The sequence below is a fragment of the Camellia sinensis genome, chromosome 7 (assembly GCF_055761805.1).
Source record: "Camellia sinensis isolate YWXY chromosome 7, ASM5576180v1, whole genome shotgun sequence".
Classification (NCBI taxonomy): Eukaryota; Viridiplantae; Streptophyta; class Magnoliopsida; order Ericales; family Theaceae; genus Camellia; species Camellia sinensis.
In genome coordinates this window covers 70,274,094-70,346,182 of record NC_138967.1, presented here as the reverse complement: position 1 = coordinate 70,346,182, position 72,089 = coordinate 70,274,094, and the positions used below count along the sequence as shown (strand labels likewise).

Sequence of the window (72,089 nt, the reverse complement as noted above, 5' to 3'; positions counted from 1 at the left end):
AGTCATTATGAGCCAGGAATTTATAAGGTTGTCGCCACCTAGGGTGGGCGGTCCTCTGTTTTAGATATGATGGACATGGGTGATGTAATTTATATGCTTGGATGTACAATCCTCAGGGATTGTTTTGGGAGAATTCCCAGTTTGTCTTTGATGACTTACATAAGGAATATCCTAGAATGATTCTAGATGCAAAATTGCAAACTCATTAACTTACCTATTGGTAAAAGCCAGAGCCTTAGCTATTGAATGAATCCTCGGATTGTCTTTGGGAGAAACAAATGACCTATGTTCCTTGTTTTTTTTTTTTGTTATGAGAGCCTGAAGTATACTATGTGGGTGTATTCCGAATGATAAGTGTTATCTTTGGTAAATGGTCTACTGAGTTGTTTAGACATTAACCTTGCTCATTAGACTGTGGATAGAATGCTTTACTAGTAGTATATTAATTTGCTCCTTGTAAGATTCAATGCACTAGTTGGGCGCATCTTGAATGAACACAGATTGGTCACCAAAATATCTTTAGAGATGTTACTGCGCAAGAGGTAGTGATCTTGAATCACTTCATGTGAGGCGCACATGGTGGATTCCATTGTATATACTTATCGCAAGAGGTGCTGATAAGGCTTATGTTTGGAATCTAGAATTGTGCAAGCTGTGGTCGTGTTTTTTTAAAATCAATCACTTATTTGTTGTGAGATGATGGGATGTTGACACTATTATGGCTTGTGTTATAATGATTAGTAGATAATGATGTCAACAGGCAAGATTGGTGCACTCAAACAAGCAATCAGCCTTGGCGCTTGGGAGCGAACAAGGATGAGACTAGTGGTTTATTTTTATTTGGAGCCAAGAGAGGCTTAAATTATCCACTATGTATGTCGCCTTGGTTACAACCAAGATGAGGTCGTGTTAAGGACCAAACATGGATGTTAGTACCCACTTTCCATGTTATGCCTGTTATGATTAGCCAGATGCGAGATCTCATTTGGCACCTGGAAGGCGAGCAAATAAAGAATTCGGGTTAGGCGCTAGAAAATGACTAGACTAAGATCTGTACGGTGTATCGAGTATAACGTTACTCTTTTGGAAAAATTACTCCACCGTAACATGTATTCATACTATATGTGCTTGGCGACCGAGTAATGAGGTGAGAGAATGGATCCCTGTTTCCTCACCATGTGAGTCTTACGTGTCATTATTGATATGACTTTCATTTATGTACCCTTTTGTGACTTTTGACTATGTTATAAGGTAAGGGGTTGATGTTCTGCTACTTTGATATGTTGCCTGCGGTTATGTATGATTCAGTTTTAAGGAACATCACTGGGAAAACGGTCAATCCTAAACTAAATGGCATAAGGGCAAAGGGAAGATCATCTAGTATTATACCACTGTTGTATATTCACTGCCAGCAACTCACATCTCTTAGTATGAGAGGCGGATTGAGTGTGAATATATTGCAAGAATTGAGAGGGTCAAACATGCTCTTTTGAGGGATTAGAGATTTTTTTTGGACCAATGTAATTAGATCGGTCTGGGGTATATGAAACATTATTTTTATTTTTGGGTTGATGTCTCTATGCTGACTCATTTTTGAGTTTCTAGTATAGAGCTCCCACATGCAGGTGTTCTCAGCGGTCGCACGGTGCATTAGCTAGTATGAGATTGTTCATTTTTTGGGGAGATTGAGATAGAGATGTGGCAGTGTCATGCCAACTCATGTGCGAGTGGGAGATGTTATAAATTGGGCACCCATGTGGCATGACCCATGACCCTTTTGAACCTTATCCATGTAAGTTTGAATTTGAATTAAAAACCTATTTGGATAACCCACTCATGATATCTATACCTATCATATCAACTGATATGGATAGATGATATACTTAGCCTATATATCTAATACGATATATGGGATATGGGATGTGGGATGAATCAAATAGCGTATGTTTTTTCCCATACTGACTCTTTTCCATTAAAATAACGATCGAGCTTTTTGCACTGTGACTTGTGTGGGTGATACTCATATTGTGGTATCACTCCACTGTTGGGTATTCGTTGTTCGCATTTTTAAAGCACGTGTTTTACCCACAAGATTCTTCGCTTCAGGCTCTATAACCTAAGGTATGATCTGATAATTTTTACCCGTTGCGTTATACTTGTTTTACAATTGCTAATCGACTTGATAGGTTAGTCTAAGAATGAAGAAAACAATTATTTATTATAAATCTTATCTTGTCGGAAGTTATCTTCTTATCCAAATATGTTACTTTTAATTATTTTATTACCTTTCTATAGATTGCCACTTACTTATTTGATTATTACATATGCATGCACAAGTTAAGACTAATTTTTTTATTACTTGTTCAATTTGCAGCTTTATATAAATTTGTCCATATGTGATGATTCAACCAGATGAAAGACGGTGGAGCTCTTTAGAGAACTCAATACTATTTTATTACATTTTAATATTAAAATAATCCAACAAGTCATAAGTATTATACATTATTAAGAGACCCTAACTAGTTAAAATTTTATTTTACAAAAATCTTAAATTTTTATTGTGTCATTGAAAAGTGAGCGTCAGTTCTTTTGGTAAGTTTTCTTTACAAGGGTAAGGGTAAGGGTAATTATCTATAACATTTTCTTACATATCTTCTGCAATGGCTACTTGCTTGTCTTGATCTAGTATCATATACTAGATTTCATTTACAATTTTTAATTAATCGTCTTTAAGTTTTTTGCCAAGTTCTTTCTATAACTTAATTAATATATTATTTTGTTCTATTATTATTTGTAGCAAAATGTTATTATTCAAATTATCTAATTGTACTTGTTTAGTATGTCTAGTACTCATATAATTTTATTGGCAAGATTGATAAATTCGACTCTGATACTAATTTAAATACATAACGAAATAAAACACTTTTTAAAGAGAAAATAGAAATTTAAGATTTTTTTTTTGGAATAAAATCTAATACTTGATGATGAAGAAACCCAATGAAGAAGATGATTAGAATCACCATGTGATTGCCATATACAAAAGAAAATACCCCCAGTCATTGAACGGCCGGCGGGTCCTCTGACGCCCAAGTTAGTCCTATACTATTATAAAAATATTTAATGGATAAATTAAATACATAAAACAACATACAATCTTGTCTTGCTTAGCAAGTAATTTGGGTGCTCCAGAAGTCATTTTCCAAAAAATCGCTAGTTATTTAAGATTTCTATATCGATATGATCTCATATCTTGATGAGTTTTGCACAATACAAAACACTAATATAGTGTTTGATTAGGATTTGACAACCGCATTACATGTGATAATCCATAACTGCGCCATGTGGTAGTTTGGGACCCACATAATTCTTGTGGTGATTTTCATTCCCTCCCAATTGCCCTCAAACTTTCATTTTCTTTGAGCCTAGTGAAAGAGTGAAAGCTTTCTATTATTGTTCTGATAAAAATAGTCGTGTATTGTTGCCTAGTTAGAATGATATATGTTTTGATAAAGATAATTTTCATGAGATGACAGGGTGCCCATTATACTACTAGGTAGTTTTGCAGGGTTCGAACACCTTTTTGAGGTCATATACGAGCATTTACTAATCTTAATGTGCCTAGAGAATGCTAAGTCTTAGAGAATGCCTAGCGAATGCTAGAACTTATTCCAAGAATGCCTAACCTTGATAGGATTTATTCCAAGAATGTCTAACCTTGCTAGGTTTTATTGAAAATGCCTAATCTTATTAGGACTTATTTAGAAGAGTGCCTAGCCTAGTTAAGACTTTTTACCAGACAAAAAGTTCGGAAGTGGATTTTTCCAAGAACAACACTTCAGAAAATTTCTAAGTATCTCCTTCATAATTCATCTTGCCTCTTATAGCTAGTTTTTTGCTCTCCTCGGAGGGGTTTAATCTCCTCGGGTACGATAGCCCTATAGTTCAGACTCCCGTGGTTCTGAATCTGATTTCATTAGTGCAATGTGAAACAGAAAAATGAATGAGATGCTAAATCCGACAAATCCTAGAAATCCATTAATCATCAGAGATGCCAAAAATGGACTGCATTGCTAGATTTTAGAGTCGTCACCTAAATATTTTTGGGAAATTTAGAAAACCCGTGACTCATGCCAAAGGCCACTTATCCGTCATAACCAAAGTTTCTTGGCTCAGGAACTTAGGTATGAGAGAGGAAGGTCATGAATTGAGCACCCCACTCACCCGACCAAAGATCAACCTCTACTAATCATGATGTGATTTTTATATACATTATATGCTCATGTTCTGATTATTAATATACTACATTACTTTGTGAAGCAAACAAGTATAGACCACGTCACTTACTTTGGAATGCTTTGATGTCATACTTTCTTGAAAAGAGTTTTAAATATGTGAAACTCGGAGGAAAAACTACCTCATATGTACACTAATCAAAATCATTCCAACTTAAGCGAAATAACTTTCATCCATAGGCATTCAAAGAGGTATTTCAAATAAGTACATAGCCTTATAGCAGTATGCTTGACATGGCAACACAAACACACATGTCATATGCTAAAGCAAAAATGTTCACCTAGTACTCAATCGAGGCAAGCCAAAAAGAAGAATATAGTTAGAACAATACATGTTCCTAATATGCAAAGTGACTAATGCAACACATACAAGAATGCAAGTACTAGGTTCGGTTTTTTAACATGTCATATGGATTAACTCAAAGCATGTGGTATGCACGTATTCAAGCAAGTAGGAAATGATAGTGATATTCAAGAATGATGAACCAAACCTTAATGCATGCAAAAATGGATACAAAGCATGGTAATGATATGAAATGAAAACGTGATACTATATGCAACCAGGATAAGCATGTAAATAAAAGAGGGAAAGAAATAAGAGTTGGAAGACATACAAATATTACAAGTTTTCTCTCGCACAAGAGGGTCCGAATGTCCTAATCAATTAATTATTACAAATACAAATGAATGAACTAATTAATTAATTACTAACTAGTTATTACAAAATATGAATATCAAAGCTACTAATCTAATGGACTTGAATGAGCGGCGAATCGCGTGCGCTAAAGAGAGAACATCCTTTGGAAACCTCTTTGCTTGCTGCCAGAAGTTGCCTTGTTAGCAGTCAGAAAACAGTTCTGTTTTGACCTCAAAATCTGCTCTGTTTTGTTGGAAAGTCACCACTACCGTACAACATACTTGGCCTAAGAAAGGGTGGCTAACCCCTCATCTTTTGTGACTAATCACATATTTCAAGCCTCAAAACACTCTGAAAACAGTATGTAAAGACAAGAAAAAAGATAGAGAAAAGATGATGAAAAGGTTCAAAGTTCTCCTCTTGAAAGAGATGATGATCTTCTTAGTTCACAAACCACAATCTAAGCACTCTCAAGTAACTGAAATTGTGTTTAAAATCTCAACAAAAATAAGTTCAAGCTTATATGGTGTATTTATTGTGTATCTATATTGCAAGAGAGGAGAGAATTGTATTGGACAAGCTTTAGGCTTTTGGAGATTTTTTCTAACCCCAAACCATGAAGGGGGGTGTTGTATTTATAGATTTTCAGTTTCTCACATTGGAAATATCTGCAAAAGAGATAACTGGTCCAAAGCATGTACATAGGACCTGTAGACACCCCATTTTTGACGACCCTTACGACTTGGACGTCCTCGCATGCACACTCAATGATGAGTCTAAATGTTTGTCTAGTGCTCGAAGTCCTCAACGGAATGCCACAACTTTGAGCCTTTCAAATCTTACACCATTTTTATCTCATTTTTGGACCATGCCTTGGTCTTTCCAGCCTGCAATCTTTGGTAGCCTGCCGGCCATCCCTAGAGGCTACCAGCCATCATTTTTGGGCTACTGGCCACTGATGTGGCTTGTCGGCCACCACTGATGGCCAGCCAACCACCAGTGTGTTTTACAGATATTTTATGCCAGCTGCGCCAGCTATTTGCACAGATGCATGCATCTTCACCCACATGTAGGGTTAGATGTTTTTAAGGGAATTGCTTAGTTCTCTATATATAGAAGACCTCTCATATTGTTTTGAAAGTCAGAAAATTTTGAGCTTAAAATTTTTTTTCTCTCTCTAACAAATCTCTACACTTTAGCTTATAATTCTTCAACCTTTGCCTATACACCCTTAACCAAATCTTTTCACCTTTGAGTTGAGGTACTTTTGAGCTTAGTTTGAGCTCTAGAGGGTGTTGTTTGCTTGTGTTGTTGCTTGAAATTACTTCTTCTCTTCAAGAGGTATAAGGCTCTACCTATTTGCTTGCTTGCTTTGCTTTTATTCCCACTGTTTTTCCATTGTTTTGGGTTGTCAAAACTCTGTGTTTTTTGGGTTGAAGCTTGGGTTTAAGGCCATTAAAGGTTGAGGGGTTGATAGCCCTTCTTTATACTTTGTTTTGGAGGCCTTTGCCCTTGTGTTTCCCACCCTTCTGCTACTTGTTTTTGAGCTTTTATAAACTAATTTTCAGAGCTTTTTTAGTGACCAAAATCATGTTTTGGAGTCCAAATTTAGAGGGGTTAGCCTTCCCTCCTTGTGTCTTGTTTACTAGCCTAGTTTATGCTATGTGTTAGCTTAATTTTCTAGCCATTTGTAGCTTAATTCTAACATGTTTTAACCTCTGTTTTGGACTATTTTAACTCTATTTTGGGCTGATTAAGTCATTTGAGTCTTGTTTTGCATGCTTCTAGTGTAAGTGTCCTCACAAGCTTGGTGTTTTAGGCCTTTAGACACCACTTGTTTGAGTTGATTGCATTGTTCTAGTGTTTTTCTCATTTAATTTCAGCAAGCATAATCTTTGCAACCTCCCTCATTTCTTCACTCTTTGTTTGCTTTGAGGGTTGTTTCAACCATAGGATTGTTTAAACTTGAGATTGTGGTCCATGCTTAATGGGTTAATCTCTTTTGGGGGTTCATTATCAATGGCATGACACCTCTCCCTTGCCTTGAACTACCCCTTGTTTGACACTCCCTTCTCTTTTAGAGGACTCAACTTACCAATGGACTTAATTGGTTAAAGAATGGAAGGGTAATTAAAATGTGTAACTAAAAGTTGAAACTAAAATTGTGCAAAGATAAGAATTTGATTATGTCTTGGTGTGTTCAATTGGACGTTAATTGAACACATGGAAACTTGAACCATTTCATACCCATTAGTGATGAAATGATTCAAGGTTCCAAGGTCACCACTTCCCTTGATCATTCATGAAAGAGAGGAGGTTTGTGTCTTGTTTTGCATTTATTGAACTTGCACACTTGATTTCACAAGCCATCATGTAACGAAATTACTTGAATTGGTGGTTTGTGGCTAGGTTCACCACTCATTGGATTTGTTCATGAAAAGAAGGGGTGAGTTGTGCAGACAATCCTTGAAAATACCCTTTATATGCTCTGTTTGTCCTCTGTTGTAGCAAGACGAACCTGTGCATCAGTGGCCGGCAGACCACCTCTATGGCCGACTGGTGGCCGGCAACCTTCATCTTTGGTTGGCTGGCCACTGATGTAAAACTTAGCAGAGTGTTGGTAAGGTGGAGCAAAGTTATTCTAGAAATGTTCAACTGTGCAAACAGAGGCATTTGGAAGCAAAACGGTGGTCTTTTCGGGTAGAATCCGAGCATGCACATGCACATCTCTCATTTCCCGAGGTGGAGTAGTTAATTGCTTAGTTTAATTATTAATTGCAATTGTGTTGTAATTCTTTAATTAGTTAAGTAGTTAAGTAGTTATGATGTAATTATTTTAGTTAGCTAGATTAGTTAAATAATTAGTTCATTTGTTGTTGTAATAATTAGTTAAGTAGTTTAGCTAGTTATTCATTTTGGTTTGTAATAATTAGCTTTAGCTTAGATTTAATTAGTTAGCTAGTTTATTCATTCAGACTCTCCTTTGTGAGAGCGTAATGTAATAATGTGTATGTCTTCCAACACCACGTCTTTCTCCAATTTATTTAACTACTTATGATGGTTAGTTTAGGGACATCACGTCTCGATTAGCATACTTCATGTTTGCATCCACTTGTATTGCATACACTGAGGCTCGGTTCATCATTCTAACTGCATAGTTAGTTTAATACTTCTTTGAATACGTGCTTAGATCGAATGTTATCAAATTGATTCATATGCCACATTAGTAGCCAAGCCTAGTAAATTGCACATCGCATGTATTGTATTAGTCATATTGCATAAGTTAGGAATCATGCATTTTTCTAACTAGTTTCTCTTTTGGCTTGGAGTACTAGGTGAGCCTTTACTCCCTTTAGCATCTTGCATGAAATATTGATGTTGCCATGTCTAGCATGCTAGCCATGAGGCTAAGTGCTTAATTGCTATAACTGTTTGAGTGCTTGTAAATGAAGGCTTGTTGCTTGAATTGGAATGATTCAATGAATGTACGCTTAAGCCCACTTTGTCAAATGGTAAATTCACAAACTTTAAGCCCACTTTGTTAAGTGGCAAAATCAAACCCATTTCAAAAAAAAAAAAACAAAAAAACAAAAACAAACAAGAAATTGAATTGTTCCAATTCGGGCAAACTACTCTATATCTTGTGTGCGCGCATCACATAGTAAATGCTAGACTAATAAATCGGAATAAGAACATATAATGTACATAAGATTTATATCATGATTAGTAGAGGCTGATCTTTGATCAGGCGAGTCAGGGTACTCAATTCATGATTTTCCTCTTTCGTACCTAAGTTCCTGAATCGAGACAATCTTGGTGATGATGGACACATGGCCTTTGGCACGAGTCATGGGTTTCCTAAATTTCTCCAAAATAAAATATTTAGGTGGTGACTCTGTATCTAGCAAAGCAGTCGTTTTTTGACATTTTTTGATTCAAAATCAATTTTCCAAACGATTTGTCAGATTTAGACTCTTTGGTGTTTATCAATTTCACATTGCACTTTTGAGATTAGATTCAGAACCACGAGGGTCCGAACTATAAGGCTTCATTCAAACTTCCGAAAGGGGGTGCGAAAAAGTCGAGCTATAGGACCAGCTGGCTGTTGTAAAATATCTGCTTTTGCTAAACATGGCCAGCCAGTCATGAGGATGTACGGCTGGCCCAATGAAAATGGTCTGTTGGCCAACTGTTCTCTAAGTGGTCAGACTAGAAAAAATAAGGTTTTGGTCTAAAGGGGGTGCAAGGTTTAGGTTTTAAAGCTTGAAACCCAATCTTTTTGCTGAAGTTTCGAACGATTGCACAACGTAACATTTCATCATCGAGTGTTTAGAGTGAAGCGCCCAAGTCTTAAAGGTGGTCAAAATGGGATGTCTACACCCCCAAGATCCATCAATTGCGAAATAAAGCACAATTCAATTTGCCTTCGAGATTCATCGATTGTCAAGGGGAAGCGCAATTCATCTTGCCCTTGAGATCCACTAATTACCAAAGGGAAGCACAAGTCTTCCTACCCTCATGTTCCATAAATTACCAAGGGAAACACAATTCATATTGCCCTCGTGATCCACAAATTACCAAGGAGCACAATTTATATTGCTTCCATGATCCACGAAGCGTGAACTTGATATTAGTCCGGTGGCATATCTGAACAAAAAAACGGTCTCCATCCAGGTTCAGTGGTGTATCTGAGGAAAATATAGAATGGCAGGGGATGCTTGTGGTTGTAATCGAAAGTGTAAGAGGTGACAATAATAATGGTCGGAGATGGAGATAGAGTTGGTTGGTGAGTGTCTAAACATATGATAATTTTGTTCCTTTTAATAATTTAAGTTTGAGGTGGAATTATAATAAAAAAAAGGGGATAAATTACACTTTTCACCTTTATAATTTAAGCAAAATTTCACTTTGGTCCCTATTATTTCTATTTGAATAGTCTAGTTTCAATTTGGTCACTTGTGAAATCCCAAAAATCGGGACATCATAGTGATAAATAAGGTATTATAGGGTTTTTAACTAGTGTAATATAAAGAAATAATCACAAAATAAAAAATTTAAGTATGATAATTATAGATTAAGGTTCGAATATTCAAAAAAATATTACAAAACCTATTGTTTCATAAAACAAAATAAATTCTACATCTAAGGTAGCCATGGTTCTTCGAATGCTTCGACAACACCATTTTCTATATCATACCCTTCTTCACTTGGCATGAAAAGTCATGAGCTTGAAATGCCTAGTAAATACACACACCCTAAACCTTTAACCATCAGTAGGTGGTTCATTCCCGATCACAGAACGAGCCACATTATCTCTTTAGTTCATTGATCCAACGCCGATAGACTTCGTAGGACTTAGTGGGGCAATGACCTTGTTGTCAATTAGGTCTTGAATTTCATGGCGAAGACAAAAACAACGGTTAGTATCATAGCCGAGTTACTAATGGAAGGCGCAATACCTGGCAGCATCATACCTGGTTGGAAGGCGATTAGGGAAAGGCCAAGGGTCAAGGGGTTTGAGATGGCCTTGTCCTATGAGGATTTGGAGAGCTTTGGACAAGGTCATGTAAAGGGGATTGAAGGTGCGACTACTAGTCTTGAAAGTATTAATAGAGGGGTTAATAGGTGTTGACTGGGTTTGGAGATCTCTTAAGGGTGTGAGATTAGAGCTGAAAGGGGTGTTTCTGGTAAGGCATCCATTTTCATGGCTTACCTTCTTGATTCAAAATGCCCCAACCTGAGCGACAAAAGTGTCATCCATAGTCTTTGTAACAATTGCAAGCACTTGCTGCTTGTTCAGCCCTTGGACCTTCAAAATCTTAATAGCCCACCGAAGATGTGCATAAGAATCAATACTTGCCCCCGCCTTTTTCTTGCCAGTTGCTTCAGCTTTGCCATGGGATTGGGTGGCTATATCGGGACGATGCCCATTTGTTGTTGACATGTCATCACCCAGACTTGAGATAGCTTCAGGTTGGCCCTTTCCAATTGCAGCTCGCCCCAAGATTGGGGAGCTTTTTGAAGTCAAATTCTTGGCATGTGATGTGGTCGATGATGGAGCTAAGATCTCAAAGGCTAAATCTGTCACAGTTCTCTAAAGAGGTTCTATGACACCCTAAATGTTTAATTAACACCACGAGAACAACAAATTTAAAATAATAATAAATAAATATATAAATCTAATTTGGTATTGGGTTATCAAATATGTGATTAATTATTTGGGGCCAAATTAATGCAAATATGGAATTATAATACTAGTTGGGCCACATTAGACTTACAGATGATATAAAAAAAAAAAAACAAATATGATGAATAGTTTTCAAGTTAAGCAAATTAAGCAACAATTAATTGAGAAGATTTGCAAATTTGTTGAGGAGATGGAATTGGAGCCATCTGTACCGTCTAGGATTAGGGGGGAGGTGATTCATCACTTTAGGGTCATTAGGGTAGGATGAGTCATCACCTAGCCATGTGTATATAAATAGGGAGGGGGGGGGCTGTGAAGTTAGTACCAACGAAAACAAAGAAAAAAAAGAAAAAAAGAAAAGGGCATCAGTAGAAAAGAGAGCAAGGGAAGGGCCGAAAAACCAATGGAAATAGAAAGGAAATAGTAAGAATTAATATAGAGGTGAGTTGTATTATACCTCGAGTCACTATAATATATTTTACATATGTTTTGAGTTACCATAATTTATTTTATGCAATTTGTGTTTTATAAATTATATTAATATTTCAATTACGTTGATTATTTTCTGAACTCTATTTGCTTAAATTGAAACCCATCGATATGTTTATTTAAATTTTAGAAATTATTTGACAATGATTTCATAAGCAATTATTTTCTGTAAGTACCACCATGGGAGTCCTATGCCTTGGGGGACTTAAATAAACCATTAGCCTCTGATTGGTCACCTTGTGGTCCCATCTGTTTGTCATGAATCTATTGACCTATGTTTTGATTGTGACTCCAGTGACCTCTGTTCTGTTCTATACCGTGGTTATGGTTATTTATTTACATAATTTATGTATTTCAATTTCTACCACTTAACTAATTTGGTTATTCAGACTAAGTTATGTTAATGGTTTTAGCTTAAATAACCATTCATAGTTATTTTGTGTCCCCTATACTCTTGACATAATATTTTTCACTCTGATGTGTGTTTATAGGTGTTACCTTTTCAAGTGATGAGATGTAAAGGAGACCCGTAATCTCGTGTAGTGGAACCCGCACAAGAATTTGAGGCTGATTTGCTCTTTTTTTTTTTTTTTTCTCCTTTTTGTTTTTTTGTTTTTTGTTTTTAATTGATGGCCGATCACCGAATAATAAAATAATAAAAACCCTGTAGATGTATTTCTTTTATCAAAATAGTAGAATGAAGTTAATTTTCTATTTTATTATTTTCTTTCTACCATTCTGCCTCCGCTTGCTCTATTTAATTTGTTATGTTTAGAATTAATTAGTAAGTTGCAATTCTAACCCTAAGCCCCTAGGGTTAGGTTGTGACAGCTTCAATCATGCTCATTAGCTCAGAAGTAGTGGGTTTGGCCATTGGTGCCTACGATGTATTTGAACCGACTTGGTCTTGATGCATTGGTTGGGTTGGGTTCCTTGGAGTGGATTGGACTGGAATTAGGGTATTATGGATTTCGAGTTTTGGGGTTTGAGATGATTAGGGTTCAAGTGCATCCATCATACATAAGTCCTTGCTTCTTGGAATGAATACCTCAAGCTTGGGTAAATGGACTAGGGTGATGTACATGCTGGGGTTGTAGGTGAATAGCAGTGTAAGGATTAGGTTGAGGTGTGGAGGTAATGGGTTAGCGGTGGCATGAGGTCTTTTTGGTGAAGTTATGATCTCTTCGTCAATAAGATCTTGAATCTTATGACGGAGGCAGATGCAACGGTTTGTATCATAACCATGTTGTTGATGATAGACACAGTATTTAGTGTGGTCATGTCTTAGTGGAAGAGGACTTGGGAGGGGTTGGGGTTCTAGGAGCTCTAGGTGTCCTTTTTCTAGTAGAATTTTTAAGGCTTGAGAGAGATCCATATAAAGAGGATGGAAATTTTGGACTTGGGGCCGAGTTGAAGTGGTTGGTTTTAGGCTGTTATCAGCAAAAGGGTTTTTGATGGGACTGTTGACAGTGTTAACTTCTGAGCATTTCGCAGCTGTGCTACCACTACTAGTAGCATTGGAATTACGAACAACATTCTTCCTCATAGGCTCATTACCTTTCACAATGATCCCTTGTCTGATGTCATCCTTGATTTGAACCCCAATTTCATGGAGGTCTTTAAAGTTGAATAGTAGAAGAATTATCATTTTTTGCAATATCTCAATTTGTCGGGTTATATCATGCTGGAGTGAATCTACTAATTGCTGAAGACGGATTAGTAAATCCTCTTGATTTGTCAGAGACTGAACCATGATAGGAGCAGATGATTGTACCAGGGATGAACTGAACAAACGCGATCTAACTGGTGAATGCCGGAACAGTGGAATCGGTGAACCCTGTCTGGCCTTTCTTCGTCTTGTCACCGACGAAAGTGAAGCAAACACTGGCTGCCCCTGAACTAAATCTTCGACCTTGCAAAGTCTACCAACACAAGTCGAGAGTACCTGGGGGATATCAAAACCTTCTAAAGCTATGGTTCCAGGACTACCTAGCAAAAGAGTCAAAAACAGACAACACCTCAGCCCAATTTCACTAGAACAGATATGATCATAGCTGAATGACTATGCTCCCCACTGAATTCTGCTCCACAAACTGATATAATTGAACCACTAATATCAGGAACCCCTGTATAGATCCCATCTGCATAGAACAAAGTAAATAAAGAGAGCAAAAACATCCTTATGAGGAGGTAGGGTTACACTGTCTTAGCTTTGGCATGATCTAGAGTTCCACTATTTCAAACAAGTGGTATCACAACATCCTGAATGTGGGAGAGCATCTTGTCCTACTTTGGAAAAGTCACCAGAGCTTACTATATACACTAGGCCAATTGGTCAAAATGGTGCCTCAGCAAGATTACCTAATATACCTCTCACACCTAACACCGAAAAGTGAAAGGAGGATCAAACAGTACGGTGGTAACCCAGATCCAAGTGTTGTGTTTCCAACGTGACATTGCCTACATTCGTCCAGCCTTTTGACAAGTTTTTGGCAAGCCGTCCAGGATATCAGATGGTAAACACAGTGACCTATGAGCACTAGGCAAATACAATGCAAAGAACATATATATGTAGATAAAAGTTTACATCATGAAGTTCAAGTCAAGTTCTTTAATTTTCCCAGTGGAGTCACCAGAAACTGTAGCTGGTTTTTCGCGCTCCTCGAAAGGGTTTAGTCTTCTCGGATACGATTTCTCTACAGTTTGGACTCCCGTGGTTCTGAATCTGATTTCACAAGTGCAATGTGACATAGAAAAACGAATAAGAGTCCAAATTCAGCAATCTTAGAAAATCCATTAATCATTAGAGATGTCAAAAATGGACTGCATTGCCATATTTCAGAGTCGCCACCTAATATTTTGAAAAATTAGAAAACCCGTGACTCATGCCAAATACCACTTGTCCGTCAAAACCAAGGTGTCTCGGTTCAAGAACTTAGGTATGAGAGGGGAAGGTCATGAATTGAGCACCCCACTCATCCAATCAAAGATCGGCCTTTACTAAATCATGATGTGAATTTTATGGACATATATGCTCATGTTCTAATTATTGAATATACTAACATTACTATGTAAAGCAAACAAGTATAGACCACGTCATTTACTTTGGAATGCTTTGATTTCATGTTTTCTTGAAAAGAGTTTTTGAATATGTGCAACTCAAAGGAAAAGCGAGCTCATATGTACAACAATCAAAATCATTCCAATTTAAGAAAAATACCCTCCATCCACAGGCATTCATCGAATTATTTCAAGTAAGCAAGTAGCCTTATAGTAGTATGCTCAACATGGTAACACAAACACACATATAATATGCTAAAGCAAAAAAATGTTCACCTAGTACTTAACCGTGGCAAGCCAAAGAAAAGAAGGTAGTTAGAAAACATGCAAGATCCTCATATGAAAAAATGGTTAATAATGCAACGCATACGAAAATGCAACTACTAGATTCATCTACTAATATGACATGTGAATCAACTTAAAGCATGAGGTAGCGCACATAATCAAGTAGGAAATGTTTAACAACATCAAGTGTGATGAGCCGAATCTTAATGCATGCAAAAATGGATACAAGGCATGGAAATGATATGAAACAAAAACATGATGTTTTGTACAACCACAGTAAACATGTAAATAAAAGAAAAAAAGAAATGGAGGTTGGACAACATACATCAAGTGTTACAAATTTTTTCTCGTACAAGAGGGTCCGAATGTCCTAATTAACTAATTATTACAAACAAACTAATTATTACAAATATGAATTTCAAAGCAACTAATCTAAAGGAATTGAATGAAAGGCGGGGAATCGCGTGCGCACAAGCAATAACATCCTCCGGAAACCTCCCTATTCGCAGTCAGAAAAACAGTAATGTTTTGGACCTTCGGATCTGCTCTGTTTTGTTGAAAAACCACCACTACCATAGAAATAAAGTGGTCGGTCAGCCTAATGAGATGGTTGGCCGTACAAGATGGTGGTCGGCCGGCTATTATTTATGGAGGAAACTTGCTGCAACAGAATTGGGACAAAGCAAGACAGAGGATTTCTAAAGGATGTTTATCTTGAAGATATTCGAGGGAGGGGTAGATTTGTTTATCAAATCATCAACTATCGCAAAGTTGTTGCATGATGATCTTAGAAGCGATAGGAAAAGGCTTTACTAAACACAGCGAAAAGCAAGACTATTCTACATACCTCTTTCCTATCATGAAGTTACTTCAAGGAAGAGATGGACATACTTCATAAACCATCAAACATCACAAGATAGTATGTGATGATCATAGAATATGGATGAGACATCCATTTCCATGCTTCAAAAATAGAACTAAAAGAGAGTTCACAACAACTTTGAAGAAGAGAGAGAGAAACAAGAACATTTTTAAGCCTAAAACAACTCTGAAAATCAGTGTTTAAAACAGAGGATGAAGAACAAGAGGATAAAAGAAAAGACAATGAAAAGAGTTCAAAGATCAATCTCTTGAAAAGAGGAAGAGCTTCTTGATTCAGAAACTTCAATTCACACACTCTCAAGTATCTGAAATAAGGTTCACAACTTCAGCAAAAAGCTTCAAATTTGAGCTTCAATGGTGTACCTATAGTGTATCTATATTCAAGAGGGTGGAGAGATGCTTTGGGCAATCTTCCAAGCCTTTGGGAAATTGTTCTAACCCTAAACTCCGAGGTCAAGTGCTCTTTTTATTTTTTTATTTTTTTATTTTTTTTTATTTTTTAAATAGATTTTCAACCGCCTTCTAATGGAAATATTTTCAAAAGATAGTAGCTGGCCAAATCCCGTGCATGGGAGCAACCTGTTGCTGCAAAATATTTACTTCGCAGAATATGGTCGGTCGGCCCAAAAAAGTGGCATGCCGGTCAACTTTTGGTCTAGCTGCTTTTTGAATGGTTAGGCTAAAAAAACAGGTTTTTGTCCAAATAGGGTACAATGTTTGGGTTTGAAGCTCAAAATTGAATTCCTTTGCTAAAGATTCGAAAGATTGCACAGTATAATATTTCATCATCAAGTGTTCGGAATGAAGTGCCCAAGTCTTAGGGGCAGTAAAAATGGGGTGTCTACAGCAAGTTATTGGAAACACTTAAAACCAACTAACACATTAGTACATGAATTTCCAGCAATTTAGATTTTCAGAGACAAAAAGAATAAATTGGTAAACAAACTTCTAGGTCTCCTTAGAGGCTAATATTCTAGAGAAATATAAAACAAGAAGTCTAAATTCATCTCCAATTTGTAAAATTAGGATATCATATTGAAAACTCAAGATTTTCCTAATTTACTAGACTATGTCCAGATTTGTCACACTTTGGGAAAAATATATTTTCTCTCAAACTACTTTTTTGCTCAAATAAATCTTGTTGGAAAGGGGACTAAAAAATCTATCTTTTTGACATAAAAACCAACAGGAGAAGATTTTTCTGGAATTTTATGAAAGTACAAGAAGGTAGCTTCTTTTTTTTAGAAACTTTGGGCCAAAAATTTGAAATAGCCATTTAGGCTATCAAAACAATTTTTTAGGTTCCACCGCAGCTCACACATACTCTACACACATCAAATATCTCCCCATAAAAAAAAGATTTAGAGTTCATGAAGATTTGATATTTTTTAAAATTAGGGGAAAATACCAATTGTGTAGGAAAAAGAAGAAGAAGGCATGCCAAACCCTATTTTCTTGCAAATCCCCAACACCCAACACATTTGCCATGCATATCATCATATTACATTTATTTAATGACATGTTGAAGATAGAATGAGAAAGAGGAAAGAGGAAAGAGGAAAGAGGAATGAGGTTGGAGAAGAAAATAGGGTGAGTGTGACTTAGTTATGCTACCTTCCTAGTTTCCTTCCTTTTTCACTCTTCTTCTTCTTCTCTTTTTCTCTTCCCTCCTTAGTGTTTATTTTATTTTTTGTTGTAACTCTCATACTCTTTTTCTCTCCTTATAGGCTGGCCAACAAAGTGAAAAAATAAAGGGAGAATAGGTGAAGGACTAATTTTTTCTACATTGACACCTTGTGAGATTGACTTAAAGTAATTGAACCTATTTTAAAGGTAAAGGGATTAAAATATTCAATTTAAAATAATGGAGACCAAAGTAAAATTTAAGTCAAAATACAAGATTGAAAGTGTCATTTACCCTAAAAAAATATTAAACATATGATAATTTTACTTGCTTACTATAAAAAATCTCAATACACACTATTTATGTCCTTTCTGAATATAAATTTTTGAACAAAATGAAATGTTCAACCATAATTTTTCAAACAAAAGAAGTTGTTTGAAAATAAACAATTGAACATAATGTATATGTGAACAATTTACCTTAAAAATGAAAACGGGTTTACTATTTAATTGGAAATGGTGAGAAAAATTACCAAAATGTGAGAATCTTTTGGGATGCAACTTTTGTTGTATTTTTTTTTTTTTTTTAACATAAAAGAAAAGAGTTAGACCCCATGACTTTGTAAATATTTTTAGTAAAATAGGTTGAATTGTAATTTTTCTAAAATAAAATAAGGTGTCCAAACATAAAAATGGGATGCATAAAAAGTAAAAAGGAAAAGTTCACTTTACCTTGTGATTTGGCTCATGTGTAGATCACTTCTCACATATAAAAATAATTACATAATCCCTTGTGATTTATGAACTACAATATATCATTAGGTCCATTAACAATTTAATAAAAAATACTACAATATCCCTGTATATATGTTATTTAGGTGTGAATTACGGATATTTTTGTCATTTGTCTAAAGTAAAGTGTACTTTAACTTCATGTGCTTTATTCAATGTACGATTTACTCCTAAAAATTTGAAAATAAACATATATAATCCTTTTATGTTTAACACACATTTCTATTAAAATAAGTTAAATTTTAATGACATACTTCAGTTTACAAGAATATAAGGGTTATGTAATTATTCTTAAATGAGAGAGAGTAATCCGTATATGAGCAAAATTATATAGAGTAAAGTGAAATTTGTCTAAAGTAAAAAGATAAAGAAAGAAAAAGAAAATTAAAAAAAAAAAAAACTTGCAGAAGAACCCTATGGCCCCGTTTGTTTTACTGGATATAAAATGGAGGATATAATATGATGTGTGATTTAGTCAGGATATATAATGAATATGATATAGGTATTTGATAGTATATCCCCCAAGTCATATTTGTTGACTTGACATATAAGATTAGATATATGTTATGCATGTTTGTTTTACAAAATATATTGTGAAATATAACAAGTAATTTTCAAGATTGCCTTCATAATATTATATTAAGTTAAATTAAATTAAATAATATTATATTATATTAAATTCAAAATTTATATTAAATTATATTATATTAAATTCAATTCAATAATATTATATTAAATTCAATTAAATAAAATAATATTATATTAAATTAAATTAAATTAAATTCAATAATATTTATATTAAATTAAATTCAATAATTATATTATATTAAATTAAATTAAATTAAATAATATTATATTATATTAAATTAAATTCAATAATATTTATATTAAATTAAATTCAATAATATTTATATTATATTAAATTCAAAAAAATATATTAAATTATATTATGTTAGATAGACAAAAGGGTAAATTAAACTTTTTACATCATATCCCAACCAAAAAAATATGATATAATGGGATGAGAATAGTATTATATATCCTCCACTTTGAAGATATACAATCCAACCAAATATTATATCACCTTAAAAAACAAATTACAAACAAAATATATATGACCCACCACCAGATATAATATCCTCATATCCCAATCAAACGGGGCCTATATATATATATATATATATATATATAATAGTCATTCTGTCTGTACGAGTCACAATCCGTGGGGAGCTTCTATTTACACATCCACCTTCCTCTCTTTGCACACATTTTATAAAAATTATTTTTATTATAAATTTTTTTTCAAGTGAAATTACTATTATAGACATCAAATAAACACATTCGGAAGTTGAGTGTCGAAAAAATAATAAAAATTCGAAAGTCTACTTCCGAATCAATTGTTTATTTTCGGAAAGTAACTTCCGAACCAATTACTTATTTTCGAAAATCTACTTCCGAACCAATTATTTATTGAAAAAGATGTGTAAAGAGGGGAATGGGTGTGTGTAAATAGAAGCTCCCCAATCCGTGATCGTGTGAAGTCGAGCGAGGTAGAGGATTAAGGGTTTTGCCTCTGCGATCGAGTCTCCAACTGAGGTTTCGCCATGGTAATCACTCTCTTGTGTATTCTTGTATGTCTAAGATATACACACACGCTCTTGATTACTGTGTATGTAATGAATTGATGTCGATTTCATTTCGTCCAATATATTTTTTGCTCTGAGTCAATCTTCAGAAGCGATAAGTTTTGTTTGTAGTACAACTTTGTGTAATAATAATAATAATAATAATAATAACTGGGTATTCAATTTTATCAAAACCTTAAAGTGAATTGCTTAATTGAAATAGTAGATTTTTTACATGATCATATTCATAGCTGAAAAGGATCCTTGTTACCAATAGTTTTTGTTCTTAAGATGAATGAAGTGATTTCTTCACTGCACAAACAATTGTGTGATTTTCCCACTCTTATTGAAATTTTGATGTGTATTTTTTTGTGGTTAGTTTAAAAACACTTTGCAGTTGTCTGTATAATTGATGGAAATAATTATTAAAGGGTGTTACTATTCGCTCTCCCTTTTTTTTACCCAAAAAAATAAAAAAATAAAAAAAAATAAATAAATAAAAAATAAAAATTCCATTCTTTACTTTTAATCTGCAAATCACTCTAAACCACTCTAAAGTGTGAGTGAGAAAAGAGAATTTTATTGTAATTTTGTAGAATAAAGACAAACAATATAGTGTTTTCGTATAAAAGAGGAGTGTGAATTGAACTGGGCTTACTAAATATCGGCTAAGTGGTGAGAATTTGGGACAGACACAAGAATACACCAAGGCCTACAATGGCACTATTATTTTTCAGAAAAAAATTTAGTGGAGACGAACATATATAATTTGAAAACATTCTAAACTATTACTATTATATTAAGCCTGCTTCCCCTTGGGCCATCCTTGGTGCAAATTACACATAAAGATTTTATTAATTTTATACCATTTGGCACTAATGTACAGTTAGTTATTAATTATCCTTCTTTTATTTCATGTCTTCCACTTAAACTTAGTGTGCTTCGGGTTAAGATTGACTATATAGGTTTTATTTATTTATTTTGTATCAATGACTTTGTGTTGTTTTCCATTGCTTTTGTAGGTACTTCTACAGCCAGACCCATTTCTCAATGAGCTTACTAGCATGTTTGAGCGCAGCACAGAAAAAGGCTCTGTTTGGGTTACTCTCAAACGCTGTAAATTTTTGTGCTTCTACATCTTTGTTTGTTATTCATCATTGCATGACTTAGCAGGTTATTTTGATTTATGCTTTTGTTTCTTGTCTTTATAGCATCCATGAAGTCTAAGGCCCAGAGGAAAAAAATGGGAACGGCTGGTGACGAAATTGAGTACAGATGTCTTGTTCGGGCAACTTGTGGCAAAAAGACTATTTCCACTTCGGTAACTATCCTAAGATTCTATTTATTCTGGTTTTCTGTTCTGTATAATAATTCTTTTTATTGGTACCTATATGTGAATTAGTTTTTTGGAATTTTACAAGAAAGGTGGACAATTTTATTGGTAGATGGTGTTTGACAACATAACTGGATATGCATCAACATCTAGGTGCTTATTTAGCTGGTTTGGAAATTCAATTATTATCCATTATTGGTACTGGTTAAGGCTGAGAAAAACACTTAACTATCATGCTAAAAAGATTGAAAGACGTAATTGAATTGCAATAGTATAATCTGTGGAGTCTTAAGTTAGAGGAAATGTGCGCCATTAAATGGATAAAATGATGAAACCTAAGGCTATTGCAATTCATGTTTAGATCTGAAGATTTATGAGGGTTTTTATTTCACTTCAAGATTGAAGCATGGGCATAGGGTTTTGGACTTGGTTATGCAAGGGTTTATTTACAGATATGGTGGCGTTAGGATGGAGGGGATGTTTCATGGTTGCGATATATTAAAAGGTGTTTTTGGAGATTTGTGGTACTACAATTGTGCATTCATGATCTTAACGCTGACAGTTGGAGGTCCGAAATTGGTGGAGATTAGAGTTTTGGTTTGGGGTGGGGTAGTGGCCATGCGAGCTGGGTTTGGGTTATAAAAAGCAATGTTGGGCTGAGGTTAAGAAAAGCCCCATAGTGAAGAATAGTGGGGATAAAATTCAAAGCCCAGTCAGGATTTTTCTGGTTCTTTATCCTAGATTACATGAGAGTTCAGTGGACAAAGGAGTTCTTCAAGCCCATGTAAGGTTAAAGTTAAGGCTCAGGTTATGGGTGAGTCCAATAGATAGAAATTTAACTTTGTTGGGTCATGTATCAGATCTATTGGTAGTTGGTTAGGAGATTTTAATGGATTGGCCTGGTTCAATCAAGAAATAATGGGGTAATCGCTAAGTCTGTAATTAATTTTGAGCAATTTGGTAATGGGTTGGGCCTTATCTCGAAGGGTGATTTGTCATGTGAGGAAACATCTGTAAATTTTTTTGTTTCTCGTTCTAGTTGTGGGGAGAATGGGGCAACAAATGATGGTAACTTGCATGGGATTGTGGAATTAATGTTGATTCTGGACTCCAAGGGGTTGGATCAACAATTTTTTATTTGTGGAAATGGAAATGATGATGAACTTTTGGAAATTTGAGGAGAATAGTTCAGTTTGGTGCAATGGGATATGATGAATGGGTTGAATTATGATGAAAGGAAGCGTATATGACAAAGGGATTCATGTAAGGGAGTTGTGTGAGAGGATGAAAGGGAATTGAGTGTTTTTCCAAAGGTAGAGTGGAATTTTGGAGCTAATCAAATTAGAAGAGAGGTTTTACAGATCTGAAGAGGGCATTTATGGAATCAAAGATTGTTTTTCTTTGGGAGGGGTTGGCTGTGGGTTTAGATTATGGAGAGGGGACATTGGGGCATATATGAATAGGTTGAATTATGATGAAAGGAAGCATATATGCCAAATGGATTCATGTAAGGGAATTGAGTGTTTTTCCGAAGGTAGAGGGGAATTTTGGAGTTCATCAGATTATAAGGGAGGTTTTGTTTTAATGGAAAAAAGATGGGGGAAAGGAATGATTTTATTACAGATGGAAAGAGGGCTTTTATGGAATCAAATATAGTTCCTTTTAGGTAGGGGGAGACTATGGGTTTAGATTATAGAGAGGGTGCGGTGGGTTGTGCTTATAGGGGGAATGGTTGGCTATTGGGGAAGGTTGCACTTCTTAAAGGTCTCTCAATTATTAAGAAGGCTGATACAAAAGTAACTTGATTGGAGGGATTTACAAAATTTTGGCCAAGGCGTTAGCTAGGTGTTTGAAGGAGGTCTTGCCTTCCCCTATTTCTTTTGTTGGCGGTCATTAGATTTGTATGCAGTGTCGCATGCCAATGAAGGGGTGGACTCTTGGTTAAGGATTGGCATTCATAGATGATTTGCAAGCTTGACATTGAGAAAGCTCATGATCATGTTGACTAGGTTCTCTTGATTATTTGTTGGGTAGAATAATGTGTTTTTTTTCTTTTTCTTTCTAGTCATCTCAGGATTGCAATAGGAGAGTTGAGACTACTGTCCCTTTTTCGCCACGCATAAGTTGAACCAACAATTAAGATAAGCATGTTGTCCCTTGTTTGTTTTTTCGTTTTGGGGATGGAGGTGTTAAGCAAGGCTTTTGAGGTGGGGAGGTCAATGAGGATGCTCTGTCGATGTCATATTTGTTATTGTAGATGATACTGTCATTTTTTATGGCATTAGTCCTCATTGGTTGGATTATGTTAGATTGGGGGTACAACTTGGGCGGGTTCATCCTGAGAAACCCGAGACTAACATGACTTGTTACAGAGTTTTGGCAAAATATTTTTGAATAAGGTGCGGGTTTAAACAAAAATTTTGAAGTTTGAACTAAATTTGGGAGGGCTTGGGCGAAGACGTCGAACAACTTGAGCAACCTGAAACCCGAATTATATATATAAAAATTATTAGCCACTGGATGATGTTAAATTAATTTGGATTGTTAGATCATATTAAATATATATTATATATACAAGTTACACAACATAAAACCATACATTTCTCGTTTCTGATTATGAAATTGTAAAGACCACTATAATTGTACATTGGTTTTTCAATTCTTGTCTCTCACATTATATAAATGATTTGTTTTGATGTTATTAATGATTTTATATAAAAAAATGTAAATAAAGTCTAATTTTAACAAATTAATTAATTTAGTTGCACACACATGCACAAAAAAAAAATCGAATTTATATGCAATTTGGGCAACTCGGGCAATTTGGACATAACTCAAGGCGGGTTTGTGAAAACAACCTTGGGTTACAATTTGGGCTTGGGCGGGCCTGGACAGTTCTCTACACAAATTGGGTTGGGTTGGGTTTAGACAACCTTTCAATCCGCCCGACCCCGCCCGACCTTAGATATATCCTCCTTTGCTTTGTGGTTGTCTCGAGCTTTCATGTCTTCCCTCCATTTTGTGGCCTCATTTGGGAAGTGGCTACTTTTAGGCTATTTGGCTATTTTAGTAGGCTATTTTAATTTTTGTGTTTGGGAAGATGGGTTGAATTTTTTGTTTGAATGTTTATTGGAAAATGTGTTTGAAATGATGTTGGGATAAAAAAGAACCAAATTACCCCTAAAAAGTTGTTGCTGATGTGCTGATTTGATGTGTTGGGATAAGAAATGACCAAATTGCCCATGTGTGTTGGAATGTTGAGTTAGTGTGTTAGTCAAAAATTAAAAGGGCAAAATTGTAATTTCATCCTCTGTCCGGCACAGTCATGAACCATGTGCCAAACCTTAGATAAAGTAAAGCTTTTTGGCTATTTGTTTGAATGAGGCTAAAATAGCCTCATACCTCACTTCCCAAACACCGCCTTGTGTTGTAGGGGTGGTGTCTTTTCCACTTGCATATCTTGGGCTTCCGTTTGGATTCTTCTTTCAATGCTAAACGTGTAGGACTCAGGCATTGATAGATTTTACAGGAGGTTGGCAGTGTGGAAGCAACGATATCTATCCTAGGGTGGTCGGCTTATTTTGATCAAGAGTGCTCTCTTTGGCCTACCATCCTACTTCATGTCAGTGTTAACCATTTCTCTCTCATAGGTGAGAATATTAGAAAAGTTGGCTAAGGGATTTTTTGTGCGGAGGGCTGGGTGATGAATTTAAATATCACTTGGTGGAATGGGATTTTGTTTTTGCTTCCTATCAGGGTGGGAGGCTTGGGGATTTGTTGCCTTAGAACTTTTAATCAAGCTTTGCTGGAAAAGTGGTTGTGGAAAATGTTTGTGAGTACAATAAGTTGTAGAGAAGTGTTGTGAAGGCAAAATATAGGTGTTTGTGGGAGCATTGGATGTCCTTAGAGGTATTGCTGTGTTATAGATTGCTACTTTGGAAGGGTATTAGACACAGTTGGGGTGATTTCCAGTCCCATGTGAGGTATGTGGTAGGTAATCTAAGAAGCACAAACACTTCTAATAAGACAGTATGTTGTGTCGGACACCAACATGAAGTGACACTCATCCAACACTTCCCAACACCTATTGGACACACATCCAACCTTGCCCAACTATTTTTAAAAACTTTCGAGATTTGAACACGCTTCCGACGTGTCTATTGCTTAAGAAAAAATGAAACACATTACAAGTTCGAATAAGTTTTTTGGAATCTAATGATAAAAGAAAAACCACTCTGTTTGTATCCAATTTTCAGAATTCATTTTTTTAGAAAATTTTACTTTTTCATTTTTCCTTTTTTTTTTTTTTGTTTTTACTGAATTTAAAAAATATTTTAAGCAATTTTTTTAATTTTTAAACACACCTAACATAAATATACTTAGAAAGTACAATATTTGTGAAATTTTTTTTTTCAAAATTTCACTAAATACAAAAAATACAAAAAAATGCAATTTTTCATATTTTTGTGTATTTATTAATTTAAAAAAATATTTTTTCACTAATAATTTATTATTTAGATACATCTAAGTAAGGTACAACTAAAAAAGTAAAAAAATTGCTTAAAATTTTAAAAATATTTACTAAAAACAAAAAAAACACGAAAAACAAAAAACTCAATTTTCAGAAAATTGAATTTAGAAAACTAAAACCAAACACATGCTATTTGGTTGAGTTTTTAGAATTCGTTTTAAAAAAATTAGAAACGAAACGAAACGAAACAAAACCAAGCCTTAAGTCTCATCAAATGGGGTCGGCTTAAAAAAAAAAGAAATTAGAACTACTTTGACAAAAATAAACATAAAGAAAGATATTGGACACACATCTAACCATGTCCAACTATTTTTGAAAACTTTATAGATTCGGACACGCTTCAAACACTTGGAGAACACGTGTCTATAGACAAACATGAAATACGTTACAAGTTTAAATAAATTAATTTGGAATCTAATGATAAAAGAAAAATAGCCCTATTTGATTGAGTTCTTAGAATTTGTTTTCTGAATTTTCTTTTGGTAAAATTTGAACTACTTTGACAAAAATAAACACACAAAAGTAGGTATTTTTGAATTTAAAAAAATGATTCTCACCCTGAAAAAGAGCAACCATATGAAAATATTGGGTGTGTTTGGTTTGTGTTTGCAGAGTAGTTTTTGAGATAAAAAGTACGAAAACTTGTTTGGTTTGCCTTTTTTTAGAAATGGCTTTGGAAAATTGTTTTGGGGAGAGAGTTTTAAAAAAAGTGATTGATTTGATGTGTATGAGAGAGAGAGAGTGATTTTGGAAAGTAGGTAACCAAACAAAATTTTGAGATTTTTTTTGAAAAAATTTGTTTGGTTTGATTACTCTTGAAAATTTGTTTGTAGAGAATTTTTCCAAAAAATTTTTCTGAAAAACAAACCAAACAAGGCCAATGTGTTTTTTGTTTTTCAATTTTTTCACAAACTAACTTTTGAATTTTTTTTTAGAAAACATATTATGAAACTCAACCAAATAGAGATTTATACCTATTTTTTTCATTTTCAAAATTATTATCTTTGAATTATATATTCATATATAACAAATATTAATTGTTTATTCTTATATATGCCATGTAATAAACATACAAAATTATAAATTTTGTGCTTGTCCCCACATGTCATGCAGTACATTTTTTAAAAATTCGCATGTTAGTAGTGTGTCTGTGTCGTATCATATGTGCTTGTCCGTGCTTCTTAGTTGGTAATATATTGAGGATTTTGTTTTGGCATTGTCCTTGGTGTGTGGAGGAGAGGTTGGAGCTGGTATTTCCAAATCTTTTTGGGATTATGGCCGACAAAGGGGTGGCAATCATTGATTACTTAAAAAAAGTGGGACCAATCTTTTTGGGACATTTCTTCCAAGTTGTAGGGGTATCTCCTTCCCTTGGAGAGTGAGTGATTTGGGGAACTAAAGTCCCTTCCAAAGTGGCATTTGGTAAAATCCTCACCTTTGATAATCTCAATTGGTTGAAGCAAATTCACGTTAACTGGTGCTGCATGTGCCAGAGATATGGTGAGATGGTGGACCATCTTCTTATCCATTTACTTGATGGCTCAAGAGTTTTGGTCTTTATCCTGGCTTTGTTTGACATGAAGTGGGTCTTCCCTTATTTTGTTGTGGAGCTTTTATGCTATTGGAGGGGAGTTGGAGTTGGGAGGAGGTCTTGGTGTTCCATTCCCTTGGCAAAGATATGGATCATTCGGAAGGATTGCAATATGAGAATTTGTGATGGAGTTGATACTTCTATTTTTTTCAAAAGTACAGTGACCGTTTTGTATAGTTGGTTCTCAGGTAGTGTTGAACCAACTATGGATCAAATTTGGATTTTTTTAGTGCATTCATATTAGTGAATGTATAGACGACGTTTTGTTTAGTGCTTTGTACTTAGGTAGCACTCTGTTGGTGCTTCTTTTGTTTCTAATACGTATTTTTTACTAATTAAAAAAGAGGAAAAGTGGCGAAACAGAAATGTTTATCGTCACAAATGATCACAGATATTGATTGAGTCATGAACAAATTTGGTCAGGCAATTAGGAAGATGAGAGAGTTGGCAGATAGTGGTAACAAGGTGGAAGGAAAGATTGATACATGTACTAGTCTCGAGAAGATAGTTCTTATCAGTTCAATTAATTCGGAGAGAGATGAGATTTTGGAAGATAGTAAGATAAAAATGAAAAAGAAGGAAAAATGCTTTCTAGAAAGGAAAGGGAGCTAAATAGACTTTATTGCGTGATTAATTATGATAGATATTATGATGGAAGGCCATATATTGCCGAGGCCTGCCATGCAGAGGCTTATAGGAAGAAAGAAGGGCAACTTAATCTGAAAGGGGAAGGTTGGAGATGGGGTTGAGACTAATAAAGAGGTGGTGTTTTCTAAGGGGTCCATTAAGGCCATTCTGGAGGGAAGTTTTTACTACCTAAGAAGAATGTCAGTTTGTTTTTTACTTTTATGGATGATTTTAGAAGAAAGTTTAGAGAAAATTATGCAGATGTTAAATTTGTTGCGGCTATTGGGAAAGTAATGGTGATTTATGGAAGTCGATGGTAGATGATGAGAAGCATCTCTTGTGGAAATGGCGCATCATTGAGGCATATCAGGGATTGGGTGTGAATGTTTTTTTTTTTTTTTTTTTTTTTTTTTAATTTTTAATTTTTTTTATCCCGGGTTGTTAATGAGTGTTGGACATTTGTTCTGTTATTTTCTCATTTCTTGTTTTCTTTCTTTTCTATTTTTGGTTGTATAAGGGGTTGTGCCCCCTTGATATGTTCTCTAATACAATTTCCTTTGTTGCTGATAAAAAAAGTATAGAAAGGGGTAATGGCGGCTCTAGGACTTTTGTAATGGGGTCATTCAATTTTCTTCTCACAAGTTAAATTATATTAAACAAAGCTTTATTAAATAAAATTATTCATGAAAATTTGTTTAATTTCAATTCAATTCAATTTCCCTCTATTTCAAAAACTAAATCTTAAGTTGTATTTATTTATTTGGGTAAGAAGGGGGTTACTTGGTTGACTAAGGTTATTTAGCAAGATTTTATTGATTAGAAAAATGCTAGAGGAGTGACAAAAGAGTATTTTAGTGTCAATCTATAAGAATAAATGAGATATCCATAATTGTAACAACTATAGAGGAATTAAGCTGATGTGTCATATAATGAAAGTGTGGGAGAGAGGTGGAACGTCGATTGCGAGATATAACAGAGGTGTTAGAGAATCAATTTGGATTTATGCCTGGTAAATCAACAATGGAAGCGATCTATTTTTTGAGAAGAGTAATAGAAAAGTATACAGAGAAGAAAAGAGACATTTCTATGGTTTTTATTGATCTTGAGAAAGTATATGATAGAGTGTCTCGGGATATAATCTAGTAGGTGTTAAAGAAGAAAAGGGTGACAAAATGTTATATTGATGTAATTAGAGACATGTATGAAGGTGTGGTGACCACTATTAGATCACCGGTTGGAGAGACAAGTGAATTTCTAATTACTGTGGAGTTACACCAAGGATCAACCTTAAGTCCTTATCTTTTTGCTTTAGTTATGGATGAGTTGACGAGAAATATTCAAGATGATGTGTCATGGTGTATGTTTTTTGTAGATGATATCGTGTTAGTGGATGAGACTAGAGAAGGAGTTAACACTAAGTTGGAGACTTGGAGAGAAGCACTTGAATCTAAAAATTTAGGCTAAGCAGAACTAAAAGAGAGTACATGAAGTGTAATTTTAATTACAGTATGAATGGAAACAAAGCAGAAGTGAAGATTGAGAACCAAGAACTATCGAAGAGTGAACATTTTCGTTATTTAGGATCAATTATCACAATGTTTGGGAAGATTGGAGCAGATGTGGTCCATAGAATTAAGGCGGAATGAGTTAAGTGGAGGAGTGTGTCTGGGGTACTGTGCGATAAATGAGTACCTATTAGACTAAAAGGAAAGTTCTATAAAACGGCTATTAGACCAGCGATGATGTATTAGACGGAATGTTGGGTAACTAAGAAACAATATATAGATAAGATGAGTGTTGTTGAGATGAGGATGCTAATGTGGATGTGTGGCAAGACTAGAAAAGGCAGAGTTAAGAATGAATATATTCGTGAATGGATAGGAGTAGCACTGATAGAAGATAAGTTGAGAGAAAAAAGATTGAGATGGTGTGGTTTTATACAATAGAGACTAACAGAGGCATTAGTGAAGAGATGCGATACAGTAATAGTAGATGGAAGTGTTAGGAGAAGGGGCAGATCTAAATTGACGTGGGCTAGTGTAGTAAATAGAGAGATGAATTTCCTTAATTTGACTAACCAAATGGATGTTGAAAGAGCTGAGTAGAGAAGAAGGATTCATGTAGCTGACCCTATTTGATGAGACTTAATTAGTTTGGTTGTTTGGTACTAGATTCCAAAGAAGTAAACAAAAAGATCAGATTAATCTTAAATGGTAACCAAAAAGATTAGAGTGACCTCAAGAAGTTACTTTACATATTTCATTCAGCTTGTTGGGGTCACACAAGAAATATGTTCCAAAATTAGAAGTACCTTATATACAGTTGGTTTTTCTTAATTTGATGGGGGTCAGGTGATCCCAGTATCATACACCTATTGCTGCTCATGGCAGGGGGTGCCCCTTAATAGAGCAGGAAACTCTTATGGGGGCCTTGCTCCTCACTCCCACTCCCAACCTTGAACTCTTCTATGGGGACCTCGCTCCCCTTTCCCCTCTCCCGCCCCCGCCCCCGCCCCCGCCCCCGCCCGCACCCCCGCCTCATTCCCGCTTCATGCAAGTATGGGATGCTCTGCTTGCTGTGTAATTGTGGCTCATGGAGGTATCTTTTCTGAGCTTTTCTTATGGAAATTTGGCATATAGAGCCAAGTCTACTTTGCATGTTCTTATATGATGGCCTTCTCTGTTTGGAGAGTATCCTTAATATGAAATTGTTATTATTGATCACTTGATGCCTAATCAATGGGTGGTACTGGTACCTGAATGTCAAATGAAAAATTGGTTTACAACAAATGGAATGTTGTTCTTATGTAGTTCCTCACATCCAGCTAAGCTTGTTTGCCTAGCTATTTTTTGTTTACTTTCCATATGTAACTGCAAAGAGCTGCAAGATTGCATTATTATTTAGCTCCTGCTTTCAATAGGTCAAAAGGCATTTTTTGGGATTGTTATTAAAGTTTTTATTTGAACTACTCTTCCCTCTTGCTACTTTTTGTTCTAATAATAACAGCAGCAGCGATGCCAGTGTTGCAAATGTTATTTAATTCTTTTGCAGCAAGTAACCTCCAATCAAAGAATGGCTAGTAGACTTAGAAATGTAAATTTTAATTACTAGTAAAGATTTTTTTAGTATCATTGGTGATGTGTTTTTACTAATGAGATTATTACTTAAAAAATACAAAAAAGTAAAGGTAGCGTTTGGTAGAGTTTTGTAAATGTGATTTGAGAGTATGAGTTATATTTTGAGTTTGTGTGTTGTGGAATTATGATTTGAGTGTAGAAAATTTGTTTGGTAAAGAGTTTTGAAAATAGTTTTGATTTGAGTGGGGAATTGTTGATGTGACATTTGAAATTTGATACAAAAATTTACAACTCATACAACTCAAAATTATTTTAAAACACATAAAAAATTTTAAAAATTTCAGAAAATATTTTTTTCGATTATATATCAATTGCAAAAAAAAAAAAAAAAAAAAAAAAAAAAATCACTATTCCGGTCAACCGGCCGGACGTCCCGTTTTGAAAAAAAAAATTGGAACACGTGCTCGGTTTTGACAGAACATACAGAGCATTTTGCAGAGCTGTGGAAAATTAATTCCACAGCTCCATCCAAACACCATACTCAAACTACCATGTTGAATCACATTTTGAAATCACAACCAAACACAGAAAAAGTTTCTGTTAATATTACAGTTCTCTTATTGTTCCCAAAAAGAACATCCATTTCATGCATTTCTTTCTTGGGAAGGTGGTTGAATTCCTCATAAGCAGGCAACAAAGGCTGATCCTTTATGCTTGATTTGGTACATATGGGGGGTGGAGGGAACAAAATAGGCGGTTAGTTGAATGAGTGGATGCTCACAAGTAATTTTTGGATTTGACCGGAAGGGTAAATCCATTAATTGATTTGATTTGGACTTGGTACGAATTTAGATGCCCTGATTTTGCTTGTGTGGGAACGTATAGTATTTCATCCACATCATGTGTCCTTGTGTGGTGCATCCTTTGACCCGTTTTTTTAGTACTCTTCCTTATCCCCTAAATGAAAAAAAATGAAAAGAAACTTTTCTAAAAGAAAGTGGAAGAATGGAGAGGCAGACATGATTAAAGTAGAAGAAAAAGTCCAACCATGTATAGGGAAATCTGCAAGGTTTTTGGTTATAGCTCAGTTGAGGTTTCTTTTTCAATATTGTAGGGCACCTTAGCACTTCTCTCACGAAACAAAAGTATAGGTTCAGTTAAGCCCCTGCAGCATGTAGATGAAAAGGTAGGAGAGATTAAGTGAACCACTTTCACCAAGTGGTATAACTTGAATGGTCTATGTGTCCATTTCTTCTGGAATAAAATATGATACTGCTGCCTCCTTTGTAAGAAGATTTGAATAGTTTTTAGTTTTAGCTTTTCGTAAACCAACTTGTGCAGCTATAATATTACCAAGTTTGCATGACCAACTCCAAAGGATTTTGTACACTGACCAGCAGAGTCACTGTTCTCTTCAAACACTGTTTCCTGCAATTTCAGATTGATTTAGATTTTCATAGGAGCATTTGTCCAAATGAAAGTTAGATGACAATTTGATGAGAGAGTGGCATATACGATTTGGGGGACACACCTTCAGGGTGCAAAGGTATATCAAGTGAGTTTATTGCATTTTAAAGTTATGACAGTTGGCCCAAAAGAAATTTGGCATCAAGGTATTGATTTTCACTCCAGTACTAAGGCTTCTGTTTTTTTTTTTTTTGACAGTTAACTTCTAAGGCTTCTGGGTATTTCATTGGTATATTAGACATAGTGCATACCTATGTTACCTAGAACTCGGATCATTCCGGTACATGGAATGGGAACGGGAAAGTAGTATGCCACATGCTCTAAAATATGGTACGATAGGAGTAGACTTGACTTATATATATATAGTACATGTTAAAACCTACCACTACCACTACCACCTACTACACCTACTCCACCCACTTCACCTACTCCACCTACTACCACCTACTCCACCTACTACATACCTACCTCCTCTAATCTTCTATATATAGGACTCATTGTAAACACAACAAATATCAATTAATAATACATCTATTTTTACATGGTATCAGAGCAGGTTTAGAACCTAGTATTTTCGCTTCCCCGGCGGGCGGCAACCTCACCTTAGCCGCCCGCCGGACCTCAACCTATTCCGCTGTCATCTCTATCACACCCATCACTAAATATAACTTATATTTTCCAGCCATAGCAGCCAATCGATGAACTTCAGGTCCAGGCACATCAATGGTTGCAGTATGATACTTCCGGATTCTTTGGTTAGTACAGCTGCTTCTCCTTCAGCCGGGTTGAGTTCATCCCACGCTTCAATCCATGTGACCATGGCGTCGGCCAGCTTGAGGAAGTACTCATCCACCTTTCCGAGCTTTGCCTTGACTTGCTTGGAGAGCTCAATGTAACATTTCTGCACGGTGGTGCAGTCCTTTGGAAGGGCAGCACACTTGCTGCACCTATACCAAACTTTTTCATCTGAGGGGGTAGTTGCAACGAGTGGTGGTTGACTCTACACCATCACTCCATTTAAACACCTCTCAACACAGTCTCTCCTCCAACTGAATTGTAGAGAGAGGGAGAGAAGAGAGTAGAGAGAGCAGAATTCATGAAACCGAACCAGAGAAGAAAAGAATGGCCTGGCGCTAGTGTGCGTTGCAGTCTTTCCCTCTTTCTCTCTCTTGTTTGGAGACGGTGAAGCAGAGCACATGGGTTTTGTCCCCCTCTTTTCCTTTATTTATTTTATTTGGAGTTGTATAATGCTCAAGTAATGAGTACCAGACAAAGCTGGTATCAACTACACATAAACCACTACACCACCGCCCTCAACATTACCTTTATTTATTTTATTTTATCTTCTCTTTTTCATTCAAAAAAAAAAAAAAAAAAAAAAAAAAAAAAAAACCACGTGAACCACTTTCCTTATTTCCCCAATCTCTTCCGTTTGATTTCAAAATCAATTATTTTTATTTATTTTCTCCAAACCACTTTTCCTCTCTTTCAAATATCCACTCTATAATAATATCTCTTTCTCAAATAACCCATCCAAAAATATTTTTTTTATCTATTTTTTTATTTTCTTTTATTTTTATTATTAAACAACACAACAACACAAAATAACACCAACAACATTCCACAACCTTGTCATTTCTTCATGCTGGGGATCCACCCCGATCACAAAAAAAAAAAAAAAAAAAAACCAAAACCCAAACAACCACATCCACAGGCGGAATTTTTCTTCTCTACTCTGCCGCAGGTCTTTTCTTCTTGCCTCTGTCCTGGGCGGTCCTTGCCGGTGTTGCCTCCGTGTTTCCCACTCCACTGGGCACGATCACTACTCCCTGCTCTTCCACTGCAGCATATGGCGGCCCTCCAAATCGGAACATCACGGTGGCCTTCCGCTTCAGCTCCTTATTTTCCGCCTTTAGCACACTTATCTCTGCTCGCGCATCCTTATACATGCGTTGGAGCAGAGCCAGTTGGGCGTTTAACTGATGCACCTCATTTGTCCTACTCTGAAGCCGGTGCGACAAGTTTGTGACCGCCGTCATGGTTTCCACACATGACTTCAATGTATACTGATTGGCTTTAATATCCGTTTGCACTGCCATTTTTTGCTCCACAGACCGCATAGGAAAGTTCAACGGCACAAAACCAGAGGCGCTTGGTTGCGGTTCAAGGGCCACCGCACCAGTTATTTCTCTTGTGGACTCGTTCAGGTCTGGAAAGAGTGTGAGCAGACCACGGGAAGAGAAGGCCATGTTCTGGATAGCTGGACGGGAAGAAGAGGCCATGTTATGGGTTGCTGAGTGTTTCAGAGACGGGTTGGTTACAGAGTGTTTACAGAGTGTTTCAGAATGCCAATGTTCAGCGGTTTCAGACTGGTTTGCACAGCCTCCGCCTCAACCTTGGTTTAAATAGCCAGGGCAGATACGCGCCTCGCGCGCCACTTGACGCCAGACGACAAAACGGGCGCGCCAGCCAAGGTAGTCACGCGCCTCGCCATAATGTCCGGCACACATTTTTATGGATTGGGCGCGCCTTTTGATGGCACGCCTTTTTATGGATTGGGCACGCCTTTTGATGGCATGCCTTTTGAAAGATTGGACACACCTTTTGAGGGTGCGACTTTTTAGGGGTCCGATAAGACTCTGTAAACTGTCCCGACATTTGATTCCGGTTAGCTTTTCCATCGGTCTGACATGACCTCGTCAACTGTCCAGACTTTATCTGCTACAACGGTCTGCCACAACCATACAGTGTCCTCTACAACGTTATGACACCACCATACAGTGTCCTCTACAACGTTATGACACCACCATGCAGTGTCTTCACCAATGGTCTGACACGAACATACAGTGTCTCTTATCCTCTTTTATTTTTATGTATTTTCTTGTTTTGTTACTCTCTCCAAACTCAAGATTGGTTAGTTCCTATCCCCCTTGAGTTTGCGGGGGCTGTTAAAACCTACCACTACCACCTACTACACCTACTCCACCCACTTCACCTACTCCACCTACTCCACCTACTACTCCACCTACTACATACCTACCTCCTCTAATCTTCTATATATATGACTCATTGTAAACACAACAAATATCAATTAATAATACATCTATTTTTACAGTACACTTAAGAATTTAAGGCATTTCTAGAATAATTTTTTTTTAACTATTAGGTATCCAATATATATATATTTTCATGTGGCAAATCATTGCTATGAAAATTATGACCCATTTTTTATATTTTTGTCTTATCAAAACTTAGCTCACCTTAGATTTTAGTTCATATATTTGATTTTTTTTCTCCTAAGGTAACATTTAAAGAAATATATTGGAAAGAACTTTTGAGATCACTTCGGGTCACTAAATTTACCGTTTTGGAATGAAAGTGTACCATGTTTCGGAACGTACCAATACGTAATTCACTAGAGTATTAGCATTTTCTGGTAATATAGGTGCTTACTGAACCAACTTGAAAATAGGACCAAACAGACCCTAGATCGGGTGTTTTTTACTGTACATTCTGGGTACAGTAGCAGGGGCCAATAGGCTGGTTAGTATAGTAGATTAGTGGCACCTTATGGTAGTTGGTCCCCATATTTTTTGTATTTTGATGTAATTCTTCAGTGTAGCCTTCAGATCACTTTTGAAAAGCTACCATTAGTGTTACTTTATGGTAGTTGGTCCCCATAAATAGATTTATTCTTGTTAATTTGCTCATGATCTGGATGCCCTCCTTATTTTATAGATGGAATTCATCCTCTTGTTTAAGGTGTATTGAAAAGAGCTGAAGTTGTATTCAATGTCTGGACTCGAGTAAAACAAAAAAAAAAAAAAAAAATTGTCTTCGTACTCATAAAATATTGTGTTTATGAAGAATGTTTTCTTTAAGAGTTCAGCTTCTCTCTAGTTGGGAGAAGAGAATGGATCTTGCAGTCCAGGTCCTATGAATTATGACCATATAATTTCATTACATTTGTCTACAAATAAATGGAGGATATCACAAGTATGATTTTAAAAATAGACCGATTTGAGATGAATATTTTATTTTATTTTATTTTTGATAAATAAACTAATTTTATTAAGAACGCATCAAAATAATGCAAAGAATACAAAAAGGCATCCCCAAAGAATGGAAAAAAAAGCTCTAACCAGTCACGCCATCCAAAAAATTCAAAAATGCAAATATATCCGGATCAACCTTCCTCTATCGAACTATACAAAACTACCAAAAGACGACTCTCTAACCAAGAAACACCATGAGAAACCTCTGGGAAGATTTGCCTATTCCGCTTCAACCAAACAAGCCACATCAAACATAAAGGTGCCAATGACCACACCCGCCGGCGCCCAATCTGAGCACCCCACCAACTCCAAAAATCCGGTCATTATCAGAACTTCAAAATAGTGGCACTCAGATTTTCTAGTATTATGTTTTAGTTTTAAATTTGCATGTTAAGATATGGTTAGGTTCTTGACGTGTGAGGTCTGGGCATGGTAAGCGTGAACTCTCCTTTCTACCCTGTACATAAAATCTTTAAACTCTTGCTGTCTAATTGTTGTGTTATATGTACATATGAAGTCTTTCCAGTCCATGTTGATGTTGGTTTCTTTTTTATTTATTGATTTTTATTTTATATATATATTTTTCTAAGATCATTGAAGAATTATGATGTTTCATTACTTTTCCTGCCTTATAACAGCATTACTCCTTCCATTTTTCTGTTTCTAGTTTTAGTTTAGAATGTCTATTGGCTGTCAGTTTGTATCTTGAAGCAGCTTACCCAAGGAGGTTGAATAAAAATAAAAGTTTAGCATTTTTTATAAGACTTGCAAACAGGTTTTTTGGATGTTTACCCATGGAACTTGCCTAGTTTTTTTTAATTTTTTATTTTATAGACTTCCATTCATGGCTTAATTTTATTGTAATATATAAAAAGGTGGGGCAAAAGGATCACCAACGGTTTCAAGCTTCTTATGCAACAATTCTCAAGGCTCGGATGACTGCTTTGAAGAAGAGGGAGAGGAAGGACAAGAGAAAGGCTGCAGATGCAGCTGCTGATAAGAAACAAGACGGTTCAAAGAAGCGATCTACTGCTCCTCTTTAGTCCTGTGTTTAAGCTCACCTCAGCTGGATCTTCTTGTTTCTCTTCTTTTTTCCGTCTCACTTTTCTTTGATAGAATGCGATGATAATTTTCACTCTCTCTCTCTCGCTCTCTCTCTCTCTCTTAATTAGAGCTGTTAAAGGGATTTGAATTTGAAGAGACATGTTTTTGTTCAATTGCCTTTCAAAAGATGATTAGATATTACCATGTGTCACTGATTACATTGTATTTTTGGCAAATGAGAAACTGCAGCACACTCTAAAGTGAGTCATTTTTAGCATGTCTCATTCGTAAAATTTTCATCGATGTAATTGATTTGGAATGCTATTTCTGCCTTTTAAGAAGTGAACATCTTTCTTAGTAGCAGGGTTTGGGGAAAGAACAGGAAATGTGATTTCACTATATTTCTGACCAGGAACAGGGCGTATCACAAGAATGTCTTTTATTATGCCTCCGTTGAGAAATAGAACAGACTAATCCTAAGTCAGAAGGGTTGAGAAACTAGGCACTATTCTTGATCAACTTGGAGTTGGGCTTTTTTCGCAATATTACAGATATGAAAATGATGGGAAAAATCATATTTTATTGTCAACTGCGTCTATCGAAAATAGGATTCGGGAATTACTAAATATGGAACCATAGAAGTGCATTCATTTGTCAAAAAAGGGTATTTGATTGAGTATCGAGGAGTCAGGCCAAAATACCAGCATGAAAGTAGATCGATTTTTTTTTTCCATTTCCAATCAAGTGCAACGATTTGATAAATGGCTCATTGGGATAGATGTAGATGAGTGCTACCTCCCCGAGAAATGTATAGGAAGTTTTCTCCTCGTATGGCTCAAGAAAAAATGTTTTGAAGTTCTATTTATCTATAGAATTACAATGGCAATTGAGCCTATAAAATAATCAAATCCATTGGATTATGATTTAAGTCCTTTCTCTCTTCTTTGTTCTTGAAAAAGAGTGTTTGAATCTATTATGACATAGTCATGAGGCGCTCAATGAACCTTTTTAATCTTTTTAAAATGTCTTTTAGGGCTTTGGATCGATGCAAAACAACTTTTTTTGTGCAATTTAGTGTGTATTCATATCTCAATTAGAGGACTTAAGGATTTTCAGGTAATTTGTGGTTGTTCAAGAATCCTTTTATTCATTATGTAAGGTGTCAAGGAAATTCAAAAGGTATGTCTCTTTTGATGAATAAATGGAAATCTTACCTTGTCAATTTCTGGCAATGTTGTTTTTACAGGAACAAGGTCAAAAATTGGAGTTGATTTTTTAATGAAAATAAAGATCTTGATAGAGATAAATTAATTAAAGGAAAAAGCCTCCGACCCCCAGTGGGGGTACTGGGGGTCGCGTGTGATTGGTGCAAAAAAAAAAAAATTGTTATTTTTTTTATTTATTTATTTTTTTCAGCCAATGGAGAGGCGACACCTCACTAGGGGTTGTCAATGGGGGTCACCCCACTGGGGGTCGGTAGCACGGCTCTTAATTAAATTCAAATTCTTTTTTTGGCCCAATTGTCTATTAGAAGATTTAGCTTGTATGAATCACTATTGGTTTGATACCAATAATGGCAATCGTTTCAATATGTTAAGGATATATGCTTTTTACCATTAGCAAGAACTTGTTTTGATTGCATATCATAAGGAATTCGAACAATTGCTTCAAATACAGTATCGGGAAGTACTGCTTGTGGAACCTCAATATCCATAGGCTTATTAGCTAAATGGCAATTGGCACATACAATACGTCCAGTCAATTGTGGATTTTCATAACCTTACTGTGCAAAAATGGGATATGCACTTGAAATGGATGTCATATATCATGATTGATACAGAAATGGATCGAGTAATATGTAGTACTTGAATGCCAAGTATGGCTCGGAATAATCTATCTTCCGGAGCATATGATGATTCTCTCACCATCTAGAACGTTAATTTACATACTAAAATATCCCCATCTCTACCCAAGTTTCGAGTAGCACAATTCTATTTTTGTCCAAATTATGTAATAAATGGACTTCTAAATGCGGTATTTTGTTAGTGACCCTTTTGAGGGCCAAAATCAAAAAAGTGTTTGTGATTATTCCAGTAGAAATGAAACAAAAGATAGGGTAGAACTAGGACAATTATTGTATGAGGTCTACCCAATGCTAGATGCATTGGGTCATAATAGATCGATATTAACATCATGAGTTCTCGTAATAAAACCAGTTGTTGCTAATACCTTCTTCTCCTTTCATAACCTAAGCTCGAAGAAGGAAGAGATAAGAGGAGGACCCTATGTCCAACAGGAAGAAAAGATCTTTTAGAGTTGTTTCCCGTAAACAGAATTCCATACTTGATCTCATAGAGACATATAGAATTATGTGAAAAGCCGTGTTTGATGAAAGTCGTATGTACAGCTTGGAAGGAGATCTTTTATATCTTTCGAGATCCACCCAACAATATGGGATAAAAAAGTCAAAAGAAGTGATTTTATCCCTTATAAAAAGAAAATGTATTCTAAAACCTCTTTCACGCTTATGTCACATCGAGGTAGTGCAAAGTCTGATCTAATTTATCGCACTCATTTTTGTAGATGCCTTTCACAATAATTGTGATGGAGAAAATACCAATTCAAATTGAATGGATTCAAAATGATGTTATTGCATGGATTTGGATTATAAATTTTCCCATTTTTATCCATTAACTAATATTTTATTACTTGAAAAGTTTGTTTTAAACTGTCAAGTGATAAACAGTTAGGCCTCGTTTGGGAACCCTTCCTTTTAGCTAAAAAGTCAAAAAATTACTAAATTAGCCAAAAAGTCAACAACCCATACCAAAAAGTCAAAGATTCTCTTTTCTCTCTACTTTTTGCACATCTTTTCGTAAAAAGTCAAAAAGTCATTCCAAACATACTAGTTTTTTTTAGCTCATATTTTAGTCAAATAGCCAAAAAATTACTAAATTAGCCTGTTCCCAAACGAGGCCTACCAAGATCTAATTATAAGTTATTAAATAGTAAAATAAATAAAAATTCACAATTTTAAAAGTTGCTCCTAAATTACTCTTATATACCTGGCTCTCAATATTTCCCAATTGTTTTGGTGCATTTACGGTTGTTACTTTTGTAAACATAGTAGCTAAATAATCCCAACGTGTTGCATAAGGCAAATATTGTATAAGTTGTTTGGCAGCCTCCTTAAAAAGTATGCTTTTTGTCTTTTTATTCTATTTGGATTACATCACCTCTTATTTGGGTCACATCATCTTTCCTCTACATTGCACATCTTTTTGTAAAAGCAAAAAATTATTAAAATAGTCTATTCTCAAATAACAATTGTTCGGTTGTCTACAAATTTTTTTCCATACCTATGGATATTGGGCATTCTAGAAACGCATTTTGCAATAGATTTACTGAAAAATAAGTTTTAAATCCGTTGGATTTTTTTATTGCATCTGTTTTTTTGAAAAAAAAGTAGATGAAAATGGGGTTTTTAAATCTTTAGCACAATCCATATATTCGGGCTCAATCAATAATTTAATTAAATAGATGTGTCTAGGGAGAATTCACTTAGAAGCGACTATTTCTTAATATTCATTTCTTCCTTTTTCATTTGCTCTTTTTTTTTTTTTTTTTTTTTTTTTGAGGTTCACAAATAGTAACCAATTCCATAAATCTATGTAGTTTGTTAAGTGATTTATTTATCTTATTTTTAATCAAGGATTTATTATATAGCTAGAATGACCCTTACAAATTGCGAATACTAATTTGTTAAGAATTAATCAGATTGAAGCTACAGCATCATCGTTCGCTAAAAATGAAATATCGCCAAGATCAGGGTCACAATTTGTATCGATTAAACAAATCTTTGGAATTCCCAAAGTAGATAATGTCACAAGGTGTTCGATATTGTAACTTTCGGGTGGGAGGAGGAGATTCAAATCCTTGACCTTCTAGAGGTGCAAGAGTTTACCTAGTTGTCGCTATATATATTGTATTTGTATTTGATTAAAATTAAAATGCAAAAAATGGCAGATGTGCTGCATATATTCTAGCTGTTGGATGTTATAGTAAAATTGCATAAATTATAGCTTCATATATCTAATAATTGCAAATAAAGAAAATATGAATAAGAAAGTTTTGTTAATTTACAGATAAATGGGATGATGATAGTTTCAATAATCTTAAATGACAACCTTATTGTTGCCAAAGGGAGATAATCACTTTCTTCAAACTAGAGAATAGTTGCTCTATGCAATAGACAGTTGTACATCGTTTTGGCAATAGCCTCAAACTTGATTTCAAGAAAGGCAGGGAGAGAGATTCATATGTTTGGGTTTTTCTTCTATGGCATTCCCATTTACTTTTCTTTTGAGCCGTCCCTTTGTCCTTTGTTGACTAAATTATATGTATACGACACAAGGGTCCGTTTGAGAATAAGTTAATTTAATTAAAAAATTAAAAATTCAAAACACTAAAAATTTATACCAAAAGTAAATAAATATAGATTCATTCCCTTTCACTCTAATTTTTGCATTTTTTTTTTTTTGGGTGTAAAATGTCAAAAAATTCTTTTCAAACATAGCACATGATTTTTTTTCACTTCATATTTTAGTTAAAAAATTACTAAAAAAGTCACTTTCCAAGCGATCACTAATTTATAAAGAAATTGTAAATTTATCAATTCATATAATTTTTCTCGTTACATAATCATAGATAGCGGGTTACACGAAGTCAGTAAGATGAACCTGAGTAAGATTAATCTAGCGTATTAATTAATATACTAACTAGATATAATATTAGATGAAACTCATATTATTGGATGAATCTACTAGTTAGGGATAGACTTATGATTATCATTAGGGAAGTAAAGTATGTTTGGGAGTGCAAATCTCTACAATTTTAAATTATTAATTTTTTAATATAATATATAATATTTTTCAAATTTTTATAGTGTCCCATTTGACCACTCTTAAGAATATTTTTTTGTCCATGTACATTTTTATATTGCATCAAATTTTTTGTGCTGTTTAAAACTAGCATTCAAATTCAAATAATTTTTAAGAAAGAATGAGCTATTATATTTTATTTATGACAAATGTTAACAAATGCCGTGAGAAAGATGAGCTATTTTAGAGCGAAGATGGGGCAATTCTTTTGTATGATGCACGTGTAAGAAGATTTACAGAGATAATTGAATTTGGGAGGAGAGGAGGGGAGCCATTTTATTGAGGTACATTAAATGATAATAAATGTTTTTGTTTAATAAATGCTCAACAAAGTTTTTGAAATAACATTTAAAGTAATAAGGTATGGTGTTTAAAACAAGTCAATAATATTGAAAATAACAAAAAATAATGTTATATGCATCAATTAGTGTATTAATTAGTGTACCAATTGATGATGTGACATAATTTAAGATATTTTTGGTGTTTGTAATGTAATTAATGAATGGAGTCAATAATAATGTAATAACTACTGTTGGTATACTAGTTAGTACACTAATGTGCATATAGCACCACCGAATAACAAAAATATCATAACCTGACTTTTCATTTAATCTAATAATAATGAGGAAAATGAGTGAGACTCTTTTTTTAGAAGACTCCCACAACTTCTAAAGTAATCCACACCACTCATGATGTGTGAAGCCCACATTCTGAGAGGTGTGAATCACGTTGGAGATTGTGGGGATCCTCTCAAAAGAGGATCTCTATCATTGTTATAATAATAATAATAAGTTGAAATTTTTTACACATCAAACCTAACTCTTCATTTAACTTTGAAATAGTTTTATATGCTTATTAATTTTGGACCGAGGATGATAATATTTATAAAAAAAAATTAAATTAGAAATCATGTTGACTTATTTCTAATATGAAAATTAATTTTTATTCAACATATTTATTTTTCAATTCTTTGTTCTAAAAAAAATAAATAAATTAACCATTGAGTTTGTAGGAAATGAATTCACAAAGCAAAAGAGACCAAACAAATGAGGGTGAACTCTTATTCCAAACCACAAAAAACTAAGCCTGCGTTTGGTTGTGTTTTGTAAATGTGATTTAAGAGTATGAGTTGTATTTTGAGTTTGTGAGTTGTAGAATTATGATTTGAGTGTAGAAAATTTGTTTGGTTATGATTTTAAATAGAGTGTTGAATTGTGTTTTGAAGATGTATTTTGATTTAAGTTTTGAAAGTTTGATGTGACATGTGAAAGGTGAAAATTTGTTTGGTGATGTGTTTTGAAAATAATTTTCAAAACTTAATTCAACTAATAATTTATCATCAAACACACAACTCATATATCGATATCCATATTTTTTATCAACAATAATAACCAAACTATTTTTAAAATACTGAAATTAAAAATTGATTTTTTTTGTCAATTATTTTTTTTAGTAATTTTTTTGAATAATTTTTGTTTCGAAATAATTTTTTCATTTTAAAATAAACCGATGTCAATTTTTTTCTGCCAATTAATTTTTCTATCGATATCCATATTTTTTATCAACAATAATAACCAAACTATTTTTAAAATACTGACATTAAAAATATCATTTTTTTTGTCAATTAATTTTTTTTCAAATCTTTTTTTTGAATAATTTTTTTTTCAAATAATTTTGTCATTTTAAAATAAGCCTATGTCAATTATTTTGTGTCAATTAATTTTTCTATCAATTTATTTTTTACACCTGTACAAACATCTTATAAAATACGTTTTTAATTTTTTTCTAAAATAATTGATAGAAAATCTGAATAAAATCTCACATTTCTGAACCTTTTGAACCTCACCTTTCTATAAAATAATTGATGTCAGTTCATCTTCAGAGAGGAGGACAACCGGCCGGTCATCCCCAAGGTCTACCGCCCGGTCATCCGCAAGGTCTACCGCCCGGTCATCCCCAAGGTTTGATACATAGATGAGGTTCACGTGAAACAGAGACGATGGAAAAGAAGGACATGGAAGCTTTTCAGAAACGTTGAAAGTGGAGATACATGCTGAGAAACGTTGAAAGTGGAGATACAAACTGCCAAACGAATTTTCAAAATCTAATTTGAATTAACACGCTGAATCAACTTTTGAACATCCTATCCAAACGTGAAGCGGGAGTTCACGTGTAGAATCACGTTTTGAATTCACAACCAAACACAGCCTAATTTTCTTTACAAAAAGCTAAGGTTAAAATTTTTTTAAAAAAATATTATAAATATTTAGAAGGTTGCGATTTACCCTTATCTTTTTTCTTAGAACCTCCACATCCTTCATTTTTTTTTTAATTGCTTTTTTTAATTTCAATTTGGTCCAAACAAAAAATTCAAGGTATATCCACATCCCTAATCTTCTAACCCCAACCCTAACCCTAATCTCATCCCCATTACCTCTAGTAGTCACCACTATCTCTGACTATCATCCAACAACGCTTAGTTGCCGTAGCCACCACTTCCTCCGACCTCTTATTGTTGCGACCACCACCACCTTCGTAGCACCTTATAGGCGCAACCACTACTCCCTAGTCTGTCCCACCACAACCACCACTCTTTAGCCCCACAACATCATCGTTGCAAACCCCCTTTCTTCCTCTTCTTCTTCTTTTTCTTTAGCATCACTGTGCCTAGGGTTTTTAGATAGCGGCTAGGGTTCTTAGCAGCAAAGAAAAGGAATTGAGATGGGAGTCTTGCAGTGGTGGCACAAGGAGGAGATGTATTGGGGAAGATTGTTGTGACCGACGATGGTGCGGATGGTGACCGATGATGGTGCGACCGACGATCTCTCAAGATTGAGATCACGAGAGAAAAAGAAGGGGGCAGCGATGGCACTAGGTACCAGTTGATGGGTTTTGAAGGATTTCACAATGAGTTGCAGAGAAGCCGCCATTGTTGGTGAGGTGGAGGTCAATGAAAGGAAGGTTGCCAGAGGTGAAGGGCTACCAGCAGTGGAAGGGGTTGCCAGAAGAAGAAGAAGAGTTGAGGGTCCAAAGAATAGGGGTATATATGGTATTAAGGTGGGGGTTCATAGAGAAAATGGGAAGCTTCTATTTGCACACACCAAATCCACTCTATACACACTTAATGATATTTATTTTTATTACAATTTTATCTCTAAGTGAAATTACTATTTTAGACATCATACCCAATTCAAATAAACAAACGTCTCAATGTACATCCAAACTTCACATCCATCTGTTGAAGCTGTTAAAGCTCCAAGTTCATAGTTGTTACTTCTTCCATTGAAGCTCCAAGTCCATTCGTAGTTTTTTCATTTCCATTAGTTCACACACTAACCTCATTCTCATTCATCATTGTTATTTCTGAAAATTTAGATTTTCAGAAGCAAATAAATGTTTATGAGAAAGATAGTCAAGGAAATGTGAGTTTTGCAACGTAGAAGTCTCTTTTTTTTTTTTTTTTTTTTTTTTTTTTCAGCGTCATTTGGATAACCAGAGTCGAATTATATCATTTTGTTCGAAATTCTACTATCAAAATAATTACTTAATTTCGGAAGTTGTTGTCCGAAATAATTTAAATTTTACAACATTCAACTTCCGAAATTTTAAAATTAATTCGGACAACTACTTTTGAAAATTAGCATTTTGTTCAACACTGTACTTCTGAATGAAGTAAATTTTTTTTTTCCATTTTATATTCTAAATTTGTAAACTGCATACTAAATTTACAGTTTCGAATTGCAAATTAATTTTTATAATGCCATTAAAATTTTGTAATGTTATACAAAACATGTAGGAATATGTGTCAACTCAAGGAAGTTAGATTTGCGCGAATAATGTGTTGGATTACACTACTTAATTCACAACTGAACAGGTTCACTCTACAAAATTAAAATGATTGTGTTTTGAATTTCTCAACAAATGTAAATGTTTGACAATATTTATTTGACTTTGTAGGTATTCAAAAGTAAGGAAGAATTGCTCAACTAAGTACGTGAAGTTGAAAAGGGAAATGGTTTGGTCATTGTAATCAAAACATCAGACTATGGTGGAGGGAAAAAAAGATCCAGGATGTATCTTGTTTGTGAGAGGAGTGGCCAATATAAAGCGACAAAGAAGTTAAAACATGATGGCAACAATACATCAAGAATAACTGATACGAAGAAGTGTGACTGCCCTTTTGATATGAGGGCTCACAAGTTTACCACACATGATGAATGAACGTTGACCGTAGTATGCAGATTGCATAACCATCCACCTACGGAGCATCTTGAGGGACATTCATATGCGGGGAGGCTGTCAAAGGATGAGAAAACATTGTTAATGGATATGTTAAAGAGCATGGTTCGGCCAAAAGAAATCCTAGTAAACTTGAAATAGCGAGATGCCCTCAATGTAAGCACACTTAAAACCATTTACAATGTACGCCATCAAAACATGGTGGTACAAAGAGCTGGAAGATCACAGATGCAACACTTATTGGGTGAATTGGCCAAGTATAATCACATTGAGCGTCATCAATGTAAAGAGTCCACAATGACTGTGACAGACTTATTTTGGGCACATCCTACCAATTTGGACTTATTTCGGTCTTTCCCACGTATATTAATTATGGATTGCACATATAAAACCAATAGATATCGTTTTCCTCTTCTTGAAATTGTGGGAGTGACATCAACTGAAATGACTTTCTCTATAGCTTTCGCATACTTACAGTATGAGAGGGCTGATAATTAATTTCGAAAGTTGAATGTTGTTCGAATTAAAAATATTCGGAAGTTGACTGTCGAAATAATGAACAAATTTTGGAAATCTACTGTTGAAATAAATGATTATTTTCGGATTTCTACTTCCGAACAACTTGTTTACTTTCGAAAAACTAGTTCCGAACAACTTGTTTACACTCAGTGGGCGTTCATTCGTTTCGAAAATGGTAAAAACAAAACTTTACATTACAAATTAACTAGGAATGAGGATTGAAAAGTAAACTAACCTAAATACGAATGAGGATTGAAAATGTGCTGGAATTCAATGCTTCAATGAGATGTCTTGATGGATGCAGCTTTGGGGATGAAAGCTGTGAGAGAGGACTTGTGCGAGAGACGTGTGTGAGAGATGCAGCTTCAATGGGTGTGTATTTGCACCGTTGAGAGAGCTGGGTTTGAGAGTCTGGGGTGTGTGTGTGTGTGTGTGTGTGTATGGGGGTAGATGTGGAATGAAACGTGTGTGCAGTGAGTAAAAAAATTAGAGATTAATTTTTTTGGTATGTGTAGTGAGAAGAATGTGCAAAGAGTGAATATTGTGTGTGCAAATGGAAGCCCCCTAGAAAATAGAGGAGACTCATTTTATTGAGCGGAGGTTCAAAGAAACAGGGAGCCAGTAAAAAAGTGGGAATAAATAGTAGCTCTCAATATTTATGATTAGCATTAAATCTATAGGAACAAATAATGGATGGTAGGTGGTCCCAATATATTCAATTGCATTTATTACACTTTTTAGCGGTGTCCTTCATTTATTAATCAATTCACAATCATTAATACGTAAATTTATTTCAGTCTCACATCAATATCTAGGATAAGTGTATCACATCAAATGATAAATAAAATAATAATGCTATATATATATATATATATTAATGCGAGAGACGTGTGTGAGAGATGCAGCTTCAATGGGTGTGTATTTGCACCGTTGAGAGAGCTGGGTTTGAGAGTCTGGGGTGTGTGTGTGTGTGTGTGTGTGTGAGGGTAGATGTGGAATGAAACGTGTGTGCAGTGAGTAAAATAATTAGGGATTAATTTTTTTGGTGTGTGTAGTGAGAAGGATGTGTAAAGAGTGAATATTGTGTGTGCAAATGGAAGCCCCCTAGAAAATAGAGGAGACTCATTTTATTGAGTGGACGTTCAAAGAAACGGGGAGCAAGTAAAAAAGTGGGAATAAATAGTAGCTCTCAATATTTATGATTAGCATTAAATCTGTAGGAATAAATAATGAATGGTAGGTCGTCCCAATATATTCAACTGCATTTATTACACTTTTTAGCGGTACCCTTCATTTATTAATCAGTTCACAATCATTAATACATAAATTTATTTCAGTCTCATATCAATATCTAGTATAAGTGTATCACATCAAATGATAAATAAAATAATAATGCTATATATATATATTAATTAATGTATCAATTGATGATATAAACATAATTTAAGGGATTTTTAGTATTCGTAATTTGTATAATGAGTGTGGTCAATAATAATGTCACAATATATGTTGGTACACTAATTAATATATTAATTAGTGCATGTACTATTACCGTAAATAAAATATGGTAAGTATAGTATTACTCTTCCAAAAGAGCACAATAAAACAAAAAGATTAAATAAAAACCAAATGTTACAATTGCTATGATTTGATTCACTGGTTATCACATTAATTTGTACAAAATGCAAGTTTTGGACATGTTGTTTGTGACATTAATTGGTATCTAGGCCTAAATATTGCTTTACTATAATTATCAAATGGAGTGAATGAATGCCAATATCTAAATCATTGAAGTTCCTACTTGTTAGGGCTTGAATCCAAATGCTTTTATTGACTTTGAACCTTTTTGGTTAATTTGATAATCTCAAAATGATTTAAGTAAGACTGATTTAGTTGAACACAAAAACTGTATTCGGCAAAGAAAGTGGAATAGAACAAAAGGTTAGCCTCTTCATTTAGTTTGTTTATTGCAAGGAACTTCTTTAAGATACGTTTTTGGGAAATTTAGTCAAAACTTCTCTATTGGACCCTTGTTTGGTAGAAAGGACAGCCAATTTATTTTTCTTCATAAACCCCCTAAGAAGAAAACACATAATTGAGTAAGGACAAAATAGAATATATATATATATATATATATTTTCTTTCTTAGACAATATCGTCAGAGTAATATGTTACTATCAAATAGAGTAACATATTACTGTTATTGTTTACATCAATTTCAGGGGTAATAAATTTAAAAAAAAAAAATTTCATAGTCAACATAGATCTTATTTGATAGATCTTAATGAGAGAATTCTAAAAATGTTAATTTTATTAAAAACCAACATTTACTTCAAAGGTTATGTTATTTTAAAGTTTAATATTTTGATAATAGTGATATTTGTTGGATTTTTCAAGGAAAACTTTTTGTGCTTATCCTTAATGTATTAAAATTTTATTACGAGGAGATTTTGACTAAATTTCCCTAAGTTTTTTTTTTTTTAACGCATATCTGCAAAATAAATTCTAAATATTTTTAGTCAATTATAAATTATAAATATCGGAGTTTAATCCAAGTAATAGGAGAAGAATAAAATTCAAAAAATTTGAATTTATGACTTCTTTCAAAGGTCGTGCCTTAATTTTTGTGCTACCTGATGGGTTGAGTATAGAAAGTTTAGAAAAAGGAAATGAAATAGGTGAATAAACAAATAAGGATTGACTTACCTCCCCTAGAGAAAATCAATCGCAGGTGTTGTTGGATCTCCATTGGCTTATCATGAGACTAATCTCAATGATCCAAAATTTTCATATCGACAGTTTCCTAAGAAGCTAATTCTTGCTGAAAATTAGAATGTTGCTTAGATCACATTTGTCATAAAAAAAAAAATGGCAACAATTATAATTTTGATCCTAAGTTATTTATTATTTTGAAGACAAATGGAATATAATAATGCATCTAAAAAGTATTCTAATTAATGTAATTTTTTTGTAAACACGATTTTTTCGATGAGCCCTTCGATATGAATTGTTTAGATTACTAATGTGGGCTCCATGATGGACCCACAAAAGCCCAACAACACTTCCAATTAATTTTGAGCAATGCTAGACACCCAAAATTTTATCAAATATTCTATCAAATGTCTTATATGAATAGGGGACTCGCATGGGACCCATATGATGTAGGTCCACACTTATGTGAGACATGATTTGGGTGCACAACAGCCACTGTTGTGTAGCCAAATGGGCCTATTTCGGGGCCATTTCGATAATCTGAACAGTTCATATTTTAAAATATTTCAAGTAGAACGGATTTGGAGTGGCTGCTGTGCGAGGGTGCATAGCAGCTACTATTGCGCAGCCAAATGGACCCATTTTGGGTCCTATTTCAATAATCTGAACCGTTCACGTTTTAGAATACATCAAGCAGAACATACTTGCAAAAAATCAAGTTAATCGAATATCGTTTACCCATTCATTTACTCACATTTGTATCTACAAAAATAAATAACAATTGTGATTTAAAGTATTAAAATGAATACAAATGTAAGTGGATAAAAAGGTGAACGATATTCGATTAATTTGATTTGTTTCTATGTTCTACATGGGATTTGGGTGGCTGTTGTGCGGGGGTGCATAGCAGCCACTATTGTGCACCCAAATGAGCCTATTTCGGGGCCTATTTCGATAATTTGAACCGTTCATATTTTAGAATATATCAAGTAGAACATACTTGCAAAAATCAAGTTAATCAGATATTGTTTACCCTTTCATCCACTCACATTTGTATTCATTTTAATACTTTAAATTGCAATTGTTATTTATTTTTGTAGATACAAATGTGAGTGGATAAATAGGTAAACCATATCTGATTAACTTGATTTTTTGCAAGTATGTTATACTTGATGTATTCTAAAATGTGAACGATTCGGATTATCGAAATGCTGGATACACAATAGTGGATGCTGTGCACCCCCGCATAGCAGCTACCCGAAATCCTATGAGGCATTTGATAGAATATTTGATAAAACTTTTGGAGTTTCTAACATTTTTCATTAATTTTCTCAACTGAAGGGAATCCTTGTCCAGGCAGTCTTTGATCATCTCTATTATATGTTTGTGATGAATAAGCTCTATTATATATTTGATGGTTATGAAATAAGAATATAAATTTATAATTATTTTAAATTAAAAAAATTTATTATACTTAGCATGAAATAATCTTTACTCGTATAATTCTGTTGATCAAGCTTGCATCCTCCAAACGTCGCTGTAACATCTGAAATCACAAATGTGAGCTGGCCGACGGGTGTGTGTCGAAAATCCCTCTGATGTCTAAGTCAGCAAGTAGACTGAGGAGATAAAAGCTCTGTGAATTCGAGAGTACTAATTGCAATACCTAGATTAGGGTTTGGTTTGAGTTTTTGTAAGTTCCGCATGGCACAATCCTAGTATGACTCTAACTCTCTTTTGTAGAGTCTTTTTAGGAATCACATTCTTAAAGGATATGCTTATCCTTTTACACCCCATTCACTACAAGTCAAGTGAAATGACACAACTCTTTGCATGGCTTCTAGTCGAGCAACCAAATTACTTTACTTTGTCCGCCACTGACTTAGTCGTGCAACACACAGCACTGTGCAAACCTTGCATGACATACCAGCATGCTGACATTGTGCGGCTCTCCTCCTTGTCCGGTCAAAGCCTTGCTTCCAGTAGCCTTTGATCATCTTCCCATATAGTCCAGTCAAACCTTTGACTGCCACTAGGAAGTAGCTCGATCTAAGAATGTGGGCATCACTAGTTCGGTCAAACTCAGCTACCTCCAGAACACAATGCGGTTCGCCAACGCAACCCAAATCTTAAAGTCCACTTCCACTTAGCTTTGCCCAATTTAGCTATACAAATTAGTCTCTCATTACCAATTAATGATGTAACTCCAACCACACTCTCCACTTTTCACTAACTAAAGTACGAAAAAAGTACTCTTTATTTTACCTAATTATTTTAGTTATTGTGTTCTCCAACCATACTCTTTATTTTAGCTAATCATTCAAACTAAGTTAACTAATTTTTAAAACAAAAAATATTAATTGCTGATATTTTACTAATGTAAATTTGCAATAATAATAAATTTGCCCATACAAACATATAAAACCTGTAGAATGACGACCAAAAAAAAAAAAAAAAAAAATACAAAATACAAAATAAGTTATTCCGTAATTTATCAAACAGAATTAAAAGAATATACAAAATTACTATATATACATATACATATATAAAATATATAAAATCTCAAATCTAAGACATACATATACAAAAATTCAACACATATACAAAATATTTGTTTGTAGAGCCTCTAAGACTTTTCAATTGTAACCAGCGAAAATGTAAGATAGTAAAATAATTAGTCCAATAAAAACTTAAAATTAGAGTTACATTAAGTAAAGTACGTAACAAATCTTTTTTAGCTATCCGAGATGCTCAGAATCACAGCTCGCTTCCCGTAGGACCAGTCTTTTTGGAAAATTTTGGTCAAGCTTTGGCAACCATTACGTATTTGTAAATTTTCATCAGTCAAACAAGGCAACTAGACTAATAGATTCTCTTGGCAACAAGATTATCATGTTGGAATTTAATTTTGATCGAGTTTTGACTCGACTATTTAAATGTGGGTAATTTACATTATTGGCTTTTGAAATTAAAAAAAATATAATGAGGTCTACAATTTTAAAATAATTATATTAATTTATTTTTTGATGAAGTTAAAGAGATGATCAGAATCAATGCAGATGGTTTGAAAATATAAGAATATATAAGAAAACATATACATTTCAATATAAAAGAAATAATAATATTATATTTTTGTTCGTATGATTAGCAAATTATTTATAAAAAAAAGATCAAGTGTTATTTGAATTAAAACTTTAAAATATCTAATATAATTATATCATAATTACAAATCGGACATGAGAAAAACTCAATTCAACTTACCTATAATTTTATTTTATTTCTTGTTTTATTTATTTATTTATTTTTATTATAGGTAATGTAATATAATATATATAGTCAAAGAAGGCAAGTAGTGATGCTAGCAGACCAGACACCCAGACGGTTGTTTTGATTCTCTGGCAGCATTATCATTTTAGACTTTTGGACAATTGAACTAACACTACTATTTGAAAAATTTTCATTATATATATAAAAATATTATATAAACATAATTTTTGTGTTAAATTTCATATAGTTATAGTCAATCTTGACCTTCGAAGCCATTGATAATGCCACAATTTTACATGATGAAAATGAACTAGACAGTTATCATTTTCAAAATTTTAAAATATTAATTTTTCCAAAATATAATAATAACAGTCGCATCAATATTCAATTTTGATGGCTACTAGCTAGCAGAGTAGTAGTATTTGATTGGTAGCAGTTTGCCTCCGGTTCTTCGTAAGAGTAAACGGTATTGTTTAGTCTGTGGAGGTTTATCACGGGTCTTGTTTTAATAACTTGAACCATTCAATGTGTAAAAGTCGTTGAGTATTATATGTTTATAAAAAATCATGTTAATTGGATATCGATAGTTATGTAATCAAATCAGTTTTGTATAAAAAAAATTAACGGTGAATAAATTAACGATTGACAAAAAACTGGTAAGATGAGATAGCTATCGATATCCGATCAACATGATTTTTTATAGAAATATAGTACTCGACGAGTTCTACACATTGAACAGTTCGGATTATCAAAACAGAACCATGGTGGGCTACCATGGATCGAATAGCACCGTCCAATTTAATTAAGGACAGGAGGCAAGCTGCCTCTATTTGATTTAACTGCAAAATTAGGTTTCGAGAACATATGTTTTTAGTTAAAATATGATGTAAGATAAAATTAGTATTTTAGTTAAAATATGATGTAATTTTTTGATTTTTTATGAAGAGATGTGTAAAAAATAAAAAGAAAAGAGAATCTTTGACTTATATTTAATATAAGTTATTGCCTTTTTAACTTTTTTTAATGACTTTTATACTTTTAAATTAAAAAATAATATTACCAAACGAGACGAAACGAAGAAAGATATTTGTACAGAAATAGATGACAGAGTACTCACAAGAGGTGGGATCCACGCATTGTTGGGAGTGTTCATCTATTTTGTAATCGGTTTATGTCCATACAAAACTACTGAGTCTATAATAACTAAACTTTCTGGTCACTTGTCTGCCAAACTCACCTTCATGGAGGCCATCTCACTGTCTCTTTGTGTGGCTCTTCTTGTTATCATTCTTACACTCTGCTTCATCTTTGCTTTCAAATCCAATTCCAATGACACAAGGCTGCCACTTCCACCAGGTAGCTATGGATGGCCGATTATTGGTGAAACCATGAAATTCTTCTACAATCCTGAGAAATTTGTGACTGACAGAATGACAAAATACTCTCCTGAAATCTTCAAAACCAAGTTTTTCAACGAAAAAATCGCTGTGATATGCGGTCCCAACGGTCACAAATTCCTCTTCTCCAATGACCACAAACTCTTCTCTCAATTCCACCCAAAAGCCATGGAAAAGCTCTTCCTCTCTTCATCATCCCGGAAAAAATCCCATGCCGAAGAAGGAGCCTCCCTCGACAAAGACTTAAAACTAGTACGCGGCCCTGGCGTGTTCAAAACCGATGCTTTGATCCATTATGTGGCAGCTATGGATTCAATCATCCAGCAAAAAATCAAGGCCGAGTTAAATGGAGTAGCGGTGGTGAAGGCTTATCCCTTTTCGAGGAATATAACCTTGACGCTCGCGTGTCGATACTTTTTGGGAATGGAGATTAGTGCAGAGCGTATCGCGAGGCTTGTTGGGTATTTTGATCAAGTCACATTGGGGATGCATTCTATGCCATTGGATTTTCCCGGGACGACGTTTTATTATGCTTGTAAAGCTGCAGATGTGATTCGGAAGGAGCTTTCGGGGATAATTCAGGAGAAGAAAGCTGAAATGGCGGCTGCTAAGGAAGGAGGAGCACCAAAAGCACAAGACCTACTGTCACATATGATTGCAGCCAGCAGTGAGGATGGAAGTGAGGCAGAGGCAGAGATTGGTGATAAAATTATGGGATTGATTGTGGCTGGATATGGGACTGTTTCAACTGCCATAACTTACTTCATGAAATATGTTGGAGAGAGACCTGACATCTATCATAAGATCCTATCAGGTAACAAAACATGCTAACGATACAATTATTCATTGATATATCGGCTGATATTGTCCAATATTGACTGATTTTTGACCGTGTCATATCTTTCATACTGAAACATATATCGTGATAAACCAAACCAAACCAAACCAAGCCTTAAGTCCCATCAAATGGGGTCGGCTACATGAATACTTCTTCTCCACGCGGCCCTATCAAAGGCCATTTCATTATTCAAATTAAGTAGATTCATATCTCTATTTATAACGCTAGTCAACGTTAATCTAGGCCTACCCCGTCCCCTAACACTTCCATCTATCGTTACAGCATCGCATCTCTTCACTACTGCCTCTGTTGGTCTCCGTTGAATATGACCAAACCATCTCAAACGATTCTCTCTCAACTTATCTTCTATCGGTGCTACTCCTACCCATTCCCGAATACGCTTATTCCTAATCCTGTCTTATCTAGTCTTACCACACATCCACCTTAGTATCCTCATCTCAGCCATGAAACATATATCGTGATACTGATATTTAAAACCAAGCATCTAGCATAGCAATAGCAACTCCTTTTATTTCTCTAATTAACTTCACCCCACCTTCAGCTTCCTTCTGCTAACTAATTAAACTCTGGTTATTTTGGTAGCAAACAATTTTTGAAAAAAATTATATGCATTTTATAGGGTTGGGGTAGAAGAGAAAACAAAATCTAATATAATATGTTCTACGTGGTCAACGAGAAATGATTGAATTTGAGAAGAAGTCGTTTTCCACGTTTAAAAGTTGAAAACGTTTTTGAATCTAACGAGACAAACCAAGTCTTTCAATCGCTGCTACTACTATCACCATCACCAAAATTCACATATCCAAAAATAATGGCATTTTTTTTTTTTTTTTTGGGGGGGGGGGTTGAAATTCAGAGCAATTGGAGATCTCAAAGGGGAAACAGGCTGGAGAATATTTAAGCTGGGATGACATGCAGAAAATGAAGTATTCATGGGCTGTAATCTGTGAAGTGATGAGGTTTACTCCTCCAGTTCAAGGAAATTTTAGAGTGGCTCTAACTGACTTCACTTATGCTGGTTACACTATTCCAAAGGGTTGGAAGGTATATTATCATTGTCAACCAACATCTCTCAATCTCAAATAAAGTTGTGCATCTGATTTTTTGTTTTTGTTGTGAGTAATCTGTTAACTTATTTAATTAGCTTTATTTCTTACAGGTATTTTGGACAGTAACTACAACACAAAAAAATCCAGAGTACTTCAGAGAACCAGAAAAATTTGACCCTTCTCGGTTCATTGATGGTGATGGACCTCCTCCATTCACATACGTGCCGTTTGGAGGTGGACCTAGAATGTGCCCTGGGAAAGAGTATTCACGATTAGTTGTGCTCGCTTTCGTCCACAATGTGGTTAAGAAGTTTAAATGGGAGGTACTATTTCCCAATGAGAAAATTTTGGGCACCATGTTGCCAATTCCTGAAAAAGGACTTCCAATTCGCCTCCAAGCGTGCTAGGTTTATTTCACTCTTTCTCTGTATACATATGTGAACCTTTTTTCACCCCCCATAAGGACTTTCTCCGAATGTTTCTAAAAACACTTGGCCTGTATTTTTTTCCCTCCTTGCTCCTTTACTCCAATGAAAGAATGGTCTTGTTAAAAATATTAGTTGTGTGATGTGTTATGTTGTGAAATCCATAAGGTAGTAGAAGGCTGAAAAGTAATAACACAGTGAGGCTCTTTAATTTAGAGAACGAGGTTATCACAGATTATTGAAAATAGTTTTTCTTGGAGAAAAAGATTATTTTCTGAAATCAATCTTTAATAATCAACAATTTAGGCCTATTAGCCTCTGTAATGTAATTTAACAGATTCTTAGCAAAATCACGGTTAATAGAATTAGACCTATGCTTGATGTTATCATAAGCCCTGATCAAAAGTCTTGTGCCTGGTAGGAGAACTAATGATGATTTGATCATGACTCAGGAGATAATAAAAAAGGTAAATTTGGGGACACATGTTCATAAAAATTGACATTGAAAAAACATATGATAGGGTATCTTGGAACTTCGTTAACAACACTCTGTAAGAATTAAATTTTAGTGAAAGCTAGATTGAGCCTATAACAGTGTTGCCACTGTGAATTCTGCTATCAGATGGAATGTTGAACCCATGACAGTTAAGGGTTGAGACAGGTAGAGCTCCCATCTCCTTACTCCTGTCTTTAATGGTATTTATTGATGTTGTGTTTGGGGACCAAATTGAAATATATATTGGGGACTAAATTGACATAATTTAAACAATAAAAACTAAAATGACACAAATTGCATATTTTAGAGACTATAAATGTTGGCATGATTGGGCATGACATTGCATAAGGCACAAACTAGCTCAATTTGCATGACATAACTCTGACACGGATTGAAACCGAACCATGACCAATCCAACATGAAGAACAGTTGGGCCTATTTTACACCTCGAGATGGGAATCTATATCAAGTAAAAAAAGAGAACTATTGTATTTTTAGTCACTTATTCAGATACATCATCCAAAAGCAAACATAGCATGGTAATACCAAAGAGTTGATTCTTATCAACTATCTAGTGCTTCCACCTCCTCTTTTTGGGTGGGGATTTTGGTTATGACATGCGTTGGCACCTCGATTCAATTAGTTCAAGAGGCTTAAGGTGTCCAACGACTTGACAACAGTGGCTGCGACTTTAGATGGTGGTGGTGGTTGTTGGATTGGTAGCAAGTGGACATACTTGCAGTTGGGGCAGGATGGAGATAATTTAGAGAGTATAACAAGTAGATGACAATTCAAACAAGCCAAAGCAACCATGTTACTACTACTACTACTACTAGTGCTAGTGCTAGTTCTTGAAGATTGGAGCTTCTTTGAGCCTTGAAGCTTTTCTGAGGCATTGCATTGTTGAGAAAAGCTTGAGATGTTGAGCTCAAGGTCTAGCTTTTGCTCCTTAGGCCTCTCCCAACTCTTCTTCAAGCTTTTTCTGTTTAGATAGTACATTCTTCCTGACTGCAGCAACAATACCCATCAAAAATCAAATGGTTATTATAGCATCTCCAACAGCTATCCCTAATTTTCCCTTAAAATTTAACCAAAAAGTTGATTTCCTATTATAGGAAATCACTTTTTTTAACTACCTCCAACAGTACTCCATCCATATTCTTTCTCTATTCTATTAAAATATTCAGCTTTTTATTTTTAATTTAAATTGTAAAGATTTCTTTTTTACAGTAAAGAGTTTGGAAGACATATGAACATTTTGGAAAACCCCTATTAATTTCTAGAAAGCAAAACTATATATTGCAATCCAATTTTGAAAGTTTGTATATAAGCACACTGTTGGTTTTGAGCCACATCCTCCCCTCTATATAAATCCTTTTTTTTTTTTTTAAATAGAGAAAAAAGAAAATTCATTGGACATAGAGAGAAGCAAGATTTCAAGACACCAATGCTCCCTAAACATGAGAAGTGACTGTAGCTTAAGAAGCTTAAGAAGCCACTATTGTAGTTAGAGAAAGCCAAAATCAGATCTTCTCTAATTGAGCTTCAAAAAATTGGAAGTTTTTGCCAATAAGACTTTTTCAAGGTGTTCTTGGTAGGTCTTAAGTGACAGACTAAATAGCCTAATAATCGAGTAAGCTTTAGATATTGATTAATAAAATTTAAAATCATTATACATTTTTTATGACACACTTCAATAAAAAAGTTACAAAATCCTATATATGAGCAGTATACTAATATAATACTTGATAGAAGATGACATTTTCATGCAAACCTCATTAATATGATACACTTATATATTGTATACATAAAATATTTCAAAGAATATAAACACATTTAAAACATTAACAACAAAAACAAAATTTTGTTTTTTCATGTAGGAAACAACATTTTGTTCTAGTGTTCATATTTTGCCATCTCAGTATTTTTTTTAAAAAAAATCAAATGTTCAACCTTTATATCTAAATTAAATATTGGGTTGAATTTGTTAGTTGGATCTAATATTGGGGCTGCAAATAGGTTGATAAAATTTAAATAATTAAGTTATTAAAAAAATAACAACTTAACGAATATTCGAAACTCAGGCTGAACGTTCAGTTTTAATACTCAAACTGGAGAAAAGCTCATCCCTTGATGTAAAAGTCATAAGAAATAAAGGACATAGATAATATATACATACATATATGTTCTTGATGATTAGAATAGATATATACATAGAGAGAGGGGGAGAAATACTTGAAGATCAAGGCATTGCTCCCAATCCAATGGCAAGGGATCTTGAAGATGAAGATCAACACTAGTTTGATCTGACTGGGACTTTCTCTTTCTACAAAGACTGGAGGAGTATTCAGAAATAAGCTGATCAGGCTGTGTTTGAGACAAAGAAAACTCAGGTACTTCCATTATCACAAACTGTTGGCTGTTGTTCTTTAGAATTAGTTCATCATCATCATCATCATCATTTTGTTTGTGATCATATGCCACTTCTTGTTGCATAAGTTTTTTCATCTTCCTATCTCCCCCTCCCTCTAAATTATATGATGAGGGTCAGAAGAAAGAAGAGATGAAAACCCTACCAACCCAAGTAATATATACTGACAGAAAAATTGTAAACAATTTGTATATAAAACGTGTCTATTAAAATAGGAATAATGCTAAACAAAAAATACATATAAAAGAAATTATATATATATATACATAATGTGACAAAGTTGTGGTCATTTCACTTTAGAACAAAAACTCATTTAGATGTTTCTTAATATAAAAAATACCGTGGTTAGAAATTGATATATTTAATCATATCGGTAAGACACAAAACATTAATAGGAAAAAGATTAAAAAATGAAAAACCAAACATATACACAAAATATAATGATTTACGTGGTTTATTACAAAACCAAACTATATCAACAACTACTATGACTTTACTATAATCAAAGAATTACATGATACAAAGATAAACGTTTCTCCTTAACTATAAATACACAAAAAAAAGAGCAGCGACACATGAGTGTGGATACTTCAAAATATCTGAGGTCAAGTGATTAGTGATCAGTACTTATTAAGATTCACAATACCTTAATAATTGACACATTATTCTAATAAATAATTTTATAGTAAAATTGTAAAACAATAACATTTTGATTAAAATAATATTTAACTATAAAAATGTCACTTCTATAAGATTTTAATGAAAAATTCTATATCAAAATTTTATTTTCCAACCTAGATCGAGAAAACACTTGGAAGAGAGAGGGAGAGACAGTGAAGAGTAGGTAGGATAGGCAAATTCCCAACATTGGATTGCAAGAGAGTCATGCAAGGTGTGTAAAGTTAAGAGGGTTCATAAATTGCATTCATGAAACCCATTAAAATGAGGGGAGGCCCGGCATTTAAGTTGGCAAGTGGATATCACTTTAATGCTCATAAATTGCATTGCATTTGGTAGAATTTTAGAATTATGATTTGAGAATAGAGTTGTATTTTGATTTTGTAAGTTTTAAAATTATGATTTGAGTGTGAAAAATTTGTTTGGTTATGAATTTTGAAAAGAGTTAGGAATAATTGATGTGACATATGATATTTGATTCAAAAACTTACATTTCATAACCAAACACATAACCCAAAATTCGATTTGAAACTCATAAAAAATTTAAAAAAATTTAAAAAATATTTTTTATTTAATATATAAAAAATTACAGGTGCTAATTTTCCAAAAAAAAAAAAATCGCACTGTACTGGTCAACCAACAGGATGACCGGGAGGATGACTTTGAACACTCTATCCAAACAGAGGGTTCAAGAGAAGGGGTGAAATCATATCTCAAAAGCTTCTCTAAACACAGTCCAGAATTGCCCAAATTGTACATAAATTTAAGTTTTTTTTTTTTTCTTTTGTTTTGTTTTTTTTTGCAACTAGGTTAATTAATTTGTTGACATTAGACTATACAAACATTTTCTTTATAAAATCATTAATTATATTAAAACAAATAATTTATATAATATGAGAGAGATGGAAAGAAGAGAGATAAGAAATGAATAACCGATATGTCACTATGATTATTTTTACAATTTTTGAGTGGGAAAATTAGATTTTCTGGTGGGTTATTTGTATATATGATATATATTGAATATAATCTAACAATCTAATTTATTTTACCATTAATTGTTTATATATATATATATATATAATTTGGGTTTCAAAGTTACTCGGGTTATTTTGTATCTTCACCCAAATTCTTTCACAAATTTAGCCTCCGTTTGGGAAGTTGGTTGGCTTTTTGGTTTTTTTGGTTATTTTAGCTTGGGCTAAAAAATTTGGTTTGGGAAAGGCTTTTTAGCTTTTTGGCTTTTTTGACTTTTTTTGTGAGAGAAGAATATAATGATTATGGATTGGATGTGATGTTTTGTTTGTTATGGCTAAAATAGCCTATTCTGTCTTTTGTGGCTATTGTAGCCCCAACCTTTTTTGCCAAACAGATTATTAATATGACCTTTTCAATTTTTGTTTAAGGCTGGACCAAATTCAAAAAAATGTTTCCCAAACTTTAAAAAAAAAATTAGGTTGGGTTTAGGTTGGAACCCCAAGTAATATAACTTTTTATCTATAATCATTTTCTCTCACAAAAATCAAAAAAATCCTAAAACAAAAAATCAAACAAAACTAAAAAAGTCCCAATACAAAAAGTTAGCTAAAAAAGTCATTACCAAACGAACCCTTAATAGATGACAATTACTTAAACAACTACAACTAAAAAAATAAAAAAAATTATTGTAAAACAAGCAATCTTAATTCTTATAAGACAAGAAAATGGACGAAATAGACAACTTAAATAACAAAAAAAATTAAATATTCCAACCTTAAAGAATAATTCTAATAAAACGCTAAAATAATAAAATAATATATATAAATTTTAAATTCAGTATGGTTCACCAATTCCGTTTGTGCTAAATGGAATATAATTTACAGATAAATTTTTTTATAAATAAAATTTATAAGAAATAATATAATAATGTCATTTTTATAATTTTGAACTATAATAATAAATATTTTTGGGTAAATTATGTAAATAGTTCTTGTAGTTTACATGATGTGTCAATTTGGTCCTTGTAGTTTCAATTTGCTCGATTTTGTCCCTTAATTTAACGGATTATGTCATTTTAGTCCAATAAATAACGGTTGTTATGTTAATTTAACGGAAGGCCAAACAATATGTCAATTGGTCCCTGTACTTTACACGATGTGTCAATTTGGTCCCTGTAGTTTCAATTTTCTCAATTTTGACAGGGATTAAATTGACACATTGTGAAAAACACAGGGACCAAATTAACACATTGTTTGATTTTTCGTAAAATTAACTTAACAACCGTTATTTATTAGACTAAAATGACGCAATCCATTAAATTAAAGGATAAAATCAAACAAATTAAAACTACAGGCACAAATTGACACATTATTTAAATTATAGGGACTATTTACATGATTTTTCCAATATTTTTCGTGAAATGAAATTCCTAGAAACTTTTTTTCTTTTGTTTATTCTTTTTTATCACTCACACAAAATCAGATTAAGGGTGTGCTGATGGGCCCCACTTTGGATCACAATTTGATGATGTGAAGTATTTATTTTTTGGGTATAGCTTCTATCGGACTGGACCCTACTGTTGGGCCCATGGGGGCCTACCACGGGTCTCGTTTTGATAATCTGAACCGTTCAATGTGTAGAACTCATCGAGTACTATATGTTTGTAAAAAATTACGTTGATTGGATATCGATAGCTATATGATCAAATCAGTTTTTTTGTCAACCGTTAATTTGTTCACCGTCCAATTTTTTTAATACGAAACTGATTTGATTACATACCTATCGATATCCAATCAACGTGATTTTTTATTGACACATAGTACTCGACGAGTTCTACACATTGAACGGTTCAGATTATCAAAACGGGACTCGTGGTTGGGCCTCACAGGCCCAACAACACGATCCAGTCCGATCCCAGACTGGACAAAAGCCATACCCTTTATTTTTAAGGTGTAATGAGTAAAATATATCTATGAAAAATAAAAATGATAATTAGTCATTGATAGCTCTGGCATCAAATCAAATTTATATTTAAAATCACATTTACTATTTATTTTTTAAATATGAATTTAATTTAATGAAATAACTATTATTATAAAAAAATTAAGGTTTTAAAGACTAAAATTTAAAGATAAAATTATTTTTTAGGGGCCAAATAACTTTGTTGCAAAAAGTGTTGTTCTTATATTTTTAGCAACAAAAATTGGATATTAGTGATGAATTATTATCCTTTTGGGACCACATTTTTTTGTCTCAAAGACCAAATTATTTTGTCTCTAAAAGTCTATTTATTAGTGGCATTTTTAAAATTTTGTCGCTAAATGCCTTGTTATTAACTTTTCGGAATGACCTTTTAGCGACTATCCTCGTAACAATAGAAATTAGTTCTTAAATGTCTTTTGTAACAAAATTTTTACTTTAAAGGCCAAAATATTTAATTTTTAAAACTCTTATATAATATAATGTACATATTTTTGATTAATAATTTCAATTGTTGAATTGAGTCCTAAAGAGAGCGCCTGAAGTGCACAATAATGACTGCTAGCACAACAACCCAGTTCCCATAATATCTATAATAGTTAGGAAATAAATCCTACGTTGGACTTGGACGTTCCCATAGGCATCAATACTGTTCAAAGAGTCATGCCATACCAAATATTCTTAGGACATAAAGTAAAAAATAAAATATTTATAGAACACAATATACATTTTACTAATTTTAATATATTTTTATTAAAATTAATATATTTTTTAAAATATTTTTTTAACATATTTTGAAGGGACATTTTCCATACTTCACAACTATTAAACAATACTTGTTAACATTTATCTTTTTTAAAACTAGGGTAAATTACATTGACACCCCTTGAGATTTGGTTCAATTATTACCTATCCATTGACGTTTTGGAAATTATATTCTCACTCCTATGATTAATAATCTCATTTCACAAACCTACTGCTTATATAAAAGGTAACAACTCCTACTAGAAAAATAGAGAAAATTACATTAAAAAAATAGTAAAGGAAAGGGGAAAAAAAGAAGAAGAGAAAGTAAGGCAAAGCAAAAAAAGAGAGAGTGCATGAGTTCAATGTTTTCATTCCGTCTAAATAATTACAATGACAAAGGGTTAGTGCAATTTCTCAAACATCAAGAAGTGATATGTATTAAACCCAAATCTCAAAGGGTGTAAGTGTAATTTACCCTTAAAACTATATTCAATTTTCAGCGACACTTACACAATACACATTAAAATCAACTCCATTTATGATATATTAAATTCTCATAAACTTTGTTTCTTTTCAGCTATAGGTTAGAAGTCCAACATGTTGAACTTGGATGTTTTCATTTAATGATTTTGAGGCAATTAATATTATTTAAAACTTTATGGTGATTTCCCTGTTAATATTCCAGAGGCTTTATCTAGGTGCTACTATTTTATTATTATTTTATTCTAATAAAAATTTTCAATTTTATTTTTATTTCTAATTTATCAAACCCTAACCTCAACCCAACCCCCACCCTAGCCGATACCCTCCCCTCGCCATCCCAAGCTTTGCAACTCCTAGGCACCGCTTTCTAACCTATCCACACCACTAGAGTCCCTCTTTTGGCCCTTCCTTAGTGTCCCTTAGCCTCTTTTCGCCACCTTCACCACCCTTGTAACTCTAGCCCCAACCATTGCCCACTCCCGTTAACCCCGCAATCCCTTCACCTTTTGCCCACCACTCTAGCCCTCTCTACCAATTGGTGACTTCTTTTTCTATTGAGAGAGAGAGAGAGAGAGAGAGAGAGAGAGAGAGACAAGGGGAAGAGAGGGACGGCGATGGGCTAGGGGGTGGCTATGGGTTTGCTTCTTCCCATGCATTCTCGGGCCAACAAAATTTGAGTCGAGTCAGGGAATTTTATTGCAACATCCATTCTATAGATCCCGTTGTTCCGTCTTTCAAAACAAGGGTCCGTTCAAAGGAGCTTCACATCACTATGGAGTTAATTTGGTATTTTGTTGGTCTTTTTCTTGTGCGTAATTGTCACTTTCCATTCCTTGCCACCCGCAATGCCGATTTTGACATGGTTGCCTCTGAAATTTGTGGCACACCTTGGACCTGGATTGCCGGGGCACTCATTAAGCAAAATGAACTCCTACCTTGATTTCGTCTTCTAAACATCATTGTGTGCTCTAATATTCATGTCATTACCCATAGTTCTAACATCTCTCAAGATCAAGGGTATGTTCTCTATTGCATTGATCGTCACTTCCCCATTGATCTTTCGGAGATGATTGTTTTAAAAATGATTTCGGTGTTTGAGGGAAAAAAGTCTCTGGGTCTTTCTTATGGGTGTCTTCTCAATCGGTTTCTCTCGTCTATTTCTGTCCCTTATTCTTTAGATGATGAGTTTGCGTGTCTAGTCAAACTTATCACTAAAAAGATTATTTCCCAGAGTCAGACATATGTTAAGGGGGCGTCGCCTGGGGCAGGTGGTTTAGTTGCAGGTGAGGACCAGATGGAAGTAGAAGCTGAGCTGGATGCAGCAGTTTCTAGTGAAGGAGAGCAGCCTACTCGTGCTCGTACTATTTGGGGGCAGCTTAGCTAGGTGGAGCAGGCCATGTTTGCACGTTTCGACCATTTGGATGCCGAGGCTTTTCCCAATATAAGCCTTTTTTACATTATATTTCCAAAACTAGGCCAACTTCTGACGAAATTCCAAAACTAAGCTAAAGCGCCATTACTATTCGCGCTTTTACTATTAGGAGCGCAAAAGTAGATGAACAGCAAAATCGCTATTACAAATAGCGACTTTGATTAAGAAGTCGCTGTTACGAATAGCGCTTCTAGGGTTAATTTTTTTTCCCAAGGAAAACGCTATTAAGAACAGCGCTTTTTACACAAAATTTTTTTGCGAAAAAAACGCTATTTCTAATAGCGCTTTCACTGTACATATAATTTTTTTTTTTTTTTTAGAAAACGTTATTTCAAATAACGTTTTTACTGTTGAGACATTCACCAAAACCAACCCACCTCTGACACACGCACACACCCACACACACCCAACCCACACTAAGCATTGCTTTTAATATAATTTTTATATATAATAATAAATTATATAATTTTTATAATTTTCGTAAATATAAATCATTTTTAGGTTATGGATGGTTTGATTTATAACACGTATATAAGGGTAAAAAATTTTGTAATCAAAAATAATTTTTGCAATTTTTATAATTAAAAATAATTTATAAATTACCAAAAATAATTTATAATACGTATGTATTATAAAAAATTTTATAATAATTTATAATACGTATGTATTATTTAAATCTTTACATTTTTTATTTAAAATTTTTTACAGTAAACCCATCTTCACATTTTATAATACGTATGTATTATTCAAAAATAATTTATAAAAATTTATAATTAATACGTATGTAAATAATTTAATACGTATCTTCACATTTACATTTACAGTAAACCCATCTTCACATTTACATACGTATGATTTAAGGGTAAAATTTTTGATAAATAATAAATCAAACCATCCATAACCTAATAATTGAGTAAGCTTTAGATATTGATTAATAAAATTTAAAATCATTATACATTTTTTATGACACACTTCAATAAAAAAGTTACAAAATCCTATATATGAGCAATATACTAATACTTGATAGAAGATGACATTTTCATGCAAACCTCATTAATATGATACACTTATATATTGTATACATAAAATATTTCAAAGAATATAAACACATTTAAAACATTAACAACAAAAACAAAATTTTGTTTTTTCATGTAGGAAACAACATTTTGTTCTAGTGTTCATATTTTGCCATCTCAGTATTTTTTTTAAAAAAAATCAAATGTTCAACCTTTATATCTATATTAAATATTGGGTTGAATTTGTTAGTTGGATCTAATATTGGGGTTGCAAATAGGTTGATAAAATTTAAATAATTAAGTTATTAAAAAAATAACAACTTAACGAATATTCGAAACTCAGGCTGAACGTTCAGTTCTAATACTCGAACTGGAGAAAAGCTTGTCCCTTAAGAAATAAAGGACATAGATAATATATACATACATATATGTTCTTGATGATTAGAATATATATACACATAGAGAGAGGGGGAGAAATACTTGAAGATCAAGGCATTGCTCCCAATCCAATGGCAAGGGATCTTGAAGATGAAGATCAACACTAGTTTGATCTGACTGGGACTTTCTCTTTCTACAAAGACTGGAGGAGTATTCAGAAATAAGCTGATCAGGCTGTGTTTGAGACAAAGAAAGCTCAGGTACTTCCGTAATCCTTACAAACTGTTGGCTGTTGTTCTTTAGAATTAGTTCATCATCATCATCATTTTGTTTGTGATCATATGCCACTTCTTGTTGCATAAGTTTTTTCATCTTCCTATCTCCCCCTCCCTCTAAATTATATGATGAGGGTCAGAAGAAAGAAGAGATGAAAACCCTACCAACCCAAGTAATATGTACTGACAGAAAAATTGTAAACAATTTGTATATAAAACGTGTCTATTAAAATAGGAGTAATGCTAAACAAAAAATACATATAGAAGAAATTATATATATATATACATAATGTGACAAAGTTGTGGTCATTTCACTTTAGAACAAAAACTCATTTAGATGTTTCTTAATATAAAAAATGCCGTTGTTAGAAATTGATATATTTAATCATATTGGTAAGACACAAAACATTACTAGGAAAAAGATTAAAAAATGAAAAATCAAACATATACACAAAATATAATGATTTACGTGGTTTATTACAACACCAAACTATATTCACAACTTTTATGACTTTACTATAATCAAAGAATTACATGATACAAAGATAAACGTCTCTCCTTAACTATAAATACACAAAAAAGAGAGTAACGACACATGAGTGTGGATACTCCAAAATATCTGAGGTCAAGTGATTAGTGATAGGATTCACAATACCTTAATAATTGACACATTATTCTAATAAATAATTTTATATTAAAATTGTAAAACAATAACATTTTGATTAAAATAATATTTAACTATAAAAATGTCACTTCTATAAGATTTTAATGAAAAATTCTATATCAAAATTTTATTTTCCAACCTAGATCGAGAAAACACTTGGAAGAGAGAGGGAGAGAGAGTGAAGAGTAGGTAGGATAGGCAAATTCCCAACATTGGATTGCAAGAGAGTCATGCAAGAAGGTGTGGAAAGTTAAGAGGGTTCATAAATTGCATTCATGAAACCCATTAAAATGAGGGCAGGCCCGGCATTTAAGTTGGCAAGTGGATATCACTTTAATGCTCCTAAAAATCCTTACTCTCCCACACCACACCCAATTTAAGTTATGCTGAAATTTGTCTAAATGGTAATTTGAGATTATCTATTTAAGCTTGACTTAAGAAAAATCAGGATTGCATTTGGTAGAGTTTTAGAATTATGATTTGAGAATAGAGTTGTTGTTAACACCATAAATCTGTAATTTTTATTATTATTTATTATTTATATAATTGCAGGACACGTGGCATCCTCTTATTCATTTGGAAGTTAAAGGAAGTTATAGAGATAATGGAGAATATGAAGGACAAAGTGGATGAGTGGGAGGACAAAGTGGATGAGTGGAATGACACATGGCAAGACAAGAATGAAGATGAAAGAAATGAGTAGTTACTAAGTAGTTATTGCTGTATTTTTTCTTCTATAAATAGCCATTAATGGCTACATTGTAAAAGATCCAGAACTTAAATCAAAGACACTTGATTTCAATATTTCTTGTCATTTTCCTTATCTTAGAAGTAGTTTAACATAGATTTATATTTCGAAGCATTTATTTTCAGCATTTCCATTTCGAAGCATTTTATGCACTTTCTTTTCGAAGCATAGGAGTAGAGGTAAGTAATTATTACTTCGATTGTTCACTCAATCATCTTTCTACGTCCCTTTTTCTTCTTTTACTTTTTCTTTTCTCTACACTTGACAATTTTGAAGTCCTCTTCGTTGAGGCAAAAGAACCGTCAACACAATCGCTTGATAATTGGCTTGAATTTAATCTGTAAGGATTTTTCAATCCTTGCTGGCACGCTCGCATTTATGATATTTTCCTTCGTAGGAAAAATAAGCCAAGCCAACATTTTTTGGCACGCCCGGTGGGACGTCAAGTGTAATAAATGGAAAATGAATTGGATTTGTCCATTTCAAATAGTCTAGATGAAATTTATTGGCGTAAACAAGAAATTTTGGATCTTCAAGAAGAGATCCATTTTCTTGATGAAATAAATTTTCATCCCTTACAATATTATTTGGTGGAAGAAAAAAGACACCATTTACTTGGAGAAATTCATCAACTTGATATGGAAATTCGCCAATGGAATGATGAGTTATCAACTCTCACTACCAAGTCTTTAATTGAGGCCTTAATGGCCGGAATTGGTGAATTTTTTCAAAATTTTTCCATGGTTAAAAATAGCAAAAGCAAAGAATTGATTTCATCAATGGCTCGGGGGGTTCAACAGTTCGTTTTAAAAGAGCCAAATTATGAAATTAACACAACGAAAGAGCATGTTCTTGAGCCAAATTTGGCTAAGAATGATGTTCCATGTATGACTTGAGGGGTCCAAAAACCAAATTTTAGAGAGTCAAGTCATGAAAATAATATATCTATGGGTGATTTTCATAAGCCATTAATGGCTAACATGGAAAAACAACCCACTTTGCCAAATAATTATGAAAACCTATTCGGCAAAAGTCATGTTTTTAAAACAAACATGGTCAAGAATAATGAACAAGCCACTGTTCATGAATTCAAAATTTTTGACATTTTTCAAAATGTCAAAAAGTATAAATTTTCATGGTCACACTATACCATGACTTTTGGTGTTCAAAATCCTTTTTGGATTTGTGGTTCACATCAAAATATAATTATGATGATGTGGCTAATAAAATTAACAAATTGTTCTTATGAGTTCGAAGCACTAAGAACAAGGGATGACCATTTAAAATGCATGAATTTGGCTAGCAAAAGCCTGTGCATTTAAATAAATAGTTGAGAATGACTTATCTTTTCAAATTGATGGCCAATTGTTTGTATGTACACAATCAAAGCATCGAAGATATATTCGAAGCATCAAGAGTTGTTTCGAAGGTTGATTACTTCACATTCGAAGCTGTATAAAGCTTTGAAGATACATTCGAAACATCAAGAGTTGTTTCGAAGGTTGATTACTTCACCTTCGAAACTGTATAAAACTTTGAAAACTTTCGAAATGTGTACATCTCTTCAAATATATGTAAAATGACAATTAATTAGTTGTCGAATAATGCCTGTTTTTGGTATCATAAGTTGGCTCGAAGAACAACAGTTTTGGTGTCTTCGAAGAATTAATAATTGGTTCGAAGCACAAAATTAATATTTTCATTAATTATGTGTGAACCAGAACATATAAGTTTTGAATAACCACAATGTTGGCCAAAAACAGCTTCGAAAGCCGTTTTGCCATAAGTTGCTTCGAAAGCCGTTTTGCCATAATTTTGTAAGCTTCGAAGCACTCTATCTTGCATCAACAACAGCTTCGAAGAAATAATAATGGTGGTTGTGAACCTTCGAAGCTTTGTCGAGTATTTTTGAGGATGCAATTCGTCTTTTGTCGGTTCCATCGACCTTCGAAGAATGATTTTGGTCCTTTATATCACTTTCGAAGCTTGTTACTAGTAATAATTCGAGTCATCTAGTCATAATTTCATACTCATTCGAAGCGCTTTATTGGTGTTGTTACATCATTCGAAGCACTTTGCTGCTTAGGTTAGTCATGTGCTTGGTTCGACCCTTCAAAAATTCAAATAAACATCATTTTTAAGGGCTGCGGGGGGTAATGTTAACACCATAAATCTGCAATTTTTATTATTATTTATTATTTATATAATTGCAGGACACGTGGCATCCTCTTATTCATTTGGAAGTTAAAGGAAGTTATAGAGATAATGGAGAATATGAAGGACAAAGTGGATGAGTGTGAGGACAAAGTGGATGAGTGGAATGACACATGGCAAGACAAGAATGAAGATGGAAGAAATGGGTAGTTACTAAGTAGTTATTGCTGTATTTTTTCTTCTATAAATAGCCATTAATGGCTACATTGTAAAAGATCCAGAACTTAAATCAAAGACACTTGATTTCAATATTTCTTGTCATTTTCCTTATCTTAGGAGTAGTTTAACATAGATTTATATTTCGAAGCATTTATTTTCAGCATTTCCATTTCGAAGCATTTTATGCACTTTCTTTTCGAAGCATAGGAGTAGAGGTAAGTAATTATTACTTCGATTGTTCACTCAATCATCTTTCTACGTCCCTTTTTCTTTTTCTTCTTTTACTTTTTCTTTTCTCTACACTTGACAATTTTGAAGTCCTCTTCGTTGAGGCAAAAGAACCGTCAACACAATCGCTTGATAATTGGCTTGAATTTAATCTGTAAGGATTTTTCAATCCTTGCTGGCA

At 33.9% G+C, this 72,089-nt stretch overlaps 3 protein-coding genes across 3 annotated transcripts; 2 read left to right on the top strand and 1 right to left on the bottom strand.

The window, feature by feature from the left end:
- Nucleotides 1-19,712: 19,712 nt before the first annotated feature.
- LOC114277246 (signal recognition particle 14 kDa protein) lies at nucleotides 19,713-37,874 on the top strand. Its single transcript, XM_028219116.2, has 4 exons — nucleotides 19,713-19,854; nucleotides 20,895-20,988; nucleotides 21,084-21,193; nucleotides 37,429-37,874. The coding sequence occupies exons 1-4, from the start codon at nucleotides 19,852-19,854 to the stop codon at nucleotides 37,594-37,596; spliced, it is 375 nt and encodes a 124-aa protein (XP_028074917.1). The 5' UTR covers nucleotides 19,713-19,851; the 3' UTR covers nucleotides 37,597-37,874.
- A 16,452-nt stretch (nucleotides 37,875-54,326) lies between these two features.
- On the top strand, nucleotides 54,327-57,133 carry LOC114277247 (beta-amyrin 28-monooxygenase). Its single transcript, XM_028219117.2, has 3 exons — nucleotides 54,327-55,485; nucleotides 56,387-56,574; nucleotides 56,690-57,133. Exons 1-3 carry the CDS (start codon nucleotides 54,516-54,518, stop codon nucleotides 56,984-56,986), a joined length of 1,455 nt encoding a protein of 484 aa, XP_028074918.2. The 5' UTR covers nucleotides 54,327-54,515; the 3' UTR covers nucleotides 56,987-57,133.
- Nucleotides 57,134-57,953: 820 nt separating this feature from the next.
- On the bottom strand, nucleotides 57,954-60,101 carry LOC114277221 (uncharacterized). The gene is made up of 2 exons (XM_082878171.1): nucleotides 59,736-60,101; nucleotides 57,954-58,508 (listed from the first exon to the last, which is right to left on the bottom strand). The coding sequence occupies exons 1-2, from the start codon at nucleotides 60,006-60,008 to the stop codon at nucleotides 58,140-58,142; spliced, it is 642 nt and encodes a 213-aa protein (XP_082734297.1). The 5' UTR covers nucleotides 60,009-60,101; the 3' UTR covers nucleotides 57,954-58,139.
- Nucleotides 60,102-72,089: the final 11,988 nt, after the last annotated feature.

Bases quoted from the DNA above. Each gene is read 5' to 3' on its own strand.
- LOC114277246 (XM_028219116.2), top strand. The intron at 20,989-21,083 runs GTAAATTTTTGT...TTGTCTTTATAG, and splicing joins TTGGGTTACTCTCAAACGCT to CATCCATGAAGTCTAAGGCC. The intron at 21,194-37,428 runs GTAACTATCCTA...ATATATAAAAAG, and splicing joins AAAAGACTATTTCCACTTCG to GTGGGGCAAAAGGATCACCA.
- LOC114277247 (XM_028219117.2), top strand. From the start codon at position 54,516: ATGGAGGCCATCTCACTGTCTCTTTGTGTGGCTCTTCTTGTTATCATT. The intron at 55,486-56,386 runs GTAACAAAACAT...GTTGAAATTCAG, and splicing joins CTATCATAAGATCCTATCAG to AGCAATTGGAGATCTCAAAG. The intron at 56,575-56,689 runs GTATATTATCAT...TATTTCTTACAG, and splicing joins CTATTCCAAAGGGTTGGAAG to GTATTTTGGACAGTAACTAC.
- LOC114277221 (XM_082878171.1), bottom strand. From the start codon at position 60,008: ATGAAAAAACTTATGCAACAAGAAGTGGCATATGATCACAAACAAAAT. The intron at 58,509-59,735 runs GTATTTCTCCCC...TTGTTGCTGCAG, and splicing joins AGCAATGCCTTGATCTTCAA to TCAGGAAGAATGTACTATCT.